General features: G+C 45.9%; 2 protein-coding genes and 2 pseudogenes across 4 annotated transcripts; 1 reads left to right on the top strand and 3 right to left on the bottom strand.

Annotated features, from left to right (window-relative positions):
* Positions 1-252: 252 nt before the first annotated feature.
* Positions 253-7,001, top strand: LOC112897057 (reticulon-like protein B21). Of its 2 annotated transcripts, none has more exons than XM_025965245.1 (13): positions 253-1,579; positions 1,678-1,719; positions 1,793-1,864; positions 1,964-2,029; positions 2,126-2,194; positions 2,274-2,339; positions 2,417-2,488; positions 2,618-2,720; positions 2,851-2,925; positions 3,042-3,204; positions 3,357-3,426; positions 3,778-3,843; positions 6,421-7,001. In XM_025965245.1, the coding sequence occupies exons 1-13, from the start codon at positions 256-258 to the stop codon at positions 6,819-6,821; spliced, it is 2,589 nt and encodes an 862-aa protein (XP_025821030.1). In that variant the 5' UTR covers positions 253-255; the 3' UTR covers positions 6,822-7,001. The 2 variants fall into 2 exon arrangements, with proteins under 2 accessions (XP_025821030.1, XP_025821031.1); XM_025965246.1 differs by having other exon boundaries at positions 254-1,579; positions 1,796-1,864.
* Positions 7,002-9,061: 2,060 nt separating this feature from the next.
* LOC112898612 (protein ROOT INITIATION DEFECTIVE 3-like) lies at positions 9,062-14,619 on the bottom strand. Of its 2 annotated transcripts, none has more exons than XM_025966965.1 (9): positions 14,348-14,619; positions 14,149-14,262; positions 13,052-13,179; positions 12,835-12,973; positions 12,477-12,676; positions 10,877-11,004; positions 10,145-10,338; positions 9,869-10,064; positions 9,062-9,665 (listed from the first exon to the last, which is right to left on the bottom strand). In XM_025966965.1, the coding sequence occupies exons 1-8, from the start codon at positions 14,567-14,569 to the stop codon at positions 9,906-9,908; spliced, it is 1,284 nt and encodes a 427-aa protein (XP_025822750.1). In that variant the 5' UTR covers positions 14,570-14,619; the 3' UTR covers positions 9,062-9,665; positions 9,869-9,905. The 2 variants fall into 2 exon arrangements, with proteins under 2 accessions (XP_025822750.1, XP_025822751.1); XM_025966966.1 differs by having other exon boundaries at positions 9,869-10,061.
* Positions 14,620-30,816: 16,197 nt separating this feature from the next.
* Positions 30,817-36,239, bottom strand: LOC112896828 (annotated as a pseudogene).
* A 9,133-nt stretch (positions 36,240-45,372) lies between these two features.
* LOC112898147 lies at positions 45,373-48,211 on the bottom strand (annotated as a pseudogene).
* Between the last annotated feature and the right edge of the window lie 23,721 nt (positions 48,212-71,932).

Here is a 71,932-nt window from a genome sequence, read left to right as displayed (position 1 = left end):
GTAAACTTGCAACCTACGTACCGAAATATAACAAACGTGTACGTGCAACGCAAATATCGGGAACCGGAGCGGCACCCGCTGCTGGACATCCGGTTGGTTGGGTCAGCACGACCTGCCGGCCGCAACCGGCCCCAGGCTCGCGGTCACGGGCCACCACCTCACCCGCCGCCCGTGCCTGCGTGACTGCGCATCTGCAGCGCAGGCGCGCAACCGGCCGATCTCCCCGATGGAAGGCTGGCCCGAGCCCGGAAATTGATGCCCCCACGGGGGCACCTCCGCCTCCCATGCTCCCAGCGGCGGCGTGACCAGAGCGGAACGCAGGGCACGGAAACAATCGCAGCCACATCGGCCGCCTCCCCCGTCCCTCCCCCTCCCTCATACGAGTGCGTGGCTGCTCATCCTCTCTCTCGTTCTCTCTCCCTCCCCCCCCCCAAGATCGGGCCCGAAGCGGCACCTGCCCCGGTCGCTGCTGCTCTGCCGGCACTGTGCCCCGACCCGCCGGCACCACCACCCTCAACGGACCAAAGCAGAGCAGAGCGGAGAGGCGCCTGCGTTCCGCTCCGCCGCCCTCTGCTCGCCTTACCCACCGCACCAAAAGCTATCCTCGTCCCTCCCTCCTCCAGCCCCACCACCCTCTTCCACCACCGAAGAAAAGGAAAAGGGGAAAGGACCCTCAGATTCAAAACGGTAAAGCCTGCCGCACCCTGCTCCTCGCAGCCCGGTATCCCCCTCCCTCTCTGCTCCTGCTCTGGCCTTGAGTGCGGCGCAAGCCAGCAGGAGCAGAGCAGGGAAGGAATTTCCCAAGGGGACAGCCCGCAGGCCGCAGCTGCCGCCAGAAGGGAGCACCCGGAGGGGGAGCCTCCAAACGCAAGCAACCAAGCCCACGGCACGAGCGCGGAGCCGAGCACCTACAAAATGCAGCAACAGGGGAGCGGCGGCGGCACGGCTAGTAGTACCACCACCAGCGGCGGCCGGAGGCGCGTGTCGGTGCGGGGCGCGGTGGCGGCGCCCCCCGCGGGGTCGGCGTCGGTGTGGGAGGCGCGGATGAGGATGGACGAGGTCAAGGGCGGCGTCAGGGTCTTCAGCGCCGGGGGCGGGGACGAGCCCGCCGACGAGGAGGGGATGCGGGTGTACCGCCGCCTGCGCCGCAACCAGAGCGAGGGGAACGCCGGCGCGGGCAACGGCGCGGCCGCGGCAGCGAAGAAGCGGCGCAACTGGAAGGCGTCCGAGCCGGTCACCGCGATCGGGGACCTCCGCAAGTCGCGCTCCGACGCCGCGGCCGCCGTGAATACGACCACGACGACCACCACAACCACCGCGGTGGTAGCGAGGCGGGCTGTGGCAAGGGTCACCACGCCCGAGAAGAAGATTGCGCCCACGGCGGCCGCTGTTGGGGAGGTCAAGGAGGTGCTGGTCGTCGAGGTGCACAAGGCCCAAGCGGAGGAGGAACCAGAGGAGGAGTTGGACGACGACGTCGACGGATTAGACGACGAGGAGCTCGAGGCGGAGGAGGAGGAGAAGGAGATGCTGGATCAGGATCACATGGCCATTGACAACGACGAAACTGCTCGGCACCAAGGCAAGGAATCAGTAGCTGCCCTCCTACCACTGTCGTTGCCAGATTCGTTTCTCGATCAACTAATGTGACTGTGCTCCTCGATTGTTCCCCGGTTGCAGTGGACGATGACGACGGCCAAGATCTCGAGCCACCGACAAAAGGTGAGACGAAAATTCAGAACAACTTTTTCCCAGATTGTTGTTCTTGTCTTCCAATGGACTCCTGTTAATGTAGCAGGGATCAAGTCGACGCTGTCGGTGGAAGACGAGAGAGCGGCCAACCCAGAGCCAGTGAAGCCGCCTCCAGGTGAATTTCTACTCTTCAGTCTTGACTCACGTCCGTTTTTTCCTCTCTTTTTTTTGCATTTTCGGTTGCAATGGAATTAATGGATCTTGAATAATTCAGAGAAGAAATTAGCTTCCTCCATCGATCTCCGAGCAATCAACCCGGAGCCCATGACCCCTCCTCCTGGTGAATTCCTCATAATCAGATGCAAAGCTCATGCTAATTAAGGTCAATATTTTGTCTCACATCACCTAAAGTTCCTTCGAACATCCCCAAATGCAGTGGAGAAGACGACGACACCGATCATAGTTCACCGCATGACGAACTTCGAGCCCGCAAAACCTTCTCCAGGTAACTTTGTTTTTTAAAAAAGTTCAGAGAACATAACAGCAGTCTATTTGTTATTTGAGCAGTTCCCTGACTTATTCAGAGAAGAAAGCTTTGCCCGCTATCGGTCGCCGGATTCCGAAGCAAGAGCCTGTCAGCACTCCTCCCGGTGAGTAGCATTAGTTCTTCTTCGTCATGCTTTGCTATTTTCTGGTTAACTGAAGTTTTTTTTTTCTTTCCTTGAAGTTGAAGAGTATGAGGAGATTCAAGGTAGGCCGTCTCAACCCAGCAGAAGCCATGAAAGAATGCAAAACATCGGTAATGGTTATTAGCCTCTTTGACAACCAATTTGATATGTTCTTTCTCTTAGAACACAATGAATTTTTGGTATGCTACTTCAGAGAATCAATGATTGATGGCTCTTCTCTTTCATTTATTGTGGCCCAGTGAATTTGGTGATGTGGAGAGATGTGTCAAAGTCTGCACTGGTGTTTGGATTAGGGACTTTCTTGCTCATCTCCTCCTCCTATGCCAAAGACCTAAATTTCAAGTAACTCACTGTTCAAATATTTACTGGACCTGTCACTCTTGAATTTACCTGAATCTAAAAGCGTTGACAAAAACAAAATGTGACAGCAGTGACGTAATAACCTTCTCTGCCAAACTTCTGAATTCTGCAGCACAATCACGGCAGCGTCATATGCAGGATTAATCTACCTTGGCCTAAGGTTCCTGCGCAAGTCCATACTGAACAGGTAAAATCCTAGTATCTTCAAATTACCTGCATAGATAGATAGATTCTTCTTTTCCAAGAACCGTAGATAGATTCTTCTGTCATTAACCATGACTTGTCACCGCTCCAAAAATTCAGAGGTGAAACTGTGGACTGTGATGATGAGAGAGACAGCGAGAGGTGCTACCTAGTTGGGGAAGAGGAGGCCATCTGGCTGCTCAGGCTGGTGCTGCCGTACATCAATGAGGTGCTCCTGAATCTGAGGTCTCTCTTCTCTGGCGAGCCTGCGACCACCATGAAGGTAAAACCCAAAGAAAGATATCTGGTGTGTTCCTGTGAATATTAGGCAAAAAACATTGTACCTGGCTACCTCTGCTGGAACGTAGTATCTGGCATAGATTGGACATCTCTGGATTTGTACTGACAAGGGGACACATGTGCTCTGGTCTGCAGCTGGCATTGCTACTGTTTGCGATGGCCCGGTGTGGCAACTTTGTCACCCTCTGGACCCTGGCCAAACTGGGTAAGTACCATAGAGCAAACAATACATGCATCACCATCTATGTAACAATACATGCATCACCATCTATGTAACATCTATCACTCGTCTCAGTAAACTCTGAGAGCCTCTTTTGTTTCTTCATTTCAACAAGAAAAAAAAAATGTTTCTGAACTCAGAACTCACAGCCATGGGGATTTCATGAACACTCCGTAGGAAACAGTTTCTACAGTTATGATGCAGCCGTAACTTTAACCATTGGAATGCATGTTTGGGACCAGGAGCATCAGCATCTTTACATGTACAGCTAAAGGTACATGGAGAACCACTGCAATCACTGACTTTTCGTGCCTTTGGTCTGCCTTGTGTGTGCAGTGTTCTTTGGGGTCTTCATCATCCCGAAGGTGTGCTCCTCTTACTCCACGCAGCTGGCAAGATACGGTAAGTAAAAAAAAATGCTCTCCATTTCATCTCTAGTGTTCACAACAACAAAAATGCCATGAACACGACAAACATGTTCTAGAACACTGAACCCAGTCACTGATAAATGGCCCCACTATATTTCTACTGTTCGCTGGAGCGGCTAGTCAGCTATTCTAACTTGGAACCCCCGTTTTCTCAACCATGGATTCTTTGTTTTTACTAGAATTTTGGTGTTGGATCCAAGTTTTCTCCTCTATAACCGTGGTACACACTTTTTCACTTTTACTGGTCCCCCAAGGCACATGAGCATGTGTATAGGTAGTACCGTAGTAGCCACTGGCCGGGTAATTATGAACAAGGTAAATTCTGGAGTATAGGACAGAAGAATTTTTGTGAATGTTAGGCACATAGGTTTGTGGGACGGCACACATACATACGTCCACATTGGTAGTACTCCAATATAATAAAATGCCTTGCGCTTCTGGTTCTGACTTCTGACTTCTGAGCAGTCCTCATCTGAATGTGACTTCTTTGCCTTGCTTCTTCTGAGTCATGGTATGCATTCAACCAAATCGTATGGTTCCAAATTTAACCCAAGAGGAACATGTATATTAAAACTAGAAATTTGGAAATAGCAGAGCAATATAATAAGTTCTATGCCACTTTATTAGAGCATCTTTGATCCTTATATTCAGACAACAGTATGATGTATAAAAGAAGAATGATTTGACCTATGCTTAATGTTTAAGATCTTCGAGGAGAATCATGACTTGTTTGCATTCTTAACCTAGGCCTAGTATTGTTACTCTCGGTAGGTAAAAGTAAATCAGTCATTTTTTCAGATCCGAGACAAAGTACATTAGCTCTTGTAACTTTCGCGTTGGAGGAGGAGCGGGCACGGTTATTCCCCTTACCTTTTGCACGTGCGATGTGTGGCGTGGTCAAGCAGGGCTTGATTGTCATTTGACGCCGTGGCCCATGCTCGAACGGCATGAAGCTGATAGATGCTGACCCTTTTTACTTCAAAAAAAAAAAAAAGATGCTGTCCCTTGTGGCCCACACCTCCTTGTGTCCTTTTCTTTCCGTAACCATTCATGGGGCGAAAAAGTAAGCGGGAATCTTTCCAAACGACTAGTGTTCATCCTCATCACTGGTGCCACGACTCACCAAGGACTGATTTAGTAACAAAACCATGTTAAAATTACTTTTCGTGGATAGGACAATAGTAGCTACACGTAAAGCAAGTGCTCGGGTGTGTCACTCTGGCCACCTTGTCAATCTTGGGGGAATACATTTTTGCTGATGTTATAATTAAAACCTACTCTAGACTTTTCTGCTTGGATCATAGCTCTTTAAACACAAACTTATGATACTAATAAATTTGTGACTTGTTTAATCTGCACTCACAACACTAATGCATTACGTCTGCCACTCAACACTATAGAATGCTAGCTTATTCACAGGATGGAACTGCAGTGCCAAAATTTCTTTGCTAGCAAGACTATGAAAATACTGTTCTTCTAGGATACTTTCACCCACAAGGCATGCTATGTACTGTCAGTACTGAAGCTTCCTAGCTTCATCCTTTTGGCTTTTGCAGTTGTAGCGTAGGCTCATGAAACACTCACCTGCAAACATATTTCACATCCTAGATCTGGTCTCCCATCCTCGTTAGCTGTCCCCTGATCCCCTCTGTATGTAGGGTCATCTGTTTGGTGTTTGCTCACCAACCCATCTGCCATTCAGCCCGCACAAAAGTAAACAACAAATACAGGCTCGTGAGTCGTGCGTGACATACTTACTACTCGCTGAAGTTTGCATGTCATATTAACAACCACACAAGATCACGATGTTCTCCGTGTGATGTTTGTTGTGCTACCACATCTGCCACTTTGATTCTTTTAACTAATGCTGTTTTTGGGCTTTATTTGAAGCAACCTTTTGGCATCCGCACCAATTAGGGCCATAACAAAGTGGTAAACATCATGTGACGAGGTAGTTGATTGTGATAGAGAATTCCTGTGATTCTGCCACATGTAGTCATCTATCAGTCATCAAAGTCTGATGGCGTCAATGAGCGAAGATGTTAGATAGCTCGTCACTGTCCGCAACCATAATTGCATCTCGTTTCTTCCTCAGTTCCTCCTCATTCTATTTGACCCTATCATACTGCTTCATGTTAATGGCAGAATCAAACATAACTTTCTTCTGTTATCTCCGTCAACAAGAAAAAATATGAAAAAGTAGGTTCAGGAAAAGAAACAATGCAGGGAACTTTATGCTTAGTTCCTTGTTATCTTCTCTTTATTCATGATAACAGGGCACTAGCACTTAGACCCTACTGCTACTTTCACTTGTCCGGCCTTAATCATAGTGTCTAGCCCCATTCCATGATAGCATGGGCAAAGCACGTCAGCAGCCTTTCTGACCAGGCATGAAGCAAACAGCAATCAGTTGAGCATGATTTGGCACCTCTCCTGATCCATCCACGAAGGACAGACTACAATAAGAGCAACAAAAAATGTTCTAGGACATATGTTCATAGCTTTTTTGGTTGCGATTGTGTAGTTTAGTGCTAACTTTTTTGGCGTGCAGGCAAGTTTTGGCTGGAGAGGTTCAGGGACGCCTGGGAGTCGTGCTCCCACAAGAAGGCGGTGGTGGCGGCAATCTTCACCCTCGTCTGGAACGTCTCCTCGACGGTGGCGCGCGTCTGGGCGGTCTTCATGCTGCTGGTGGCCATGAAACTGTACCAGCAGCGCATGGTGGAGTTCGGCTGGAGCAGCACGGTGGAGGATGGCGGCGCCGCTGTGGAGGAAGCGGAAGCAGACGATGAGCCGCACAGCGAAGAGCCGGCGGCGAAACCTAGTCCGTCCAGGGCCCAGGGCGAGGCCAAGGTGTTCGGGACGGCGGCGGTACCGCGGCATAGACGAGCGCCAGTCTCCGGCGAGTTCGCCAGGGAGAGGCTGAGGGTGAGGGGTGGCATCCAGCCAAGGTGACCGGTAGGAATAATGAGATTCAGAAGGCTGGCTTTGCTGGGTTGTTTTTCTAGGCTACAACGTTGTTGTCGATCACGTGATAGACACCGGGGCGAGGTGTGGTCCGGGTGTGTTGTTTCAAGGACATTTCGCAATTGGCAGGAAATAATAAAAAGGCGTCTATACCTATACAACACATCAGTTACGCTCATTTGGAGGCGGCTCCGGGGAGGTCAGGGAGAAATCGGAGCCTAGCCTCGCGCGGCCGGGAATACGACTCTTTTTGCGCCGATTTTCTCCTTTTGAGACTTTACTAATATCCTATTTATAGATTCGTGGTATCGTCGGGTGCTACGGTAACCGCCTAAGGGTATTCTTATATGGTATTATGCCGGCGTTGAAGGGAGTGACACCTTGTGATGTCACTCCTTTCAATATCTCCTCACACCCATATGTAAAACGGAGATTTACATGAAAAGAATTGACGAGTAACAAAGAATATGAACTTTAAATTTCTAAACAGACAAGAGATACGATAAATTGGTGTTGTGCGAAGATATTACAAGGTTGAAGCGAAAAAGAAGTCCCTAGCTTTTTTGTCTTATAGCTTTCTTTCTTAGTGTTTTGAAATTCCTCATTTAAAGTTTATAGCTCTCGGAATGTTTGGCTGTGGTGGATATAGAGGCCAGTTTAGTCCTATACTAAAAAAAATATCCCTTCAGCCTCAAGATTTCAAACTAAACAAATTAATTAAGATATTCGTGCTATGTTTGAATTGATAATAAATTGCCACTAAAAACAACTCCAAGAAAGATCCCTCGTTGAACCCTTACTCAAAAAGTAGGAACTATATGAAAAAAAATACTACTCCAGCAGAGCCCCTGCTAAAATCCCTAAAGTAGAGAAGACCCCAAATTCACCACTTGAGCCTATTCACCCACGGGTGGGGAGGGAGGCCCCTACTTTTTTTTTCAACTGTTTTTCTTCCTCACTGAGCCGCGGCACCCCTGCCGCCGCCGTCCCCGAGCTCCAGCTCCCACCGCCCCCGCCCCTAAGCTCGGGCAACTCTGCCGCCCCCGAGCTGCGGCACCCCGCCATCGCCGCCCCCTAGCTGCAGCACCCTGTTGCCACCCTCGAGCTCGAGCACCCGCGCAGCTGCTCCCGAGCTCGTGCACGCATGCTACCTGGAGCTCAGATCTGCCCGTCGGCTGTCGTTGCCCCGAGTTCGAGCATGCGTGTGCTACCGCAAGCCTGTATAACGTTGCTCCGGTGCCCCCGACCACCCCTCGTAGGGATTCACCGCAGGGAGCTCGCATCTACCTTCTCCGAGCAGATCGAGCAGGCGGCGGTCCAAATCAAGTGCCGCACCCGAGGTCGCCTCAGCCAACATCGTAGTGCTTGAGCTCCCTGCGACCGGCGGGCTGCCAGGATCGAGCTCCTTCTCCGAGATCCTCCGCCAAATCGAGCAGGGGAGATGGAGCACGGACCTTGGAGGAGGGAGGAGGCAGCCTCCAGCGCCGATGCCGCTGGGGCACGTGGTTGGTGGAGGGGCGGGCAACCCGTTTTGGCCAGTAGAGTGGCGAGCGCAGGCGGTGGAGGGAGAGGGGTGCTGCAAAAAGAAAGATGCGAGGCGGCGGAGGGAGAAGGGTACGGGAGAGAGATGCGAGGAAGGAGGTGTGTTCGGAATAAAATAAAAAGGTTAGACACTGGTGGGTAGGGCCCATCTATAATAATAAAATTAGGGGTTCAAAGGGCTGGTGTTGGACTTGCGAGTAAAAACTAAAACCCCAGAAAATAAAATAAGAAGAAGTAGGATTCTAGTTTAGGCTATTGCTGGAGTTGCTCTGAGGCGTCCACATGCCACTAAAAGCCCATTTGAGAGGTCGGAGGGCTCTCCGGGCTTCTCCTAAAATAGTTCTGATCCATGGCTCCAGCTTCTAGCAAATATTTCATACAGTAGCAAAATCGGATCCTCCAAACCTGCAAGCAGAAACAAGCCAGAGCCTCCTGGTTACCATGCTAAAGCTTGGCATCTAATGTAGTGTTTGGTTCGCCCAATTTGCTCCGGGAGATTACGGTGCAAACGGATAACATTGTTTCTTTCTTGTTTGCTTGGGGTGCTCCGTAACACGATACCGTGGAACCGCATCCCGTGTAGTTCAAAGGCTAATTTCTGCATGCGCTTCTCCCGATTGGTCAATCCCCCATCGCTCGCGCCTGGCACTTTGTTCACCGGCCGCTTCCCTTTCCATTATCAGATGAGCACCAAACAATCGCAGGAATTCATTACTGTTTTCAGGTCACAGCGGTAATCAATTCCATTACAGTTGCGTTTACATTCTCATACCCAAACAGCACCTTGCTGTAGTTCCACCAAAGAGTCGTAGCCAAGCCAAATTGGTGGCCCCCATTTTGGCCAATTTTGACCACCAAAATAAACTAATTCGAAGGAGACTGGCTACCAGTATTTGCACTAGGCTGGCTGATTTACTTCGTTCTAGGTCTGGGATGTACAATGCGATAGTTCCATGGATGGAGTTCGAGTGCTAACAGCTCCCAATGATTCACTACCGCATCATTTTAAACTACTTCAGATCTGTCTTAATTTATATCCACCCTTTCAGGATAACTCCCAGATTTGGCCCATCTTTGCACCATTTTATGATTATTATATTCCTGATACTGTTCTAAAAATCAGCCATATCTCAACAATTCATGGATCACAGTAAAATTACACCCACAGCTACCAGATTCATTACTCCAAAGAGCTCATCTGTAAGACTGACATCCATGGACTTCCTGCTTTTGAAATTGAATAGCAACCAATTTGATCCTGTGCTACATGTTTGAAAAAAAAATCCATGGCTGAAAAAGAAGCAGCACAACATGCATTAGACGTGCAATACGCTTTCAGGATTAGTGAGAAAACATGAATGCCTCTATGATTATGCAACCATACACTACTGAAATTACGATAATTGAAATGTACACAAAATTCAGGGAGAACCTCTGGGATTTCTTAATGATCTCTATGATTAACTAGAAGGTTAAAAATAAGATGCACTTACTCATCTCAGTTACAAAAGTGCATCCGGTTGCATGGTATCATGGGTTCCTAGAGGACGGCATCTGATCGAGGACCTCATGCACAAAGAGATCCTGCAACTCCAAGTATCTACCTCTCCATTCTGTCCCTTGTTGGTTCGCTGCGCAATTCTGAGTGTTCAGACCAGAATCAAATAGCATGGAAGAACCACCATACTTCTGCACCAAAATAGAATGATAAGATGCAACAGAAGGAAATATCGAAGTATCAAATAAGAGACAAAGCAAAATCAGCCAACCTGAAGTTCATCCAAGTAGTGCTCCATAAAAATTGAGGTTCGATTTCCATGAATAGGAACATCATTTTCAGGCCGAGGCAGAATTACAGCACGTGGTTCAACTTCACCATTTGCTGAGCAAACTTTACGCAATGGGTGCAGTGGGGGCAGGTTTACTCGTTTTGGCGCTACTATCAGAACATTGGTTACTGGACCTGCCAAACAATTATATTATCAGACCTCAATAGTATGTACCTTCGGAAAACATGGTAAAAAATTAAATACAAAAAAGTATCGCCTCAGTACATTTTGATATCCTAAAAAACATGGCCATAGAATAGTTTTACACTCAACTTTCCTAATATGTAAGCTTACTGCAAAAGACTAAACAAAAATTTTACCATGAGTCATGAAACTTAAATGTGTAAACTCATGGAAACAAACTTTAGCAGTCCAGAGTTCATGTTTCAGTTATAGTCAAGATTTTTTGAGCTTATGATTGATTGATGGAATGCAGCCTAGACAAAGTATCACCATTCACCAAACACAAGGACCATACATCGTGCAGCAGATACCGTCTGGTTGGACTGGAAACTAGCGACAGGCAAAAAGACATATTTTCCCTATTGAGTGTACCAGCAAAATATGTGATCCTTAAGTTTATGTGGGAAGAAAGTACATTAGATACAACTTCAAGACAGAAGGTTTTCAGTATGAACATAGTCTTCATGATGTAAAATTAAAGAGTAGAACCTTGGGAGTGTTTGAATTTTCGGGTTACTTGCTGACTTCTAGTATCCCACACCCGAACATTACCATCCTCAGATCCAGAAACTAGTACAAGTCCATCTGTGCTTGATGCCAAGCTTGTTACTGCCTTGCTGTATCAATTAAACAAATTACCAGAATTAACTTAATAGATCTCACCCCACAAATTCTAGGAATTTAACATTGTAGCAATCCAATTTAAACAGAGAAAGTAACTGCAAACAAATTTCATTATCAAGGCATAAAGATAGTGGAGATCAATCACTACCTAAAAAAAACTGTCAAGACTAGTTTCCTGCCTACATGTAGTTTCTAAGCAGTGGAGCAACAGTGAAACAGATCAAACAGAGAATCCTTTCATTAAAAGTTAATTGCAAGTATTATATACATTTATGGGTCACTGTAAATAATATAAGCAACCTGGACGTTCCCAACATTGAATTTTTTAGTCCGCTCGACTCTAAAGCAAAGGTTGAAGATAGGGAATCTTGTCACAACTGACAGCTATGCCCACAATCCAAGTGCTTCCCATGGGCCATGGGTAAATATAGGAGGTCATGTTCTTTTAACTGGTCAATGATTATCTCATGGGTTTAACTGGTTATTGATTATCTCAGGGAATTTCATATAGGGGATGGTACACCAGCACAGTAATCTCCAAGAACAAAGATTTCCGAAATCCCTAGTGATACGTATTATAGTAAATGGTCATATCCATAGACTTATATGTACAATATCCCCACAGCAAATCTACACGATACCATAATAAATTAAAGGGCATCCAGAAAATCCTTTTAACTTTCATACTTTCAAAATACCATCTACAGGCTACAGTTATATGTCAGTCGGCTCTGGCCCTAGGTCATATTTGTCTGCTTGGCTTGTGACGGCGAGCTTGAGGCTGCAAGCAAACATGCAGGCATTAGTCTGGGACTCTGGGTATCCATGGCTCTACAATGGTCACAGGCCACAATATTGGGAAAAGTATCCCTTTTATGTTAGCAAAAGTCAAGAAGATACAGCTCAACTTGGGGAATGAGAGGGCAGATGAAAAGATGTTAGGTGTTTTAGTTAAATACTCCCTCCGTTCCAAATTATAGGTTGTTTTAACTTTTCTAGATACATAGTAATTGTTATGCACCTAACTATACATTATGTCTAGATACATAGGAAAAACTATGTATCTAGAAAAGCCAAAACGACCTATAATTTGGAACGGACGGAGTACTAGTTTTGATCTTTTATATCGATTACTATTTTCACCTTCAACACATTTTGACAAATTATCTAAAACTGTTAGATGGAACTGTAAGCTCAGGTCTAACTGTTTTCTTACACATTTACGTGCAGCAAAACAAATTGCATTATCACAATCTGCATAGCAGTTGAATAAATATCAGAAATATAGAACAAAAAATGTATTACTTGACTACTTGTACGCAAACAATTGGTTAAATGTTAATCATACATGAGAATTTCAAACCAGCATAACCTAAACGAAATCTTAGCACTTTGGAGCTAAATAATGAATTTGTTCAGAGTAACAGGAGAGTAACTACTGATGAAAAACTAGAAGCAGGCAAACCTTTGGTCATCCAAAGCGCCAAGAATAGATGACTCATCACCACCATGAGAACTGATATCAACACCCATAGCAGTAACATATATCTTTCCATCTCTACCACCAGCATAGAAAACATGACTTCTTGGGTCTAGTGCTACAGAATCAATGCTACTAGGGAATGGAATGCTTCTTAGCATCCTACCCTCAGATAAACTCCAGATCTGGGGAAAAAAAAGAAATGCAACAGCAAATGATGCAAATAATTAGCCCGGGATGTTACTAGGTAAATAATGTACACAGAATAGTTTAAAAAAATAGGAACAAATAGACAACAGTCCTGCATAGCATTCAATTTAAGACAATGGAGTCGCTTACGCACTTTGCAGGTTCGATCTTCTGAAGAAGATACAGCAATTGCTCCAAGGAAACAAGCAATATCAGTTACAGGCAGTGCATGCTGATTGAAACTGTAGAGGTATGGTGTCTGGGCCTCCAACCTTGACTGCTCATCAAGCACCCTGTAAACAACAGAAGTAAACTCAGTTAGAGACTATACAAAAATAGCTACCCAATGTAACCACGTTGAACATACATACGTGATCAGATCCCAAACTTTGACGCTTCCATCTTCTGATCCTGAGACAAGCAGATAGTCATAAAGCGCGAGGCACCTAACAGCACGATAGTGCGCATGCCATGTGTGGAGAAGCTCTCCACTAGCCACCTATACAGCAGCATCAAAAGAAAGTCATTTAAGCTGGAAGAGTTCCCAACATTAACTACAAAGGTGTTCTATTGATCACACACATAGAACAGACAATGTTGAACTTTAACGATAAAAATGGTGGATGGATCAGGCACATAACATAAACTACAACAGAACCCAACAAATAGGGCACATAAGACACCAGCAAACAGGGAAAATAAATAATTATCACATAATATATGTAAAATGCACTGAGAAAACAAGCCAAATATTTCACACAACTTTGAAACAAAAGCATGGATTATACTGTATGTTTTATCTGAACTTACTCTTAAATATCAATGCCCAGTAGAAAAAATGGGAAAGAAAAGGAAAAATACATCATGCTGTTTGGAACATGTCATCGAGAGACACATGGGGTAAACCACCTAGTTGCATTTCATTAATCATGAAATTTTAAACTGGTATATATGCAAATGCCATGTATTTTAATAACATGGTTTCTGGTGTGTCCGTTAAAGCTTTTAGCACCAATTGGGCAAATCTGTTGACATATGGCGTTGTCAGTAGCTCCTGAATCATAACATTAACACAGAACAGGTGCGAACTTCAACATAAGACAAGGTAATGCCAGACTGAATCATAAATGAAGTTCAAAATTGTAGCACCTGTAACGCACATTCCTTCACCATTATGTACAGCGCAGCACAAAACAAGCAATGAGAAAAAAAAAGGTTCTAAGAAATAAAACTAATTTTAATGGAGACATATTGCTAAGCTGAACAACCCCAACTATTTTTCAGAACCAACTTGAACACGAGCCCCTTGTTCAATTTTGATTATCCACCACCTAGGGGCATCTATTTCAGACCATCTCACCAAACAAGCACACAGCATACATTTCACATCAACCTCAAACGAAAGCGCAGATAGCAACCGACAATACCAACTCTTACACCCATCAGCAAGAAACCAGAATGCCCTCACCTCCCAAAGGAATAAGTTGCCATTGCTGCCACCGCCAATGAGGTAGCTCCCCTCCTGGTCCGCAAGAAGAGCGCGTATCGGCTCAGCGGGGAAGCTCTTGACGGCCACCTGCGGCTGCAATCGAAGCCAATAAACACGCCACGGGTCAGAGACAGGAGTTCCAGGGCGCCGTTCGGTGCTTTGCGCGGAGGGGGCTTACCTTGTCCCAGTGGTAGAAGTGGACGGTGCCGGAGTTTCCGCCAGCGGGAGGGGCCTGTGCAGCGGCGAGGAAGCGGTCGGCGACCGAGGCGAGCGCGCGAGGGCGGGAGGCGCAGGGGCGGTGGCGGATTTCCTCCGCGCCGGTGCGGAGGTCCCAGGCGGCCACACCGGCGTCCGCGGAGGACGCGGCCAACACAAGCTGTTTCGGCGGCGGCGGCGCCATGAGCAGAGGAGAGGGGTTTAGGGTTTTGTGTCACGGTTCGGGGGCCGGCGACGCCGGCGAGCCGATATGCTATAGGGGAAAGGAGACGTTTCCTTGACTTGAACTAATCCAACGGTCAAAATAAGTTAAACTTTTTATATGTAAATAAATCAAGTAGATTTTCTTTTCAAGGAATAAATCCAGTTGATTGCTAACAAAAAAACAGTACATACGCAGATGCTCACATACATGCATGCATATACACTCACATTTATAAATACACACAACCTTACCTCTATAATCACCACTAAGAGACCGAGACGACCCCTACGAATACATAAACTTACCACTATGAGCACCTATGAGAGCATGAGCCGACGGATTCTTGAGATTGATAAAGTTACCACAATCACCTCGTTGTCAACAGCCACATCGCCTACCACACTAAAAGAGTAGTGCCAGTTAAATTCTAAAATAAATTTAAAAAATACAAACACCTATACCGAATATTTTTTAAAACGGATCGAGAACTCGAATATGGATAGGTAAGATCTACTGCTACAAATATCCTTACCAGTTGAGCTAGTTCGCAGTTGATTGACTACACCGAAGAAGGTGTGTTTGGTTGAGCTATGCCTTCTAAAAAAGTAGCTGTGAGCCGTGGAAAAACTGTTGTAGGTTGTAGACTGTGAGAAAGCTAAAACCTGTTTGGTGAAACAGTTGTCGCTTTTTGGAAACTCTTACGAGTGGACCCACATATCATTCACGGTCCACCCCCTCTACTGTCTCCCTCTCTCACTAACGAGCGGACCCTGTTCGCGAAAAGACCTTTAATGTCGTATAGAGGAGGGATGAATAGGCGATTCTAAAATTTTTTAAAAAAACTTGTAGCGAAATTAGTAACTTACGAAATCACTGCAACTTTCAGAGTTTCGTATAAATCTTCAGTCTTTGAAAATAGCACAATTACACAACACGCCTGTGAAAACCACAACCAAACGTAGATTGACGAATTACCATACAATGGTGAGTTATTTCCAAACTATTTCACTGGATACTTGCAACTCAAACCTTCTCAAAAAGTAGATCAAGCTAAACCTAGAAAGGAGCTAGCATAAGCAACAAGTAGTGAAATAAACAAATCAAGAACGAGTGACACGAGTATTTGTTTACAGAAGTTCGGATCCCCTCACGGGTTCCTACGTCTCCATTAGGTGCTTTCAAAGAAGTTAGATCACTCTCAACCCTTTCCCAACTTCACTTCTTGATTCCTTCCTTTGCGGAGGCGAAATCGAAGCCTTCACAAACTTCCGGTGGCACACCACAAGCGGGGTGCTCACTAGACGACACCTAGCCGTCTAGAAGGCTTGACCTCCAAGAGTAACAAATGCTTCGATATCTCTTGCTATGAACTCAAGTGCTCAAGAATAGATTTGATCACTTTCACTCAATCTTTCTTCCCAAGCTCTCTCAACCTCAACTCACTTTTCTTCTCAAATCTCTTGCAAATCTAGAGTGGGGAGAGCTTCTTAGGGCTGTGGATATGTCTATTTTGTGTGTGGAGCCAGCAACAAATGAGAGGGGTTGAGGGTATAAATACCCTTCACCAAAAACTGGCCGTTGGGCTGTTAAATTCTGGAATCTCTAAAAATTCCCCGGAGACTCCAGACTCAAAAATTAGCTGTTAGGTTCAAAACAGGTTCGGAGACTCCACAAAAATTTCCATAATCTCCGAGCAAAGTTATCATTTTCCTTCTCTCAAAAAACTCCAAAATCTCCGCAAAATTCTTCGGAATCTCCGCAGAAATCTCTAGAATCTCCGTAGGTCCACTAGACAGCTTAGGTGACCTATAAGAAAACACCGTAACGTTTTACTCGGGACTTCAAATTTGATGATCTTGGATTCTATGGAAAGTTTATTCAGAGGACTATCCATTCCAACTGAAATCAATATCCAAGATCAATCGGTACAAGTGTTGTGACAAGTATTTCTCTCATGTTAGCACTTGAAATATTAGGTTTGAGCACCGAGACATAAACAAAGCTATAAACGTCGCATCCTTCTTGATAGTACGACATTACCTATACTCAAGATCAAATAATGAACACAATACAAATCTCTTGAGCTTGAATATCTTTATCATGCCGCTTTTCTTCAATATCATACTTTTAGAGTTTGTAAATATTTTCTTTGCCTCTTTCTTGAGCATTATCCTTCTTGAACTAGTGCCTTGAGGTTCTTTACCATATATGATCAATAATTAATTTTGACATCCTAAAGATATTTAAATCCATATCATTCAACAATGATTAATGCTTAGCAACTTGTGACTGTCCATGACCTTGATTGGTTCATAAATACTAGCACTAACTTGCTTCTTAACCCTAGCATGAGTCCATCGGTGTCAAGACCTTTGCTTGCCCTTCTCCCTCGCTTAGTACCTCGTAGCCAAATTCTTACTAACCCTTAACCATCTTGCCATCTTAAATCACATGTAGCCTTGCACCATAATATGTACTCATTGAATTCCATTTGTTTAACAAATTGATCCATATATCAACTTTGTGATCAAGCAACCAAGAATCTTCACTTCTATTGAATATTAAGCTCTTGATCACATTTCTTACTTCTTGATCAAACTATCAATGCATTATACTCATTGAATTTCATTTGTTCAACAAATTAATCTATATGCCAACTTTATGATCAAGCAACCAAGAATCTTCACTTTTATTAAAATATTAAGCTCTTGATCACATTTCTCCCTTCTTGATCAATATACCAATGTATTATCAATCTTTACTCATTCGTACAAGCAAGCCATCAATGAGATCAAACGATAGCCCTTGCAACTATGTCTCTTTTATCTTTTCAATTTGCTTGTCCTTTCTTCAATTTGAGATATTCTAATTTTGGTACACTTATTTGCATTGAGACCTATCCAAAGTTCATCAAACTCATTAGTTCTTTAATTGTATTGTCATTCATCCACCAAAACCCACAGGAGGTCTAGATGCACTTTCAATTCGTCAACTTCTTCTTCTTCATCCCGCTGCATCCAGGGAAGGGAGGACGGGAGCCGGGCGCCTCCGGTGGCCGCCGGCGAGGCCTTCTCGGCCACCGTCGTGGCCTTCCCCGTTGCTGGCCCTGCAACACCTCCACGGGCAGCCGCAAGCACACCAGCAGCCAAGCACCTGTGCCCGCTCTTCTCTCCCTCCTTTGAATTTCTCCTGCCCACAACAAATTGGTAGTCGCAGCTCTCACGCCTCCATCTGCTCCTTGTGTTCACAAATCAGAGCAAGCAGTAGTCTCTTTATCCAACCACCTCCCGCTCCTTGCCTCTCCCTCATCGAACAGCAGCTCAAGCCTTCTCTTCTTCTTCCCTGCTCTTCTTCTCCAACAACAAATACCCTTTCTCCCCTCTGCTCTGTGTTCCTTTCCTCTCCCTCCTAGGTGGCTGGCGGCGGCGCTCGCTAGTGGCCGGCGGCGGAGCTGGTGCCCTCGGCGGTGGCGGAGCTCGCTCGGTGGCTGGCGGCCCGGCGCAGACTTCTTTTTCCGTTGGGGTGTGGTCGGATGGGGAATCGAACCGGTATAGGCGTGGGTGAATTTTACAAAGTTCTCCCTAATAGCCAGCTACTCCGGACCGACCGTCAAATTTCTACTACGAAAAAAGCTAGACAAAACAGGAGGACTAGGATGTGCCATTTGGTTGGCTTTTGGCTTTTGAGAAGCAAAAGTAGCCCCCAAAAGCTCAACCAAAGGGACCTGAAGTGTGACAAGTTGTCATGTCAAATAAAGAGAAGTGCTCTTGCTAAAGTATTCCACGCAGGAGATTGAGAATGAGACCATCATTGCCTAAGATTGTGTTTAGATCTTTTTAATATTACAGTAGTACTAATACTAGTAGATAAATTCAGTAGGTGGAAATCAAATAGAGCGGCTAATAGGCATGCTAGTTTTTTTTAAAGGGACATGCTAGTTATTAGTAGTCCATCTTACTAACAATTGGTCAATTATGTGTAAATTACTAATATACTTATGCTGGTAGATGGGAACAAATATCCAACCATCTATTAGTGTGTAGATCCAAACAAATCCCTGTTAATAGTTAGCTTGTACTGATCTATATGCTTATGCTTTGTCTGGGTCTTCATTCACTCGCCTCAGTTTGCACCCGACGTAGCTGGTCTTGAAGTCTTGAACCGTGCCAACAGCCTCGATCCACACTACTGGGATAAGTTCCTGTGCAGTGCAGTCTGCCACTGATCCGTGGGCTAGCGGAGCGGACATGCTACACTCGGCTGGCCTATGTGTCGATGGCAGACACTCATGTAGAATGACTGCACTTGATCTCTGTCCAGTGTCCACACTATTACTGGTTTTGGTACGTGTGAAATCAGATAGGAATAGGATTCGTATGAAATCAGATAGGATTCGTATGGAATAACTGTATACCAATTCGGATGTTCTCAGATATGAATACAAAATAGATACCTTAGATTCGGATTTGCATTTGCATTCGGATATTTACTCAATTTAGAAGATGACATTTAGTTATTTTCTTTATGATGATTTTAGAATGATAAAATTATTATACAAGTATAAACTAAGTATGAAAATACAACAAACATAGAGAAAGATCGCTTGTTGACGAAAGTATATCTATTAAGAAATATTTGAAAAGTTAAATACATAAAAAATAAATAAAACTATGAATAAATTATATTCCAATAAATGTATAAACTTTATCAATATACAAATAAAAAATATTTAATCCAAAAATAGATACATTAGAATATCCAAACAAAAATTTAATCTTCATATATCTTTATTATTAAAATTAACAACCTTGGCCATAAAAAAGGGATAAATGTTAAATAGTTTCAATAAAATATATTAAGTAATATTAAAATTTATATCATTATTAATTAGTCATGGAGCTAGCTTTTGAATAGTTTCGATGTACGTCATTATTCATATTAAAATTAATATGATTTATCATTAGCAATTAGTTATAAAGATAAGTTTTAAATAGTCTCATATGGACATGGTATTTTACTCTCCGCGATATGGATTGTGTCAGATATTATCTAATACGAATGTGGAATCAGTGTAAGGAAAATGGCCCCTAAGCCATTATTTGTGATTTTGGTGATTGAATAATAATATAACCATTGGGACTAATATGTTTGTCAAGATATACCTTCGAAGGTGTTTAAAGACTAGGAAAATGGCCCCTAAGCCATTATTTGTGATTTTGGTGATTGAATAATAATATAACCATTGGGACTAATATGTTTGTCAAGATATACCTTCGAAGGTGTTTAAAGATTCCAAGGATGTAATGGAAGCTATTCAAATGATCAAGTATGAAAGATTCGCAAAGAAACGAAGCAAAACAAGCACAGATACAATTGACCGATTAATACTGTCAACTGACCGACTAATACTCTCAGGGAGAAGAGTGACCACAATATTAGTCGGTGGTCCCTAGTTCTTGTGCAAACTCAGATTAAAATGACAGATTAATTCTATCACTACCAATGATCATGATCGAATTAGTCGGTGATGTTGTTTGTTGCTGCAAATCTCTTTGGATTGACAGTAAGGTTCGGTGGTGCCACGAAGAGGGCACCAATTTAGTCGGTGCTGAAGAACAGAGGAGAAGGACGTCTCTACAATTACAGATCAATTTGGTGGTCCAAAAGAAGCTTGCACCGAATCAATCTGTGATCATGGGCAGCACAAGGAGAAGATACTGGAATGACTGACTAATTCTATGCTCAGTAAAATGATAATGACCGAATTAATCCATGGGCCTCGCTCAATCTCAATTCGGTACTAGAATGACAGATTAATACTATGCTCAAATTTTCAGCAGTGACCGAATTAATCTGTCAGTAGTCAGTGACCGTTGTCCAAGTGCAAAATGTACTGGTCCATCAATTCAGTCATGGTCATAATACTTGACCGAATTAATTTGTCAATGCTGCATGTGCATCATGAGGAGCAATGGCTAGTTCCTTTGGTTGGGGTTATAAATACCCCTCCACCTGGCCTTTTCAAGTGTGCTTGAGCTCAGTAAAAGGTATTGGCTTGTGTTCTATATATTTCTTAGTGCTCAATCCACCAACGTGCTTAGGAGAAGATTAAGGCAATTAGCAAAAGTCTTAGGGCTTGATTAGTACTTGTTTAGGCCTTTAGCGTATTGCTTTAGGTATTAGCCTAGAGTTAGACGAGGTTTGCACACCTTCATTGTATCGGTGCTTGCTGTCACATCCGATTTACAAAGACATAAATCAAGCAATCATATATGCGCCAGGATCAAGTCACGCATATATACAACAGAATTACCAAGATATCACAACACATATCACGAAATAAAAGCGTATGAATTGTAAATGAATTAGTACAACTGAATCAAGAATAGGTTTAAGGAGTGCGGAAGCGTAAAATGAATACATGAAGAACAGGGCGCCACAGGGACGTCGGCTGGGAGACAAACACCTAGAAATCATCGAGTCCGCTGATGTAGTCCTCCACGTCGCCTGTTACTGAGCAGCAGTCGAAGATATCCCAAAGAGAACAGAAGAGTAAAGAAGGTAAGTGTGAGTACACAACTTGTACTCAACAAGTATAACCCGAATTATGAGGCTCTACGGTTAGCTGACTCAACTGCATTAGCTTTTAATCTTGGAAAATTTTATTAAAGCTATTTACTACGAATGAATAAATTACCATAACCCAAGTTACAATATAATTAATTAAAATTACTCATGTGTCTACTGAAATCGAAGCCAAACCACCAAAGATAAACCCCACTAATCAGACGGAGGATCTGGGCCGCTCATGACCGTGAGCACGACTAGTATATCAGTTTTACACTCTCGAGAGGTTGCATAACTTTACCCACAAGTCGTGAGCTACGCTAGTTGTTCATCACACTTTCTTAGGTGAGATGACTAGCAAGCGCACTACGAGACCGTTACAAAGGACCACGTTAGTAAGGTGTAACCGTTAAGGTTTCTGGATCGGCGACGATGGGGCCCACCTCACGGGGATACAAGCACACAGCACAGACCAAGCCGGAGGAGCAGGGACCATTGAAGCTTACCACCCCTCTTGCCCCGCAGGTAAGTTACTCCCAAACCAAAATGCCCCAATTAGTAAGTCAAGACCGTCCCATTCCAATCTTGTGGTTGCGCGGTTGTCCTAGGTTGTCGCTCTATGAACTGGTCCTTATGGAGAGTGACCAACCAAGCACTAAGCACCGTGCTAGCCCCCTGAACCATGTTTCTATAAAACATATTTTAACGAGACGTGAGCCGCTCAAGCACACGGCACAGAGGGCCACTCTTAAAATCAAGTTACATATACCATTAATCAAATTTAATTAAAAAAGGACCATAGTGTGTGAGAGCGTAGCACCTAGCACAACTTAACCATAATGCAACCCAAGGTATATATATATATAAAGGATAAAAGTGGCTAGGAAATCCTTATAGGCATACAGTATTAAAATGCAGTATGAAATTGTATTTAAAAGTGATAGGATGTTCATGTTATACTTGCCTTCCTCAAACTCTCCTGGCTGCTGCTCAAACGCGTATGAAGAAAGTGGCTCCTGGTACTCCTCCGGTGGCTCAACGTCTACTCACGATCGCAACGCCAAAACATGGTCCACACATGCACATACATGCAAACAATGGCAAAAGATAAGAAACAGTACAACAATACAATAAAACAGCACACAAAACTGAGCTAAAGCTATTCTACGCGTTACAACGATTGCCTGAGCGCAAAAACCACCTAAAACGGAGCTAAGACGCGAAAACTAGGGTAAAACAAGGTCTAGGGGCTTAACTGCGAGAAAACTAGAGACTTGTACCCAATTAAACTATAGACGCAAGGGCTAACGTGCAAAAACTATAGGGCTGGACGGCGGACCCAAAATCTAGAAAGCTCAGGGTCTAAACGCTAAAATAGGGCTTATCTGGAATTACTTTTGAACGGGGTGAACTGCGAGTTGATTCCGAAGAAACTCAGGGGCTCTTAAACAAAACTGCACGGCTGAAGCGGTATCTTCTAATCTGGACCGTCGGATCTGGATCTACGGCTCGGATTAAAAATGAGGACGAACCGGTACGCGTGGATCTGATCCATTGGATCACGATCCCGCGGCTCAGATCTAAACGAACTGCGATCTAATCGTGGGCGTTGGCTCAGGATCAGACGGCTCACGGGGTTTGGGCACGCGGGGTGGTGGCGCTGGTCACCGGAGACGAGTTCCCGCAGCGGCGCGCGGCTCGGGCTCGCCGGACTTCGCCAATTCCGGCGCTCTGGTGGCCAAATCGAGCGGGGCTTGGGTCTGGGACAAACTACGCGACATGCGTAACCCACCTAGGGCCTTGGCGGGGCTCGGCGAGGCTCGGGAATGCGGTTGCGATGGCGGTGGCGGGTCTGCACGGCGGAGCTCGCCGGCGTGCGCGCGTGCGTGCTGTTCTGGGCATAGGAAAGGGCGCAAATGGGGCCGAGCGCGTGCGCGATGCAAAGGCAAGCCAAAACAGGGTGATGTGGCGGTGGTACAGAGCTGCAGAGGGCCCGCCCCGGTGGAGCGGCGGCGGCGGGGTGCCGGCATGCGTGCTCTGGCACAAGGGTGGGCTACAGCCTACCGGATCTAGCGCAACAGGACGGGGAAGGTGCCGTGGTGCTCACTGAGGGCTCGAACTGCCTGGAGAAACAGCTCAGAGTGGCCGGCGGCGAGGTCCGAGCGGCGGGGATGGGTCGGAATCGGGGAAGAAGCTGCTGCAGAGGTCCTCCTGGCTCCTGGACTCCGTGGATCTGCTCGGAGTGGTGCTGTGAAGGTACCACGGGGGTTAAGGAGGACGGAAACACGCCAGCGGAGAGAAATCGCGGTGGCTGAGCTACTCACCGGCGGCAACTTCTAGTGTAATTCCGGCCGTTGCACAGTCCGGGGTCGCGGGTGAAGAGCTTGGGGAGCTCCCTGGCACCGAGGTGAAGTGATGGCGGGGGTTGGCCGGGTCTGGGGTGCGGCAGAGCGGTGGGTCCATGGCGGAGCAGGAGATGCTGCGCGGCGGAGTAAGGCGGGCGGAGGCTTAGGGTTTGGGGGCGGCGGCCACGGGTAGGGGATAAGAGCGCAGGGGGTTTGCGGGTGCGTTTAAAGGGGAAGGCCGGGGATCTCGGGGAGGCGCGCTCGGGGGAAGGCCGGTGAGGATCGGGCCGGACGTTGCGCGGCGGTGGAGCGGGGAGGAACAAAGGAAAGGAGAAGGGGGCGCTGCCGAGCGGGGCCAAGTAGTCAGAGAGAGAGAGAGAGAGAGAGAGAGAGAGAGAGAGAGAGAGAGAGAAAGAGAGCGGGCCGAGTTGAGCTGCGTGCGGGGAGGAGGAGCAAAGCGAGCGCGCGAGCTGGCCGAGCGGAGCAGGCCGCGGGGTAGAGAAGAGCGGGCCGTGCTAGCTGGGCCGCGTGCGAGAGAGAGGAGCTGCCCCGAGGGGGAAGGGGGAGTAGGCCGGGCTGGGCTAGAAGCTAAGTTTGATTTCCTCCTTCCCTTTTCTTTTTCTAGCCCTTTTGAAACTCAAATCTATTTGAACTCAAATGAATTTTCTAATTCAAACCCTATACACTCATTCAAATAAAACCTATGCACCAGCATGAATGCACAAACATGTTGAACCTAAAATAAATTTTAATTCTTTGTGGAATTTAATTAAATTAAATGCAAGCTAGGCAAAATAAATCCTTAGAAAATTACTGGAGCCAAATTAAATTCATTATAAATCTCGGAATTTTACATTAGGGTGTTACACTTGCACGCACCAAGAGTTGTAAATCCGGGGCTTGTAAGTCTTGCGAGACCCTAAAATAACGTTTGTGGAGTGGCTGCCGCTAGTTGTGAGAGGGAGGAGAGGCCCTCGGTGTTTTGCCGAAGCTCTACCTAGTGAAGATGGCGGGGAGCATCCGGGAAAGGCTAGGCGGAGACCTACTTACGCGTGGGGAAGGCTCGTCGGTTATACATGGAGTTACTCGACCGGGGAGTTTATGCGCTTGCACGGGCATTCCTTTGAGAGGGGCTCCAACAACGAGGACTTGAGAGGGGCTTTGCGATACCTCAATAAAAATCGTCGTGTCGCCATGCCGGGAGTTTGCATTCTATACCCCTTTACTTCCACACTTCTTTGCACTTACATTCCGCATTTACGTTTCCTAGAATTGTCTTGTGTAGTTTATAGGATTGGAACCTAGGGTGCAAAACTTTTGTGCGGTAGAGATAGCAACACATAGAAAAACCTAGTGCACATCTAGATAGAAATTGGAATAGGTTTTTATATGTGCTTGGAACCTTAGTTTTTAGAATACCTAATTCAACCCCCCTCTTAGGGTGTCACAGTCCTTTCAATCGGTATAAGAGCTTGTCACTTGTTTTTGGACCTTTGGCTTCACCGCTATCGAGCAAAATGACATCCGAGGAGGTTATGAGTGATCTCGGTAGGCCTCCACACTTTGACAGAACAAACTACCCCTATTGGCATGTTCGCATGTCATGCTTTTTAGAAGCAAAAGGTTTAGGTGTTTGGAGATTGACGAATGAAGGAATGAAACCCCTAGCTCGGCCAAACAACCCCACCAATGCCGATGAAAAAGAGATACAGTTCAATGCTATCGCTCGGAATTCTCTTCTAGAGTCTCTTAGCATTGACGTGTTCAATAGAGTGTATAATCATAAAAGGGCACACAAAATTTGGAACATGCTCAAGGAGCTCCACAGCGGCACGAGTGATGTTAGGGAGCAAAAGTATCTCTTGGTCAAAGAGGCTTTCTATTATTTCAAAATGTTGCCTAATGAATTAGCTAATGACATGTACTCATGATTAAATGTTATTGTCAATGAGCTAAATGAAATAGGTTTGGCAAAGTTGAGTGATGAGGACATATCAAGAAAGATCATCCAAGTACTTCCCAAGAGTAGATACTCCACCATCGTCACCTACTTCCACTTGTTTGAAGACTTGAGCAAGATGAAGCCCACTCAAGTGTTGAGCAAGATCATTGCTCATGAGCTATCCATGAAGATTGGCAAAGAACCTTCTCCTTCAGGTCAAGATGTTGACACATCAAGCAAAGAAGAAAAGGAGAAAAAGATTGAAGAAAAGCAAGAATCTTCCAAATCAAGCAAGAGAGTTCAAGAGCAAGAATCAAGCTCAAGTTCAAGCCCAGGTGAAGCTTCAAGCACAAGGGAAAATGAGAGTAGTGATGATGAAGAAGAAGAAGATGGTGATGATCAAGCAAGTTGTAGCTCCTCCGATGATAGTGAAGAAATCAAGCAACTTGTTAAAGGAGTCAACAAGCTACCAAAAAAGCTCAACTCAAAGGGTGTCCCTACTACTATTGAACAGTTCGTGAGCTACAACCAAAGAAAGAAGAACAAGAAAAAGGAATATATTGGTTGTGGTGAGAAGGGACACTACATAGAATATTGTCCTCTCATGAAAACAAGACACAAGGAAAAGAAGAAGGAAAGAAAGGCAAGCAAGAAGGCTTTCACTAGCATTGCAAAGGGTGGATTTGATATGACAAGCTCAAGTGATGAAGAAATCCACCACAAGCCATGTACCTTCTTGTCTTTATCAAGCTCATCGCATATTTGCCTTATGGCCAAAGGTATGAATGATAGCGATGTAAGTGATGATGACTCTTGTCCTTCAATTCATGAACTTGTGGATCTTGTTCGCACTCAAGAAGTAGCAATAACAAGACTTCTTTCTAAAAACAAGGAACTCAAAGGAAAATTGGCTAGCTCATCATCCAATTATAAAGAATTGGCCGAAAAAATTGATATGATCATTGATCAAAATAATGAGCTAACCAAGAAAATTGAGTTACTTGAACAAACTATAACTATCTATAAAAAGGCATCAAAATCTATCATTGAAACTAAAAAGGATGCCTCTACTTCTTGTATTGATTTGATTGATGAATCTAGCTCACTCTCTTGCAATGAGATTTGTGTTGAGAATGTTGTTGTAGAAACTTGTGATGATCTCATTGCCCAAGAAAATAACAAGCTCAAGCAAGAAGTAACAAGGCTCACAAAAGGACTTGACAAGGCTAAAGAAAAAGAAAAGTTGTCATGAGTGCAAGAAACAACCTTCTCAAGATAACCGTCCCAAGATGGTGAAGAAGTTTGAGAAGGGAACAACCGTGGCTTGCTACTCATGCCATCAAGAAGGCCACAAGTCCTATGAGTGCAAGAACAAAAAGAAAGGGGAAGAAAATAATAAAAAAGTCAACTCCAACACCAAGTCTTACTTGAAGGTTGACAAGAAAAATAGCACACCCTATCTTCTCAAGAAGAAAGAACACAAGGTGGTGGCTCACATGATCAACAAGCAAGGCAAGGGGTGGAACCAACCTATTTGGGTGCCCAGGAAAATTTTATTTCTACCATGAAAGGCTCCAAGAAGGTCTGGGTTCTAAAGGTGTCGTAGAGTCCATGGGACTCGGGAGGATTTGGAGACTTGGCTACAAAAGAAGTTATTCATGCTTATGCCAAGTTTATCAAGAATTGAAACAAATTGCAAAAATCCTTGGTCCATCCAATACCTAAATCCTCCATAGGTAACCTAGATAACTAGATGTCCTTTCATGTAATTTTCAATTAGCATCTAGTTCCTATACTTTTCTAGGATTGCATAAGCATATTTAAATTCCTTTGCATTGCCTAGAGTAATCTTTCTTATGGTAGGTTGCTTGTGTTTCTCTTTAACCCACGAGCAACCTACATGGTTTATTAGTTGTAGAAAATTGGCACTAACCTTATTTCTTATTTTTCGTGCCAAATCCAAGTCATAGGATAACTTCCCAATGTCGTCATTGACTAGTGCATGTTTCCCACAAGTAATTCAAATACTTGTATCCACACATTTAGGGGGAGCTATCTTATGGTTTATGATTTTGAGACTAACCTTGTTTGCAAGCTTATCATGTGTGTAGTCTCAAGGGAAAGAAGAATAATCCCCGGAGATATGCATGAATCTCTCTTCAATTGGTTTCAACATATGTGGTATCTTTGTTTTCATCGATTCCATATCTTTCAATTCATTTGAAGCTATCTCCATGCATAATATAGATTAATCTCCTCATCTTGTCTTAATTGACTAGTTGTTCATATGCTTTGCCTTCCACCATATGCATGCACACACTTTGGGGGAGCTTAGTCTATGTTATGTGAGTTTCATATTCATGATCTTGTTTGCCTTCCACATCCAAAAGATCATGTTCTATGAAAATCTCCCTTGTCCATTTGATGTCTTCCTTTCCGGTGTTTGATTCCAAAGGTGGAGAATTTTAGTGACCAAAGCAAGTATACCTTAAGGGGGAGCCGCTCTTAAGGGGGAGCATGCAAGAAAGCAAGAACCTCAAGTGCATATCGCAAGTTCATATCACTATCTTGAGGGAGATTGCAAGAATTTGGTCCAATAAAGGGAGAAAAGTGGCATTGGAATGAGGGGGAGTCTCACGTCCATTGTGACAACACAAGGGGATTTATTTTTCAAATGGTAAGAGCAAGGTATGATCATCTCCATATTTTCAATTGGTATCTTAGCATATTTCAATTAGCATATGTTCTTGCTCTTGCATTGCATCCAAGCAAGTAGTTGTTTTAATTGCATACTATGATTTCTTGCTTTGGTTATGTTGTCATCAATCACCAAAAGGGGGCGATTGTAAGGAAAATGGCCCCTAAGCCATCGTTTGTGATTTTGGTGATTGAATAACAACATAACTATTGGGACTAATGTGTTTGTCAAGATATACCCTTGAAGGTGTTTAAAGATTCCAAGGATATAATGGAAGCCATTCAAATGATCAAGTATGGAAAGATTCATGAAGAAACAAGCAAAACAAGCATAGATGCAACTGACCGATTAATACTGTCAACTGACCAACTAATACTCTCAGGGAGAAGAGTGACCATAGTATTAGTCGGTGGTCCCTGGTTCTTGTGCAAACTCAGATTACACAGACAGATTAATTCAGTCACTTCCAATGACCATGACCAAATTAGTCGGTGATGTTGTTTGTTGCTGCAAATCTCTCTGGATTGATAGTAAGATTCGGTGGTGCCAGGAAGATGGCACCAATTTAGTCGGTGCTGAAGAACAGAGGAGAAGGACGTCTCTGCAATGACAGATCAATTCGGTGGTCCAAAAGAAGCTTGCACCGAATCAATTTGTGATCATGGGCAGCAGAAGGAGAAGGTACTGAAATGACCAACTAATTATGTGCTCAGTGAAATGATAATAACCGAATTAATCCGTGGGCCTAGCTTGATCTCAATTTGGTACTGGAATGCAGATTTATACTATGCTCAAGTTTTCGGCAGTGACCGAATTTATCTGTCAGTAGTCAGTGACCATTTGTCCAAGTGCTAAATGTACTGACCGATCAATTCGGTCATGGTCACTATACTTGACTGAACTAATCTATCAATGCTGCGTGTGCAGCATAAGGAGCAACGGCTAGTTCCTTTGGTTGGGGTTATAAATACCCCTCCACCCGGCCTTTTCAAGTGTGCTTGAGCTCAGTGAAAGGTATTGGCTTATGTTCTACATATTTCTTAGTGCTCATCCACCAACGTGCTTAGGAGAAGATTAAGGCAATTAGCAAAAGTCTTAGGGCTTGATTAGTGCTTGTTTAGGCCTCTTAGCGCATTGCTTTAGGTATTAGGTTAGAGTTAGACGAGGTTTGCACACCTTCATTGTATCGGTGCTTGCACGCACCAAGAGTTGTAAATCCGGGGCTTGTAAGTCATGCGAGACCCTAAAACCACATTTGTGGAGTGGCTGCCGGTAGTTGTGAGAGGGAGGAGAGGTCCTCGGTGTTTTGCCGAAGCTCTACCTAGTGAAGACGACGGGGAGCATTCAGGAAAGGCTAGGCGGAGACCCACTTACGCGTGGGGAAGGCTCGTCGGTTATACATGGAGTTACTCGACTGGGGAGTTTATACCCTTGCACGGGTATTCCTTTGAGAGGGGCTCCAACAATGAGGACTTGTGAAAAGCGTTGCTTTCCGATACCTCGGTAAAAATCGCCGTATCGCCACGTCGAGAGTTTGCATTATGTACCCCTTTACTTCCGCACTTCTTTGCACTTACATTCCACATTTATGTTTCCTAGAATTGTCTTGTGTAGTTTATAGGATTGGAACCTAGGGTGCAATATTTTTATGCGGTAGAGATAGCAACGTATAGAAAAACCTAGTGCACATCTAGATAGAAATTGGAATAGATTTTTTCATATGCTTGGAGTCTTAGTTTTTAGAACACCTAATTCATCCCTCTTAGAGTGTCACGGTCCTTTCAATCAGATAAAGAAAATTGATAAAAATTGAATTCGGATAGTATTGTATTAGATATGGATACAAATACAAATATCCACATTTATATTTGGTGGATATAAGATGTTGAATATTGATATTTCGAATGCAGTCAATGATGTCACATTAACGTGCATGTGTTTTGGCGCAAACAGAAATAAAGAAAATCTGAAATTTCTAAACCAAGTGTCCAAATTAGAACCCGATTGTACAGTTATGTTTCTTATATGAAGTTCTCATAAGAAGACCACACTTGATTATATTAAAATTAATTTAGTCTAAAATATTTTTAATGAAGGTGAAACAGTTTCATTCTGAAGTGACAACAATCGTTACACCTAATAATGAAATTGTTCAATTTTTTTAAAATGTTCCACTGCAAAAATCATTTAAACATATTTAAGCGTGGTCTTGTTTCAAACATCAATTTAAAACAAATAGCGATGCAATTGGATATCAATCTAGATGTTCTGTTTGGAAGATATGACTTTTTTTTGCATGCCTATTTTCCTATCTTCTTGGGCGCGTGCCCAGCCCAAACTCTTTATTTTGCGACGCACTAACCAGCAGTCACTAGTTCTCCGGAAGCAGCTACTCCAACGTGAGTCACTTTGGGTCATTGACGCGTGGATCCGGATCTATACGTTAGGGATCAAGCAGCATGTTAAGAGAAGCCGAACCCCTCCCCTCCTCTCAGCAGCAGGGATCTCAAAACAGCCTGACCACCTAAAACTGAACGAGAAAATAACAAATAATCATCAAACAAACGGAAACATACAAAGGGGGCACAAGTAATCATCAAGTAACCACTGCACAAGTTCTTCAGCAGCCTCCGCAGAGGATCCTCCATTCATGACTCTTGGCTCTGCGGTTCTGGCGAAAGCTGTTTTGCTAGAATCATTTCCAGCAGTATCCGCAAATTGCTATTTTCAGTGTAAGCTTAGATAGAAAGCTACCACAAACATCACCAGGTTGTAAGATGTGGCGGAAACCTCCCAACAAATTTAAAACCTCCCAACAAATTTAAGGGCTCGTACTTCACAGAGCATCTATACACACAGGAACTCATCCTCCACATACATTCTTGATTTGCACAGTACTATCATGCTAAGAATGATAATCAAAGCCCCACCTGGGCTCTGGCAGGTACAACGACATTCTTGAGAACAGAACATCTAGTAGTGTATGATGTCGACTTCTTCCAGAGATTTTGCATTAGCACGCAACATGGTCATCAGCACAGAAACCCTTGCATCACCTTCCGTGCAAAAGATGGTTGCTTTCTTCAGTAGATCAGATGAAAATGATCTCTCATGCAAGCAAATGGTATCTATTCCCACGCCATTGTCTGACTGCACCAAAAGTTCGAAAAGAGTAAATTTCGGTAGGATTTCATTAGACATTCAAAGAACATTACATGTAAAAGGTAACAGAGATTTACCTTAATCTTAAGAGTAAGCTTCTCTAGTCGGTGCCATTGCAGGAGTGATGGGCACATTTCCTCTGGCTCCTGAAAAAGACATTAGATAGATTGGATTAGAAGGATCCGTTATTCGAAAATTCGAATTCATTTCTTGTTCTTGCTTTCACTACTCACCTTGCCCTTTTGCCCTTTCCCCACCCTTCCTCCGCTTTGATAACCGTGTGAACGGAGAGTGGGCAGAGCAAAAGGGAAGGAGGTCCTCATACGGAGTCGCACACTTGAGCATATTCACCGCGGCATGCTGATCCGCGATTACTAGCGATTTCAACTTCATGTTCCCGAGTTGCAGAGAACAATCCGCGAGGTGAGTGTTGAAGGAAGTAAACTAGTGGAGAAAAATTATCCGAAAGGCACCACTCCCCAAGAGAGAGGTTCTTTAAATTGTTAAACATGCACCTCAGGAGTTCTTTGCTGAATCGAACCTTTTAATTATGTAAAACAAAATAAACAAATGCAGCTTTAATGGAAATAACTAAAGACAATACTCAGAAAATGGGTGAGAACCACCTTTAGAGCTGTACCATACCTGTATCATGGAAGATGACAACTCTATAATCTTGGCACTTGAAATATCACAGAGTAATTGCTGCTGTTGTTTTGGAAGGGTCATTGAACCAAGCACATTTGCATTGCGGACTCTCAAGGCACAGGGAGATCAGGTTAGGAGTACGAATCATGAGATCCTTTGAGAAAAAGCAACCAATAATATCCAACCTCTTTAATGAATTTGAAGAAATTTCAGACACCTCAAAGAAGCTACCTATCAACTGGAGAGTTTCCAAAGATGGGCATGTGCGGCTGAGTGGGTCAAAGACACTACCATCTAGAGCTACGTTAGTGACTTTCAAACAAGTTAGGAATTCAGAAGAGAAAGCAAGACATTGTGGATCCAAGTACAAAGGTTCCCATCTTGCATCTTCTGTGAATTCAAGCACTCGAACATTGTGCTTGATAGCATGATCAATCCAGTTGCAGGCTCGATCTAGTGCACAAGTGTGAAGGCAAAATGTATCCAATGATGCAGGAGCCCGCGATTGTAAAAGATGCTCCACAAACTTACTGAACCGCACTCTGTCATTGCCAAACTGATCTATGGAGATATCAAGGCATGGTGCTGAGGTCCAAAGCAGGCGCCATCTCTGGGACAGAACGCATGTGCGTGCAGCCTCCTTTGCTGATAAGAAGGACATAATGTGGTGTAGCATTGAGTCTGGAAGGTCACTTAGCCTGTCATCCTCACAGAGCTTCTTGTGGCTTCTTGGACGATCTCTATCAAGCAAGTCCTCTGCATTAAAAGACATTTGTCAGAACTCTGCTTTCAGTAGAGAGCGTACAGGTGACTGGCCAGGGCCAGCAAAACTGGTCCATATTAAGGACAGAAGACTGGTGCAATGGCACAACGTAGACCATACTAGCCAGTTTTTATTACTTTGGCATTCAGAAACATTACGTGAGATAATAATTCCAAAACCATATTATCTGATTATCCTCAATCAGCTTTATGTTTCTCGAGGCAAATAAGGTGGCATATACAAATGAGGGTCTTAGCTTTTACAATAACTGTTGTAGATCAAATGTTCAATTTCTAAAGAGTGGTGGTCAGTATACTTTTTTTTTTCAGAAGTAGTTGTGTGCCTTTGTGCAAAATCGCAACTGTTATTCGTTTGGTCAACACAGCAGAGAAAGTCGCAAGGTCCAAAACCTCACATACTGTTATTGCCTTATGGGATCGCGTCCTATGGACCAGGTGGGCCGGTCAAATGCAGCAGCAGCCAGGCTTGGAATTTAATACACCGGAGGAAGTCGTAAGGTCAAAATTACACAGACGGTTATGGCCTTATGCGATTACTTTCCTATGGGCCAGGTGGGCTGGCCAAATGCAGCAGCAACCAGGCCAGGGATGCCACCGCTGCACCTGACAGCTATCCATAATCAGTTTCGTGTCAAGTTTACTTAAATATGGAATCAGATAACTAATAGTGGAAGGGTTTATTCATCAAGTAATGAAGAAGATCATTGTTCTTCTCTACTCCGAACTCTCTTCCTCTCCCTCTCTCCCTAGACCCGCCACCACCTCTGTCTCAGCCGGCTGCGCACCATGGGTTGGCAAGTTGCCATCAATGAGGCCCCAAACAACCTTGCCCTGTGTACCTTGCACTCTATGTAGGACTTCTGCAGCAAAATAAGTACTCAAGCTATTTCCACTATCCAAAACATGAATAGACTAAAATGAATAGAATAATAGATAGTCAAGACATCCTTTTTCTCCAAAAATATTGTTTTATACATTCTTCCAAAGCATGCAAGTGTATTTGATATTGGCCAAATGTGTAATTAAAAAAATCTCTATTTAGCTTGTGCATAGTCTTGATGCTGCTATAAATGTAACCAGCCAAAGCTTCAGCTGCAGCATATCCGTTAGGCAAATGACTAAATGAAGGTGGAGAATAACATAAGAGTTACTAGAGAAGAGTGTCAAAAGGACAGTTGCACCAGGATATCAGGAGGAATGATATAAACGAGATGATGAAAGGAAGAGTGACAAAAAATAGAGATGACATGAAAAAGGGTGGCATACAGAGAAGACACATTTAAGAAAATACTGCTACCAACTACCATACCTGTGTTCCACCAGATATCAATTAAATAAGTTAAAGAAAATAATTGCCCAGCCAAATAAAATCTATACTTATATTCTCAGTTTTAGTTTCGCTACGGTGCATGTTACACACTACAAGAACACTGAAGTAGCTTAAAATGTTAGCAGGTTATTTTTCAATTTTAAGGAAGATAACAGTAGCTTTGTATGCAAATAGTTTGAAAAGCACACAAAAACATGGTCCAGATTAGAAATGAAACTGAACTTGATATATAACTCTAATAATTATGATAGAAAATACAGCTGTATTTGATAATGGTTCAAATGTCCATCGATAAATATAATGTATGTGTTGCACAACCGTAAAAGCTCAACTAATGGACGCACACCATATTTGATCCACCAAAATAAACAGTCTAGATCCTTCTCTTTTTCCCATAAGTGATGACAAGATTCAATGATTTTCTTTCATTTCTCAGATTAATGATGAATTGAATGTGGTGGTCATTGCAATTGTGTTTCTAAAATGTTGAAGCTAGGGACTGTGTACAAGCCACGGATACTTGCTGCATACCTTCAGTGTCACTGTGATCAACTTCCCGCCTATGACTGAGCTCATTTGAAGGTAGAGCCATCTGCGTTGGTCGAGGCTCCAGTAACAAAGGAGATTCAGATGAGAAATAGAGAACTCTGAGAGAGATTCTTTGCAGATATTCGTTCTGAGCACACCAAAAAAACAAAAGACATGCTAATTATGCTGTCCGTTCAGAAAGAACAAATATGCTTTGTGAAAGTAAGAACATAATTCTAAACTTCTTCCCAATCTACTGCCGAATGGAAGAACATAATTTTGTCACAAACAAGTAAAGTGGCACGAAACCAACCATGATGATTATATTAGATTCTCCAGATCCAGACCACCAAACATTTCACGATAACTCTCAAACTGAATGAATACATATGTAAAGATTGGTATATTTAACAATGGATTCTTCCAATGAGCATGCATGTATAAACAGACTAAGAGCTGTTCATGATGCAAAGAAGTTATACTCCTGTGGGACATGGGAGCTTTGCAAGAAAACATTATTTAGCCTCAGAAAAGAACAGTAAACACCATAATATTGAAATGCACATAACTTGTCACATGATAGAAAGCAGTTCATGTAGAAAGCATTAATTGTAAACCTGGTCGCGAGCTACTGAATATATCCTCCACTCAAGTCTTTCAGCAACTCTCTGAAGATCAATCAATCCCTCAGTCAAATCGGCAGGAAATGACCTCTTCAGAACCTCAAAACTGAACAGATAACACCAAAATGTAATAAGATATTTGATACAGTACCATATCCACACTACCAAAGTGTCAGCAAGCTAACAAATTCACAAGCGAGCTGTTAATAAGGCATCAGGCCATCGTGTAGTCTATATCTCCTTGTAGTGTATGCACATGAATAATTTAATTAATGGATCTACTTGTTTCAGAAAAGGAATAGTTGGACGACTATATGATCTCACTTCCTATCGCTGTCTATGGTAGTTGGAAAACCTAGCACACATTAACTAACCTGAGACAATAGATCATGGTATCAGTTCTAATAGCTTCTTGTCGGATATAGTTTATACAGAAAAAGACGCAGAAAAGATATATCCAGTGGCAACTGAAATAACTAAGCACCCCTCTACACACGCAGACACATATTAACGGAAATTGACAAATTGTGGCATTTCTTGTGGGGTCATTGTAGACATAAATCACCTCCACCAGAGTGGACGCAAATTATCTACAGAGGCAAGAACCGGAGCGTAACCATGGATCCCATCTAGCCTCAAACTAAGAAATCAATCAGACCGCGTGATTAAGAAACTAGTCGTGGCCTGGAACCTCCCGACCGAGACGCCGCTCGCACGCGACGCGCACGGATCGAAATCGGTGGGAGCAGATACCGGCACTCACACCTGTGGGAGAGAAGCAGCGGGGATGGGAGCGGGATGGATGAGACAAGAGGCAGCGCTCACATCCTCCGGACGACCCTCTGGCGAGACCCCCACGGGAGGTGGGCCCTCCAGCTGCCGCCGCCGCCCTCCATGGCTGATCGGGCGAGCAGTTTTCTCCCCGCCTTCTATGTTCCCCTAACACGCATCTGCCGTGGTCCTGGTCAGTGGTTGCTAGTGAGTAGTCAGTACTCGCGTCACCGGATGTCTGTTCATAGCACGGGGTACCGTCGCCGTGTCATCACATGTATCCGCTGGGACCGCTGCTGTATTATCGCACTTGCGATAAATAGACGTCTCCGATCAGGACACGGGGTATATTTAGATTGTAGATCTTTTTAGTACTTTTGTTTGCATCCTCGGTGTGCCATGCAAAATATGGCTAATTGGCCATGGATAAATCAGGGCATGATCAAATTTTGACCAGATACTGGATGTTTGGATTGGAGCCAAGACAAATTACTTAAACAATGTTGAAGCCAATTTTATTTATGACCAAGAAATCTGGGCCTCATGTGCACCAAATATAATCAATATGGATCTTGATTTATGATTTGGTGACCTTTTGTTCGGCAAATTTTGGACAGGACCTGATTGCGGTGTGATCTGATTCTCTTAACGGTGTTTGTTTTGGTTGCTGTGTAGATGATTAACGTGGTATTGATTAACGGGCTTGTACAAAACCGATTCGGCTCCTCTTAGAGCGTTAACGTATAACGATACGGACTTCTAAACCTGTTAGGAAATGGGACGCTACGCTAGGTTCAATTAGGATCTTATGTAAATAAATAATTATGGATTGCTACCACTAAACGCGCAACGGAAGTAGAATTAGGGTAGCTCGTCCAACGTAGTCACGCGTCGGTGAAGAGAAAGTAGATCGCAGCTCGCGGTTCCTTCTTCTTGTCCCACCGATAAGCACCATAGCAATCCAGCAGCACCTCCTCAAAGTCCACACGTACGTGGCGGGATCACCAGTCGCCGGGTGTGCTAGTGTCACACCCGATTTATAAGAACATAAATCGAGCAATCATATATGCGCTAGGATCAAGTCACGCATATATACAACAGATTATCAAGATATCACAACCCATGTCACGAATAAAAGCGTATAAAGTATAAAAATGAATATCTTTATTACAACTGAATCAAGAATCAGTTCAACGAATGCGGAAGCGTAAAATAAATACATGAAGAGCGGGGCGCCATAGAGACGTCGACTGGGAGACAAACGCCTAGAAGTCGTCGAAGCCGCTGACGTAGTCCTCCACGTTACCGGGCACTGAGCAGCAGTCGAAGATATCCACCAAGAGAACAGAAGGGAAGAAGAGGCAAGTGTGAGTACACAACTTGTACTCAACAAGTATAACACGAATATGAGGTTCTAAGGTTAGCTGACTCAACTGCATTTGCTTTTAATCTTGGCAAATTTTATTAAAGCTAATTACTATGGGTAGATGAATTACCACAAACCCAATTGCATAATAAATTAATCAGTATTAATTAAGAACTACTGAGAACCATCCAAACCAAAACAACCCGGGGAAATCTCCCTAATCAAAGGTTGATAACCCCACTAATCAAAAGGAGGATCTGGGCCGCTCATGACTGTGAGCACAGCTGATATATCAGTTTTACACTCTCGAGAGGTTGCACAACTTTACCCACAAGTCGTGAGCTACGCTAGTTGTTCATCACACTTCCTTAGGTGAGATGGCTAGCAAGCACACTACGAGACCGTTACAAAGGATCACGTTGGTAAGGTGTAACCGCTAAGGTTTCTGGATCAGCGACGATGGGGCCCACCTGCGGGGGTACAAGACACACAACACAGACCAAGCCGGAGGAGTAGGGACCATTGAAGCTTACCACCCCTCTTGCCCACGCAGGTAAGTTACTCCCGAACCAACACGACCTAATTAGTAAGTCAAGACCGTCCCATTCTAGTCTTGTGGTTGCGCGGTTGTCCCAGGTTGTCGCTCTATGAACCGGTCCTTATGGAGAGTGGCCAACCAAGCACTAAGCACCGTGCTGGCCCCCTAAACCATGTTTCTATTAAAAACGTCTTTTAAGGAGACGTGAGCCACTCAAGCACACAGCACAGAGGGCCACTCTCAGAATTAAGTTGCATAAGACCATTAGCAAAATTAATTAAAAAGGACCAAGTGTGTTATGGCGCAGCAACCTAGCACAACTAACCATAATGCAACCCAAAGGATATATATAAGGATAAAGGTGGCTAGGAAAATCCTTATAGGCATACAGTATTAAAATGCAGTATGAAATTGTATTTAAAAGTGATAGGTCGTTCATGTTATACTTGCCTTCCTCGTACTCTCCCGGCTGCTGCTCGAACTGCTCGGAAGATGGCTGCTCCTGGTACTCGTCCAAAGGCTCCGCGTCTACTCACGATCATCAAGCATAGTCCACACATACACACATGCACAACCATAACAAACTATAAGAAAACAGTACACCAATACAATAGAACAGCACACAAAACTGGGCTAGAACTATTCTACGCGTTACAACGATCGCATGGACATAAAGAACACCTAAAACGGAGCTAAGACGCGAAAACTACGCTTGAAACAAGGTCCAAGGACCTATTTGAAAGAAAAACAGGACTTCCAGGGGGGTTCTGCGCAAAAACTAGGGGCTTAAACACGATTAAAGGATAGACTTAGGGGCTAACACGCGAAAACATAAGGCATGGACTGCGGGCACTAATTCCAGGAAACTCAGGGGGTCCAAAGGTAAGAAAAGGACCTATCTGCAAATATCTTTGAACTACGGGTGGACTGCGGGTTGATTCCTCAAAAGGGCAGGGGCTCTTTAGCAAAAGGAACGGCTGAAGGGGTATCTCCAAATCTGGGCCTTTGGATCGCCATCTAACGGCTCAGATTAGATCTATTACGCGAAAGGGTACGCGCGGTTCTCACCCGTTGGATCTCGATCCTACGCCCCGGACTCTCTCTACTCTTGATCCAATCACGACCGCTGGATTTCAAACCGACCGCTCAGATTTAAAACAGAGCCGAACCGGTACCTCCTAATCAGGATCGTTGGATCGCGATCCGGCGGCTCTAATCTATCTCGGCTCGATCTAATCCTGTCCGCTCGCCTCGCATCCTACGGCTCGGGCAGATGGGCGCGCGGGACGGCGGCGCCGGCCACCGGAGCTCGGCTCCCGCGGCGGAGGCTCACCGGAGACAGGCGATCTCGCGTTCCCGGGGATGGTTCACGACGAGATCAAGCCCGGGAGGTTCAGCACAACACGGGGAACCTGGCTGGGCACTTATGGAGATGGTTTTGGGCTCGGTTAGGGCAGAACGACGGCGAGGGCGGCTCGGGGCGGCGGACATTGCTGGCGAGCGGCGTTCCGGGCGCTACGGTTAGCTAAAGGCGACGACATCTGGTGCAAAAGGACCAGGGGAAGGAGGCGAAGCTCACCGAGGGGCTGTGGAGGCCAGAGATGCGACGGAGGGAGGAAGACGACGACGACCGGCGGTGGAAGGGCTCGGGCTCTCGCGGAGGGAGATGATGCCGGGGTGCTCCAGGCTCCTGGACCCCACGGATCGACGCGTGGTGCTCCTGCGAAGCCGGCGGAGGGGTCAGCGGGACCGGAGCGGCACCGGCGGCGAGCTTACCCGAGACGGCGTTCGAGCTAAATTCCGGCGTGCCCGTGGGTGGAGGTCGAGGTCAGAGGGCTTGGAGTCGATCCTGGGCCTGAGGCGGGGCTTCCGCGGCAGCTCTGGAGACCCGAAGCGCAGCAGGACGGCCGGTCCACGACGGAGCAGAGGCGCTGCACGGCGGGGCAAGCGAGCGGCGGTGCTAGGGCTTCGGTGGCGGCTATAGCGGCGAGGGTAGGAGACAGAGGAGGTTGGGGATCCTACTTGTAGGGGGAAGAAGCACCCTTGGTGTGCGGGCCCAGGGAAAGGAGCTCGCCGGGGATATCGGGGGGAAGTTGAGCGCCGGAGAAGAAAGGGAAGGGAAGAGGAAGGCGCTGACGCGCGGGGCTGGCCTGGCAGAGAGAGAAAGGGAGAGAGGAGAGAGCGGGCGCGCGAGCGGAAGCTGGCGCCGACAGGCGGGCCCGCGGTGGCAGCGAGAGAGAGAGGAGGGAGTGCGTGGGGTGGCCGGGCTGGGGAAGAAGTGGGCCGGGGCGGCCCAAGCGGGGAGGGGAGAGAAGAGAGGGGCCCGAGGGGGAGGAGGGGGAGCTGGGCCGCGGGGAGGGAGCCGGCCCAAGAGGGTTTGGGCTGACTGGGCTGGGCTCTTTTCTTTCTCTCCTTTCATTTTTCTTTTCCTTCTTCTTTCCTATACTCAACTAATTCAAACAAATCTAATTGAATTCAAAATACAATTTGAATTCAAACCTATAAACTCAACACAAATAAAATAATGCTGCAGCATGAATGCACAAACAATTTAATCCTATGATACATTTTATTTTCTTGTGTTATAAATTGCTTTAAATGCAAGATAAATTAGAGAAAAACCCTGGAAATTTTATTTAAGCCCAAATAAATTCCTTAAAAAATTAGGGAAATTACATTAGGGTGTTATAGCTAGCACCGCGCGCTCGGCTAGGGCTTCATGGAGAAGTGGAGGGGCGGCGATAGCTAGGGTTTTTAGCGCAAGCGTGTGTCTGCCACCCACAGTCCCACCCCTCATTATATAGACCCCACTAATGGGCCGTCACGCCGGAAGCCCATTAGGGTTCTAATCCCTTTTGGATCAATATCCGGGCCACGCATGATTGCCTCTTGGGCATATCACCAGCAATCTCGTTTTAACCCGTTAAGTGTGTAATCGTAAGATTTATGTGTGAGTAGCTGTGCTGCAAGAACCATTCTTGCACTACTAATCAGCAGAGGCACCTAGCAGGGCATACTGACACCCACGCACAGATAAAGATCATATATGCAAAACCTTTTGATATACACATTTACTAATCCCTTTGCCTCAGGATACCAGTCAAGCTCAAGGCGACTTTCATGCCACCCTTGTGATAGCTTGACCATTTAACTCGATTTTGAAGCGGATTGCAATTTGTGACTAACTATTTAGTCACTTTGTGATTAACTCTCTAATCACTTTGGCACGGCCATGCACTTTCTTAATCCAACCGTTTCGAGGGGCCTAGAGATATCTCTCCTGTTATCTAGGAGGGGCAAATTTCATCTTCATCCGCTCACATCCCATTCCATATTTCATGATACATCCAAAGACTAGTTTTATAGCCACCCAGTCACAGAGTGGTGTTTGGCAGCCCCAAAGTGCACCACTATGCATAGTGAGAAACAATGGTGATCTTATATCTAAGGATTCAGCATGTATACCACTTGAGACCAACTGATAGCACATTTAAGACAACTAACTCCGCAGTGTCTCGAGATGGGTCAATCCAACACCATATTCCCTAATGTTGACGGTCCTTAAATCACAAAATTAACTGTCAACTCCTGCATCTTCTACTGTTTAAATAATCGCCAAACTTAGCTAGAGCTTAATTCTAGTTGGTTCCACAAGTTTTGGTGAATTAACCGTCAACTCCTGCATCTTCTACTATTTAAATAATCACCAAACTTAGCTAGAGCTTAATTCTAGTTGGTTCCACAAGTTTTGGTGAATTAACCGTCAACTCCTGCATCTTTTGAGTAAGTACCTGAGTTTATCTAAGTGTTATGTTCTTGGTAAAGTTATTCTCTTGTTGTTATTCATGTACGGATTCATCGTCCGTTCTTGTAGCGGATACTCTAGCAGAAGGCTCTTGATAAAGACGGGTAAACCCTGTGCAACTCCAGAGTAGTAGTCGACGGCATAAACGTGGTGTTTAGGCCTTAGATTACCTTTGTTTGCTGCGAGCCCCACTGTGTTGCGGGGTAGGCGGTAGGTGGTGACAGCCCTGTCTGTCCTCTGAAATCCTCCACGTTCGGGTTCGGAGTAGAGCTAATAGCCGGAGGGTCTTGGCAAACCAGGGTTAGACCGGCGCCTGAAGTAAACGAGTAATAACTTGTGTTTATCTTTCCTTGATCCTTTCCCTTAGACGAACCATACTACCCGAGGCCATTCTATCTCTTGTTCTTCAAGGTAAACTAGCTAGAAGACCATTACACCTCCATTCCGTGAGAAAATATGGTGCCTTGAATACTCTCCGGGTGAAGTGCTATAGAGGTATACCTGTGTGCTTGCGGATTTATTCGTGAACGTTAAGAAATACCAACACCTAACATATGTCCACATTATTGATTTGATATCTCCATATCTATGATCTGTGAAACATGATAATCAATCAATACATGTGCTAGTTTATAAACCATTATTGTTCCTCATAATGGCAAAAACTAAGGATCATTTAGAACAATAATATAATAAAATTGGAGTTTCACAAACAAGTCGCGTACTTGTTAATCAATGTAAAAAATTATCATCTAGGGAACAAATTACACTTTATTGAATAAAACACAAACTTAGGAATAATTACAAGAATCTTCTACTCACTCTAGAGTCAACCATGCAAATATCTAATACCCATGGAACTCAAATGTGCCTCATGCTTCTGTTGTGAGAGGGCCTTCGTTAACGGATCAGCAGTGTTTAAATCCATGTGCACCTTGCAAATCTTCATATCACCTCTATCAATTATCTCACGGATAAGGTGATAGCGCTGCAATATGTGTTTGGACTTTTGGTGCGATCTAGGCTCCTTAGCTTGTGCAATGGCACTGCTATTATCACAATAGAGGTCCATTGGACTGGAAGCACTAGGAACAACACCCAACTCAGAAACAAACTTTCTGATCCAAGCAACCTCCTTTGCAGCTTTCGAAGCTGCTATGTACTCGGCCTCCATCGTGGAATCAGCTACAGTTTCTTGCTTAGAACTTTTCCAGCTCACTGGCCCTCCATTGAGGCAAAATACAAATCCAGATTGCGATCTAAAGTCATCCTTGTCAGTTTGGAAGCTAGCATCGGTGTAACCATTTACAACTAGCTCCTTCTCACCTCCATAGACTAGAAACTTATCCTTAATTTTTCTAAAGTACTTCAGGATATTTTTAGCTACGACCCAATGAACCACTTCTAGGTTTGATTGGTATCTATTGCAACACTTAGAGTATAGGCTACATCAGGGTGTGTACAAAGCATGGCATTCATGATGGACCCGATAGCCAAAGCATATGGAATCACAGTCATCTTCTCTTCCTCATCAGGTGTCGAGGAACACTGACTCTTGCATGGACTAACACCATGTGACATTGGCAGAAAATCCTTCTTTAAATCTTGCATATTGAACCTTTTCAATACCTTGTTAATATATGTATGGCTTAATCCAATTAGTCTTTTCGATCTATCTTTATAGATCTTAATACCCATAATATATGCAGCCTCACCTAAATTCTTCATTGAGAAACCTTTTCCTAGTGAAGATTTAGTGGCTTCCAACATTGGAATGTCATTCCCGATCAACAATATGTCATCCACATAAAGGACCAGAAATAGCCTTTTTGTAAATATAAGGCTCTTCTTCATTCTTGATGAAGCCAAACCCTTTGACCATTTCATCAAAATGAATATTCCAACTCCGAGATGCTTGCTTTAACCCATAAATGGACTTTTGAATCTTGCATATTTTTCAGCATTTTTAGGATCGACAAAACCTTCAGGCTGTATCATATACACATCCTCACTAAGGTTTCCATTCATGAAAGCCGTTTTGACATCCATTTGCCATATCTTATAGTCATAAAATGCGGTGATAGATAGAAGAATCCGAATAGACTTTAGCATTGCGACGGGCGAAAATGTTTCATCATAGTCAACACCTTAAATTTGTTTAAACCCTTTCGCCACCAATCGTGCTTTATGGATATGAACATTTCCATCCATGTCTATCTTTTTCTTAAAAATCCACTTGCACTCCATAGGTCTTACACTATCAATGGGATCAACCAAGTTCCAAACTTGATTGCCGTGCATGGATTCTTTTTTGGATTTCATGGCTCCAAGCAATTTCTTAGAGTCTGGTCCCATTATTGCTTCAGCATAGGTCTTAGGTTAATCAATATCCAATAACAAAACGTCGCGCTACCCCATGGTTAGGAGTGTAAACTTTTTAGGTGCGCGACGTTCCCTTACAAGCCTTCATAGGGCTGGTTCTTCAACAACGGGTTCTACAACTCCTTGTTCATCTCGTGAATGTTTAGTCAGGGTTGAAACGGTTTCAGATACATCCCGAATTTCTTCAAGTTGCAACATGCTCCCACTAACTCCTTTTGAGAGAAACTCTTTCTCTAAAAAGACATCATTGCGGGCGACAAACACTTTGCCTTCCGCTTGATTATAAAAATAATATTCTTTGGTTTCCCTTGGATACCCCACAAAGAAACACTTGTCTAATTTTGGAGTAAGCTTATCGGACATTAAACGTTTGACATAAGCGTCACATCCCCAAACACTACAAGAAATCATGTAATCTATGATGGAACAATTTCGTCACAGATTGCCGAAAAAAGTCACAAAATGGTATCCGTGATGTTTTTATGTAACGTCATGTATTGAGCATCACAGATTAACCCTCGTGATGCTTTCGCGAAATCATCATCGATTTATATAATCTATGATGTTTTTGGACCGTCATAGAATAGCTTTGGGGCCCTATAGCCCAACCCAGAACCTGAGTTAGTGACGAAAAAAGACATCATGGATTGAATAGCCACATCACCACTAGACCTGCCGACATGGCTGCTAACGTGTCTGCTGATGAGGATGCTGATGTGGCTGCTGACTAGGATGATGACATGGCTGCTGGTGATGACACTGACGTGGCTACTGACGTTAATACATCCCATTATTTTTAGGAAGGCCCATTTTTTTTACAGGCCAATATGATGTGGCCTACTACTCATTTCGGTCTAGCCCAACTTTATTTGTAGCCCATTTAATTTGGCCATATTTACACAACCCATACAAAATTTTGGCCCGCAAATTTTGACTAGTTTTTCCAGCCCATTTTCAGAATTGTAATACCATATTACCATATAAGCAAATTGTAAATCAGTAAACACAACAAATTTAACAGATCACCATCATATCAGATAACACATCCAGCATCACATCAGAACAAAACTGATCATATACATGTTTCTAGCATTACATCGCACTGGCAATCCACCATGGCTACCAGCAGATCACAAAAAGAGATGTTGGTTCAGCAAAATACTACCCCAGATGCACCAAAAATCAGCAAGTATTTTGTGGTTCAGCAGAATGCTACGAGATGCACCAGAAAACAACAAGAGATTGGTTTTCAGCAGAATGCGACTAGAAAATATAAGTTAGGTTCCAGCAAATGCTAGGTTGATGAACTTTGAGCTAGAAGACGCTCAAGCTTTGCTTCCATGTCAGCTTGCTTCTTGTTCATTGCTTGTTCAGTTTCCTGCACTTTCTTTGACAAATCATCCATTTCTGCACGTTGGGAGTTGACAATCGACTGAAGCTCAGCATTTGCCCTCTTCTCCGCTTCCAGTTCAGCTTGAGCATTCTGTACACTGGATCTAGGCAGCACAATTTGGATTCCCACATTGTGAAGGAACTGACTCTTCTTGGTGTTCTTATGAAGCACCTCAGCTACAACCTGAGTTGCAGACTTGGTTTGTTCACCTTCTGTTGGTGCAGCCAGCTGGTTTTCCATTTGAGTCTAGCACGGAAGCAGCAAATATGGTTCATAATCAGTAGACATTACTTAAAAAAGCATATCTAATAGCACCATGTGAAAGCTGCCTCACAATTGCCAACTGTACAGTAGATGTATAGCCTTTCTTTTTCTTGCTGTAGTGACACTCCTTGAACAAATCCGATGCATCAGGCTCTTCATCATTGTACTTGTCTCCCTAAAAATAACATTTATATGGAGCAAGATTACTTACTTGTTCACGCTACTTGATAGTATAAATTTGTTTTGAAGAGACAGCATGTACATTTGACATTTATATTTGTGCATCAAGAACTAATATTCTACACAATTTTATAAATAATTAAACTGACCTTGGCAACATAAAAATTATAAAATGAGAAACATCATTTGCCAAATCATGAGGGAACAGCATGTTCACTTGAACCAAATGGACATTTACTTCCAGCAAGTGAAGATATTGGTTCCAAACCACTTTGTATGACAAAATAAATTATGACAGTGTAGGTTATTCTCGAAGAGAGCTCTAAGCTATATAAAAGACAACAGGCTAACAAATGGACTGCACATCGACATGGCTAACTTACCAAATTTTCCACAAGAACCGGGTAGTAGAGGAACCAGTGGTTTTATGGAACTTAACGTTGCCCTGGTTATCTTTGTTCTTTTGACATGTCTCCTACATCAAATAAAGAATACATGTAAGGCAAGTGCCAGAGTAGCATGTATGAGGCAAGAGTTTGGTTATTAGTAACTTACCATCTTTTTGGGAGTCTTCCATGATTACACAAGATCAATCCAATGTTCATTAGTCATCGATTTGATGGGAGAAGTTTTCCTAACCAGATGTAGAGGAAAAGGATCAAAATGTTCTCGCTTCAGCTTGTATCGCTGCTGGCGAACTGCTATCTTCATCATCTCCATACAACCATGTTTCACTATCTCATCACTTGTGTCGATGTCAAACTTTGCCTATTCAGATGGAAGAACATGTACAAGAAATTTACTATATGAGAAAATGAACAGCTTGTCAGACATGAAGGACATGTTTGGTTGCTACTGTTTTGACAAAGCACAATATCTGGAAGGTTTTTTAAGTTGCAAGAAAAAAATACCAGTTCACTACTATGGCTTTTATATGAAAAAAATACCAGTTCACTACTGATTCTAGTGAAAACAATCATATAACGTGCTTAGAATAATACATATGTATATATACCAGATAGCAGGGTTCCCATAAACAGATTAAACAACACATATGGGGGGGTGGGAGGCCTTGAAAATACTTACACTAAGTCTTCCCATAAACAGATTAAACAATGCAGGTTCTTTCTTGTAGTCCTTCCAGTGCTTGAGCACGGGCACATGGTTTCTGACTGCAATGTTGCATTCAGTTGCAAACTTTGCAGCCACAAGAGGTACTAGGGGCCTTGTATTCCCTTGAGTTATGACAACCGGCAGTTTGCCACGCCGAGCTCGAGTCAACCTCTGCAGACCATGTCCCATATTAACACCTCGGTTGCATCGCACCAATCCTCCTGGTTATAAATGCACAATGAAATTGCAATTAGTAAGGTGAAGCAAACGTTAATTGAAGCTGATCATGCAATCAATTCAAACAATATGGTTATAAATCCATTTGCATTCAGCAACAAGTGAAGCAATATGCAATATTGAAAATAAATAAACAAACTATCACCTTCGTAGGTCATCATGTTGTGGCCACCAGGATTGGTAATGGCATCAGCTCCAGCAGCCATGATTTTGTTGTCATCATGGTGGGCAAAACCATCTAAAAATAGCAGGCAGTAAAAATGCATTCATCGTGCAACTAAATAAAGCTAATAGAATGATAGTAAGAAAGCTTCACCTTCATTGCCATAAGTCTGTTGGTATCACCTCCATCAAGCAGGGTAGTGCCATCACCTAAAAAATGTTAGCAAGTAAGAGTGCATTCATCTTGTAATCAAATCAAGAATGGCATTAAGAAACATGGTAGTAGAACTAGCCTTCTTTAGCATTTTGTGTGTGGCCATCATAGTTGCCAACAAGTTCACCAGCTTGGGTCACATTAGCCTGGGATGGAGATGGCACACTGATATTACTTCGTGTCAGACTTGCATCAGCTTGGGCAATGCTTGTCATTCTCCTTGTAGCTCTAGTAGGTGGTTGCTCTACATAGACCCTCTTACGAGACCGAAACTTGACTCCACCAAGATGCATATCTGGAGCATGTTGTTTAGTTTTCTTGCAACTCTTGTCCTTAGAGCCCTGCTAGAAATGGAAATATGGATTAGTGAACAAAGTGTGGACAAAGTTATATTGCATCAGCAAACAAACTCGTGAAGCTTTGACCAGATGGAGGAATTAGCACCTTATCACTGTCATCATCAATGGAATCTCTTTCACCAGAATCATTTTGTGAAGGTTCGTACTCAGATTCAGAGTGTTCACTATTTTTACAGCTTCGCTTACGCTTATCTGGAGCATTGGCACGCATGTTTGGCATTATGCTGGATAAAGGAGGAATTCCAAGTTGCTGCAGCCTTGCACTATTCTGCATACATTGTCTCAGCCTTTTCTCTTCATATGGAAGCAGTGTATGTTCTAAGATGAGAGGAAATATGAACAGATTACTATTTCTAGAATGAGCAAAGCGTAATAGACTATACATACTCTCCTGCATATCAAATCAGTCTCTCAAGGTTCACTACATGCATACAAGATATAATGCAACAGTGAGTTTAACTAATTTAACTACACACATAATCAAGGGTTCTGCATTTTCTTCCTACAAGAATTCAACCTAGTGAAAAACTTAACTAAATTCCTACAACAATTCCACCTAGCAAGAATAATTGCCGCTGCTGTTCCTTGTTTGATTTGATAAAAATTAGCCCTGTAGCTGTTCCTTAGTCAAGCTGCAGCCTTGCACTGAGTTTAGCTAATTTAACTACTGTTGTCGGTCAAAACCCACCGGCGAGCAGCGACAGGCAACACGGGGAGCCGGGAGGCTCCCGGGACTGCTGGTGGGCCTCGGTCCCTCGGTCAACGGCCCAGGATCCGGCACACGACCTGGCGTCTGGATTGCTAGGCGTGTCACCTGACCTTGTACCTGATCAGGAAGGTGTAGAAGTGATTTCAGTTAGTCTCCTGCGTGCACAGACACGTTCAAACATTAGTCCGAGCCGTGATCGGCTCATCGGGTGATCCCTGATATCAGCTGTAAAGAGCCGAATGTCTTCCAATATCAGATCGGATCTAAGTATTTAAACAAAGCGCATATATCCAATAGCAATATAAACTTGCTTTGTAATCAATAAGCTAATTCAATCTACTACGGTTAAAGCTTTCACTACATAATCGGAACATCCTATGCGTAGCTAAGCCTAACAAATACGAAAGATAATGGAATAGCAACCTAAACAGAGGTCTAAAAACCAACAGAAACCCGATTCTCGGAACAATCCCTCTTTAGGTTAATACAAAGCATCAAACGTACTGCCGGATCATTTAACTCGTTTGAAGGGCCTAATCATACAGATATTAAGCTAAATCTTTGATGAACAAAGACTAACTATAACAGATTGGATCTACTAACCGAAGCAGAGCAAGGTGCTGCCCTTACACCTGAGATTGGGCACGAGGACAGCTAAACGCTTACGGGTGACAAGCAACGCATGAATATAGTATGAAAAGCAGATGCATCCTTATAAGCGTTAAGATAACTAATGTTACTCGCCATCAACAACGCTTCAGTACGAGGAACACGAAGATAAACAGGCAGGAACAGTGCTGCCCCGATCACGCGAAGCGTGATCGGGGCTGCACGGCACTTACTCGAGATAAACCCTAGAACAGGGGTGGCCATGCGCCGAGAGTTGTTTGCGAATGGTTGTTGTTGTTGCTTCGTAGTCCGGGGTACATATTTATAGTCTGGAGACTTGCCTCTCTAAACTAACCCTGACAATCTACGATACGAATCTTGACTATCTCTATCTAAACTAATTTTAAATACACACACCTATCTAGATACATAGCCAATCCTGGCCTTAAAACGCCCGCGTAGGGGCCGATTCGCAAGCCCATTACAATTATCCTTTGAGCCCATCTTGCTCGCGGCCCACCTTCTGGCCCAGCTAAATTATGGCGATAACAACTACACACATATGTGGCAAAAAAAACATATTATTGACCTAGATCCAGTAATCTTATCAAGGGTTCCGCATTAATCCTACAGCTATTCCATAACAAATTTGACTCTATACAATTAAGGATCCATCAACGGAGACAAGCAAACTCAGTTATCATTTCTGTTACTAATACAAATCCATAGATAAGCATGGTCACAAAGATTATGAGAGACAGTAAATTGTCAAGATTGTGTATGAGTAGTTCTACTACGCTACGAGTAGTAGGGTGTGGGCCATGTCCCACCCCTTATCCTTATCCTGTAAGATGTAGGCCATGTGCGTAGTTCCGTAGGCCCGGATCTAACAAGCCCCCGAGCTCTTCGTAGTTGAGTACTGCAGGCTTCCGAGTACTTCTGAAGGCGCCTTCAAGTTCTCCTGAACTCCATCTTGAAGGTGTCTTCCGAGTACTTTCTTGGCTGCATCAAGGCTGTGAGGGGCATGTGAGGTGCTCATGCTCCGAGTAGTTATTAAGTCTTCTTTTATATGGGGTGCGATTGAACTCGCACTCCATATGGAGTAGCCTCTGAGCCTTAGGTTGACTCGTAGAATCAGGCTGAGGGTCAATTTAGTCTTGAGTCTTCTGTCCTTATCTTCCAAAAGATTTGAAAAATAAGTCGCTGATGATGACAGGTGTCCCTGCAGCCCCCGAGCTTTGAATCCAAATCCTCAAGGTCTTGAATAAAGGATCCAAAGAATCGTGGAATGCAATATATGACAGTAAAGATTTGATGGTTAAGATGGGCAAATTGGTTCAAACATTCAAAAACCGCTCTTTTCGGGATAAATTCCCTAAAAAATGGTTAAACAAATAACTTCACCAAAAAAGCGCCCTAAATTACCACTCAAATCAAACCTTGTTCGCTGAGAACTGTGTCGTATCCAGGCCCCGAGCGCAGGAGCCAGATGAGTCGCACAAGATACGCCTAGTAGTCGGTGGCGCCAGCCCCCGAGCCTAGGTATTGGTCAAGTTACCGCTGGATCTTGAACTGTCGATGAAGCCGACTTGTCGGAGTCGATTCTGACTAGTTTTGTATGCAAGACAAGTAGTCAAAGTAGTCAATGACGTGTAAAACTAGTCGGGAACTAGTAAACACAGTGTCATGGGAGCGAGGCCCCTTTAGTAATATAGAGTCTTAGTTGAAAACTAGTAATCTGAGTGTTACTGGAAGCATGAGAGCGAGGCCCCTTTAGTACCATAGAATACTAGTCGGAAACTAGTAATCTGAGCATTACTAGTATGGGAGCGAGGCCCTTTCAGTAAACCTGCACATAATGCCAATCGTGAACCAGGAAACGGAGTTGTACTGGAACTGTGGGTGCAAGGCCCCTTTAGTAACATAGAATACTAGTCGGAAACTAGTAGTCTGGGCGTTACTGGAAGTATGGAAGTGAGGCCCCTTCAGTAAACTTGCACGTAGTGTTAGACCCAGGCACACGGGACTATCCACGTGGCACACTTTTCCTAGGTTATGGGATGGGATATGGCCCACGCCCTACATCTATTGTAACTACTTGTAATATAGTAGCATTACTTGTACAGTAGTGAAACTAGTCGGACACGGTAGGAAACTACCCAAGAAGTACTCGGGTAGGACTCCTGGGCTTGTACCCGACTAGGACTTCCATGTAAACCTATCCCCCCAGACTATATAAGGGCGGACAGGGACCCTCTCGGGGACAATCATCATCAAAGGCAATACAAACCACACAGGACGTGGGGTATTATGCTCTCAGCAGCCCGAACCTGTCTAAAACCTTGCGTTCCTTTGCACCTTTGAGTTTGTGATCTCGGCGGCACCCTACCTACAAACTCACCACCTCAGGGGTATCCCTCGGTGGGCATGGCGGTAAAACACGGATAACTGGCGTGCTAGTTAGGGGAGTTCATCGAGCATCCACCGGAGAATTCGATGGCATCCTTCAACTTCACCAGCTCTGTGCTTGACAAGGGCACAACTTTCATCTTCGGCTCATGGATCTGCGTTGCCAACAGTTTGGGTGGCTTCAACAGCCACCTAGCCAACTCCATGGAGCCGGAGGCCTCTTCATCAACTCCAAGCAACGATCTCGACAAGTTCATCGACAACCTCGATGATCCGTTGTTTCCCGATGTGGCCCAGCAGATCAAAACGATGTCCGTTTTCAATGCGACCTCCACTCGTGATGCACCAGATCTAGTTGGGTCGGATTCAAACCGATCTAAAAAGACCACACGATCTAAATCCCTCTCCGACTTGGAGGAGGATTTGGATCTGCTGCTCAAGATCAAGGACGTGGGTGCCACCGCTTGCCGCCCCCCCCATTTTTGACATCCACTCGGACTCCAACAAAGAGTACTCCCCACGCAGTACTACACCTTCAAACCGGTCCCAAGAAGGACTCGGAGATGAGGGAGCCACCGCTCGCCGGGCGGCCCCCGCCCTTGAAAACCACTCACAACCCGACGGCCACACCGAATCTTTTTCGGGCAGCATTCTGGGCTTAACCATTACATCAACGCCACAAGGGCATTTCATGTACTGGAAGGGCTTTGAGCCCTCCAAACTACTCGATTATGAATCCTGCCTTGTGGCCTTCATGCAGGAACTACCCTTCCAGGAGGGTAGACCCCTCTCTCCCATTGCGGAAGAAGGAGAAAGTAGCACAGAGCTATTTGAGTACAGCCTCATGGCTAACCACTCTCCGGATCATCAAGTCTGCATGGCCTCCCTTCACAACGTGGAGGACGACGAGCTAGACCCCCAGTACGACAATGAACAACTCGCGGATGTCTCAGCCAATGAGCCTATAGAGGATGCTCCCCAAGATGAAGACGAGGAGCACCGGAGGATCCGGCGGGTAAAGAATGCCAAGTGCGCTCAACGCAGGCACAACGCGCAGAATCGCGCCCGTGAACCAAGGGATCTTAACAATGCTTTTGTAGCAGTCGCGGATCATGAGTACCGTACGTAGATTGGTGCCATCGTAGAAGCAGCACTCCTAGCTCAACAACTCCCACCCAATCCTGTAGTACTTGACCCAGCGCGCGCTCGTGTAACTCGATAGGCAACATCCAGTGTCTTCCACTCAGAATCAGCCCTCGAGGTCTGAGCGCCATGGTGATACCGCGCTGGTCTGTCGCACCCCTGGAGGAGGCCTCGGGAGCGCGAGGAACAACAACCGCCAGCGCAACGAGGGCCACCCATCCGCGCGTGGCAACAATGAACAAGAAGTACAACAATCCAATCGCAACCAGTATGGGGCAAGGCATCAAGGTGAAGATCCACTCGAGGCCAATCTTCACGACGCTCCCACGATTGACCTTAGGCAAAAGATCAATGAAGGCCGTGATGCGCGGCTTGTTATTGAAGCGAGGAGAAGGGACCGTACCGGCAGGCACTACGACGATGACGACAGCGACCGCTTCCCTGGCTTCAATGCCAGCATCACAGATAAGTCCTATCCAAAGGACTTCAAACCAGTCAGAATCCCTAAGTACGATGGTAAGCAGGACCCGCGCTAGTAGATTCAATGCTACTCCATTGCCATTGAAGTTTTAGGGGGATCCAACTCCACCAAAGCGCTCTACTTTCCGGTGGCTCTGGAGTCCACACCCCTCACGTGGCTTGAAATCCTCAAGCCAAACTCCATCGACTCATGGGAAGACCTCAAGTGGGCCTTCATCAACAACCTCCAGGGATCCATGATCAGGGCTGGCACTCACCACGACTTGTTCCAGGTGAAGCAAGAGATGAACAAGACCCTAAGGTCCTACACACGGTGTTTCTTTGAGACGCACGCCACCATCGCCAACATCACCGATGAAGACATCATCCGCTGCTTCCAGAACGGGCTCTTCTCGAAGCACACGTACCACGACTTCGGGCGCAATCGCTCGACTACTGCTATGGAGCTGTGTGACATGATGGAACAATGGGCTGACCAGGAGGACGAGGAGAATGACCGCTTCCCCAAGTGCAACCACGACTAGCAAGCTAGTGGCAACGACCACTTCGACAAAAGCTAGCGGAACCACTTGGGGAACACCCGAAAGCGCAAGCCAGACCAAGAAGTCACGGCCGTTGAGCGCAATCCGTGTGGCAAGACGTCAGGGAACAACCAAGCACAATACGAGCAAGTCATGCACAAATAGTGCCCGATACACCCGAAGTTGAGACACACGCTCTTCTAGTGCTTCACCATCCACAAGTTACTCAATGCACCACCCCTTCCTGAGGGAGGAAAGTGAAAGAACCAGGAGGATGATGAAGGAGGTGACAAGTTAGGGGCTCAAGACTTCCAGGATCCCAAGAACGTCATCAATGTCATCTTCAGCGGAGACGGCGGATTCTTCTTCAAGCGCGCGCCAAAGTTAACCCTGCGTCAAATACTCTCTGTGGAGCCGGGCACGACAAGGCCTCTGAGATACAGTGAGGTCCCAATCTCCTTTTCCAGGGACGATCAATGGACCAGCTTCTCTGAGCTGGGAAAATTCCCGCTCATCCTAGACCCTATCATGGCAGGCTCACAGCTCACCCGTGTACTCATCAACGGCGGGAGCGGCCTCAACTTGCTTTTCGCGAGTACTCTGAAGAAGATGGGAATGGACATCTCCAAGATGCTCACGCCCAGCAAAGCTCCGTTCTACAGCATAGTCCCAGGTAACGCGGCTACACCACTCGGGTCAGTGGTCCTGCCAGTCACCTTTGGGATGAAAGCCAACTATCACACCGAGTACATCAAGTTCAAGGTGGTGGATTTTGACTCATCATACCATGCCATCCTTGGCAGATCGGCACTAGCCAAATTCATGGTCGTGCCTCACTATATCCACCTGCTACTAAAAATACCAGGCAAGACAGGCATACTCACACTCCGTGGTGACCTGAAGAAGTTGTATGATTGCGACCAGGAGGCGATCGAGTACGCCATGACATCACGCATGCCAGAGCTGCCTGCAGAAGTACTCACGGCCGCGCTGAAGCTGATTAACATAGAGATGGAGATCTCTGACCAGTGTCCCAGCCAGTCGAGGGTTAAAACCAACCCTAGTGACGTCGGCATCAATGCCATCCAGCTGCAAGAGGGCGACCCGTCCAAGACTGCTTTGATCGGGGGCGGCTTAGGTGACAAATAGGAAAGCACGCTCATCAACTTCCTTAAGGCTAACCGAGACATATTCAGGTGGAAACCAGCGGATATGCCAAGGGTGCCCAAGGAGTTGATTGAGCATTTCCTAAAAGTTGACCCTAAATCCACTCCGAAGAAGCAACGACTACGACGCTTCGCCCCCGACAAGAGGGAGGCCATCAAGAAAGAGCTAGCAAAACTACTCGCGGCTAGTTTTATTAAATAAGTGTACCATCTCGAGTGGTTAGCTAACCCTGTACTAGTCTTGAAAAAGAACAATAAAGAATCGAGGATGTGTGTGGATTATACTGATCTCAATAAACACTGCCCGAAGGACCCCTTCGCGCTCCCACGCATCGACCAAGTCATCGACTCTATGGCTGGTTGCGTCTTGCTCTCCTTCCTTGACTACTACTTGGGCTACCATCAGATAGCTCTCAAAGAGGAAGATCAGATCAACACGGTGTTCATCACCCCCTTTGGAGCATACGCATACACTACAATGTCATTTGGGTTGAAGAATGCAGGAGCCACCTATCAACGGGCCATCCAATTGTACCTTGCGGACCAGCTATACTGCAACATTGAAGCTTACGTGGATGACGTGGTCATCAAGACCAGATCCCACGATGAGTTCATCACTGATCTCGAGGAGACTTTCAACAGCTTGCGACGGTTTCGATGGAAGCTTAACCCGACGAAGTGCATCTTTGGTGTGCCATAAGGAAAACTACTCGGGTTCATTGTTAGTCACCGAGGAATTGAAGCAAACACAGAGAAGATCAACGCCATCACAGCCATGGACGCTCCAAGAACGATCAAGGATGTCCAGAAGCTCATAGGCTACATGGCAACATTGAATTGATTCATCTCCCGACTTGGAGAAAGGGGACTACCCTTCTTCAAATTGGACAAGCTCCACGACAAGTTCAAGTGGACCGAGGAGGCAAACCAGGCGCTGTAAGATCTCAAGCACCATTTGCAGTCACCACCCATCCTGATGTCTCCCCAACCAGGTGAGAACCTGCTACTCTACATCGTCGCGACTACTCACGTCATCAGTACGGCAATGGTGGTGGAACGACAGGAACAAGGCCACACCTTCGGGGTGTAGCGACCATTCTACTTTATCAGCGAAGTCCTCTCTGAATCTAAGGTTCGTTACCCAACGATTCAGAAAATACTTTACGGTATACTCATCACTTCCAGGAAGCTTCGCCACTACTTCGATGCATACAATATCCTGGTGGTCTCCGACTTCCCATTGGCGGATGTCCTCCATAATCGGGACGCTACCGGGCACATCTCCAAGTGGGCAATGGAGCTGGAGCCCTCACTGTTGGTGTTTTACCGGCTGCCCACCGAGGGGTATACCCAAGGTGGTAAGTTTAGGTGAGGAGACGCCGAGATCAGGAACTCGAAGGTGCAACGAACACAAAACATAGACAGGTTCAGGCCGCGAGGTGCGTAATACCCTACGTCCTGTGTGATGGTTTGTATTGCCTTGAGTGTAGAATGATCTGTTTTGAGGGGGTCCCTGCCCCCCTTATATATCCGGGAGGTCAGGGTTACATAAATCCTAACCGACACTAGCCAAGGAATCATACCAGAATATATCTTGAGTAGATTCCCTCTGAATCGACTAGCTCTATCTCCTACTCAAACGAGTAGAAAACAACTTAAATAAGAGATTAGACAGGCTTTATCTCTTAACCCTGTTTAAACTACATTATGTGCATAGCCCCGTGGCCCCGGGTCTGACAAGCCCCCGAGCTCTTCGTAGCTGAGTACTGCAGGCTTCTCGAGTACTTTCGAAGTAGTCTTCGGCTTCTTGCAAAGCTCCGTCTTGAAGTTCTTCTTCGAGTACTCACTTGGCTGCATCGAAGCTATGAGGTGCTCATGCCCCAAATTATTCCTTTGGTGTGGTGTGCGATTGAAAAATCGCACTCCATATGGAGTAGCCCCCGACCCTTAGGTTGAATCGAAGAATCAGGCTGAGGGCCGCATTAGTCTTGAATCTTCTTTACTTACGTTTTCAAATAAATTCGAAAAAATAAGTAGTCAATGCCACGTATCCTGCAGCCCTCGAGCCTTGAATCCAAATCTCTCAAGTTTGGAATTAAGGTTCCAAAAGTTGTGGCATGCAGTGAAAAAATATCCCTAAATAAATAACTGGTGTGATGGTACAAATGATGGAAATTAGATCTGGAATTCGAAAAACCCCTTTTTTTGGGATAGTTAACCCCAAAAAATGATTAATTGAATATTTTATCTAAACAATCCACCAAATGATCCCTCATCTTTCGAATATTCCCTGAAATGACTCTTCAACTTCAAAACAGTAAACCTTCCCCCAACTGCTTAGTTATTTAACCCTGTGGCAACGCTGAGTGAAAATTGTGCTTCCAATCTGCCATCCGCCAAGAACTGCCAAAATGCCCCAAATAGAGCCGTACTCCGCCTTCACCCTCTTGGAGAGCCCCAATCCAACCAAAATCTCCCCGCCCCTTTCCCCGCAGCCCCCCGAGCAACTCGTGGCGAGCGAATCTGGAAATGGCGCCCAAGAGACCTGAGAAGGACGAGAAGAAGAAAGAGGCGCAGCCGCCGGCCGGGGAATGGACTCATAGTAAGTGCTCCAACAATGACGTCCAAAAACTTGTTTCCGAGGGATTGCTCCAAGAGAAGAGTCTTGTCAACTGGCGCCCCTCGTTTTGTGATCCAATCCCCATGGAAAATGTGGACGAAATCATCATATTTTACCATTTTGCTGAATGGGGTTTGGCCCTCCCCTCTTGCTCTTTTTTCCGGGGTTTTCTTTACTACTACGGGCTTGAGCTCCATCATCTCAACCTGAATTCCATTTTCCATATCACAATCTTTATCCATTTCTGTGAAGCCTTCCTCGGAATCGAACCCCATTGGGATCTTTTCCGCTTCCTTTTCCGAGTAAAACCACAACCCACCTCCAAAAATCCATCTGTTGTAGGGGGCGCCGGCATCCAACTTAGACAACAAGCCGGCGATAAGTACCTTTCATACAAATTTCCCTCCAACATTCCTGGGTGGAAAAATTATTGGTTCTACATCGAAAATCATGCCCCCCAACTCCCAGAAAAGTCAAATAAACCACCTGTTGCAAGGCCGGAGTGGAATATCAAACTTCCCAAGGGGGACATGGATCAAGTCAATGAGTTGCTAGACACCATAGCAGCTCAGAAGGAAATGGGAGTGACCGGCGCATCAGTAATGTTTTCCTTCTTCAAGCGTCGAGTCCAGCCAATCCAGCAATGCCATATACTTGGATTCGAGTACATGGGCGCTGAAGATCCATCTCGCATGTGCGCAGAGGAGCTGACGGACGAAGCCGCACTCATCCGAGTCAAGCGAGTGCTGTTGGATGTGAACATCGTCCCCTACGTCCCGAGATTGTTTTCCGCACGGAATCCTCCAAAACTGGTGAGTATTCAACTACTTTTGAGAGCAAACTCTGCTGTTCTACCACTGCTAACTGAAAATCTTTTACAGGGACTCACAGAGTTGTACTGAAGCTACCCTCTACAACCCGACATCCCTCGACCGGACTACCTCCTCCCCAGCGCCGCAGCCAAAGCGAAGAGGGCTTGAGTAGCCGAGGCCCTGCCCGGCAGCGAGTCCACTGAAGGTGGGAGCCCCCTAGCGGAAAGGAAAGCCGAAGGGGAGGCGAGAAGGGACAAGTCCCCCGGACCATCTGTGGAGTTGGCCGAAACTCTGCCCTCGGTCCCGCAGGGTCGTCGGATAGTGCGCAAACGGAAAGCGCAAGAAGTTGAGTCCTCTAGGTATGAATATGCTGCCTTGTTGTCATACATCAGTATTGTTGCACGCTGACATTATCCGTTTGTAGTCCACCCGCTTCTCCACCCAAGCCAGAGCGCCAAGAGATGGGAACGGATCCAGCAGCTTCTGCAACAGGATCAGTTACCATTGCCGTGGCGGGCACCGCGCCACCAGCTGATGTTGCCCTGCCGCCAGCAACGAGTACCATGGTTGGGACACCACGGGCTATGAGGGTGAAGAAAGCTGTCATGAAGAGGTCTTCACTGTAAGTGTACATCTTTTTGCATAATGAACATTCTATACTTTTCGATTGGTGTAATGATATAACTGATTCTGCTTCATTAGGTCTGCAAGCGCCGTGAGGCACAAGCCGAAACCAGCCACAGCTACCCCAGCCCCTGAGCCATCAGCCCTAGAAGAGCCCACGCCCAAGGAGCCAGCCCCCGAGGCAGTCCCGACGCTGCCCGACCTGCCACCCCCCGAGCCCCAACAAGCCGAAGCTAGAGCTGGTGGTGAGTAACAAGTCGAGGCCCCTGATGCCGCTCCTGCAGATGGCACAGCTAAGTGTCTGACCACCCACGGCTAGCTGCTTAGACCCCAGGCATTATGTACTGAATGCATCTTGACTTGCAGGTGCCCAGCAACCACCTTCTGAAGAAGCCGCAGGGACCTCAAGGAGTCCTGGAGATCTGCTGATGGCCGGGCCCGGGTACCACAACATCATCACTACCGATCTGGTGGATGATCCAATGCTAACGGACAACAACATAAAAACCTTCAAGAAGGCCTACAAGGAGTTGTACAATTTTGCCATGGTAAGATGTGATTACTCGTCTGCTTGTATACGTTGTCGAGTTGCTTATCTTAATCTCCCCCTTTATGCAGAACGTGATCACGCACTCACAAAAGAAGTCCGAGAAGTTGAAAGTAGTTGTGAGTGGTCACCAGGAGCTTGCTGCCAAGGAAAAATGCATATCCGAAGAGCGGATGAAGAACTGCTATCTTCAGAGAGAACTTGACATGCTGAAGCAAGAGCGGACTCGAGAGACGTGGTTCCTCAAGGATGATCTGCGCAATCTTGAGAAAGCCAACTCCAAGCTCCTGGAACAACTCGAGGGACAAAAGAAGGTGCACCAGGAGCAACTGAAAGAATAGAAGAAGGCGCACCAAGGCAAGCCCTTTCTTCCCTCGAGTACTTTCCCTTAAAAATTTATCTTGGATTCTGAAAATATCTTCACCGCAGAGCTTAGGAAAATCTTAACATATAAAGAAGAGCTGCTTACTGACGTGAAGAATATGCTGTATTGCCATACAGATGACGTCGAGAGGCTGCAGAAGGTAGTCGCCGATACTGAACAACAGTTCACCGACTGCCTTTAGCAGATCAAGACGCTGGGCGAGGAGAAGGAGTGGCGGTAAAAGGAGTTGGAGGACCTTAGGGGAGCTGCCAAGAAGCTTGTGGACATGGTGGATCCACCAGAAGAAGGCGAAGCAGGAGAGCGGCCCTTGCTGGAGTGACTTCTCGGAGCACCGCAGATGGTCGCCAAGTTCCTCGTAGAAGCCCTGGTCGCGTGTGTCAGCCACACCCTCGCCTTTGTAAAATCCTTTTGGCCGGAAGCTCAACTAGAAATGTTCGCGCAGGGAGTGGCTGTGGAGTGCACTGAAGAATAATTCAATGAGTACCTCCAAGAAGCCTAACCTGTAGCAGAACAAATAGTAAAAAGTGTACTGCAGGATTAGAATGTAAAAACAAGTACTTGTTGCCTTGTATATATATTTTTATTTGATGTCTCTACTTGTATGTGCTTTAGTTGAATTGTCATCCAGATTTAAAGGCGAAGTAGTAGACACTACCCCGGGTGCAACGACCCTGGAAGTAGTCATAGTGGCTCCGAGTAGGAACCCATCAAACAAGTTAGACATATCCCGATCGAGCAGGTCTAACCAGTTAGGAAAGAACGCGAGCATTGTCGCAAGACTGTCGTGCTTATGGCAAGGAAAATGAAACTACCCGAGTGCAACAACTCTGGATGTTGTCGAAATAGCTCCTCATGCAAGCCCATCCATCACAACTCATGGCAAGAAGTTGATTTATAAAACATGAACGTGGCTGGAGCCTTCGTCTGTTAACAGAAAAATTTACAGGCCTCCAAATTGATTCAAAAGAAAAAGGCCGCCTAGGCATCCGAAGAACAGCTATCCACGCGTGCTTCTTCATGGGTAGAACTTACGCAGATTCTGAATGTTCCAGGAATTTGGGACATCTTGGCCCTCGGGGTGTTGTAGTCGATACGACCCCAGTCTTGTAACCTGCTTGACGACGAACGAACCTTCCCACCTTGAGTTAAGCTTGTGTAAGCCGGACTCATCTTGGATGCGGCGTAGGACCAGATCGCCTATATTGAACTATCATTCCCTCACATTGCGATTGTGATATCGCCGGATCCCTTGCAGGTATCGAGCTAACTGAACAAGAGCAGTGCAGCGAGCCTCTTCGAAAGAATCGAGCTCTAACTGCCTCGCATCGTCCGCCTCGCCTTCATTTACATTTCAACCCTCAGGGATTTCCACATGATATCGGCTGGCAAGATAGCTTCAGAGCCGTAGACGAGGAAGAATGGTGTTTGTCCTGTGGCTTTGGACGGTGGAGTCCGGAGCCCCCAGATGACATGTGGCAATTCGTGTATCCACTTTCCTCCTTTCTTGCTATTTTCTTCATAGAGTCGCTTCTTGAGGCCATCGATTATCATGCCGTTCGCCCTTTCAACTTGACCATTGGCCCTTGGGTGTGCAACAGAGACATACTTGATCTCGATGCACACATTTTCACAGAACTCCCAGAACTGGTTGGTCGTGAAGTTTGATCCTAAGTCTGTGATGATGGTATTCGGGAAGCCGAAGCCATGCAAGATATTGGAGATGAAATCAACAACTCGATCTGGTGTGAGCTTGGCTATCGGCTTGTACTCAATCCACTTGGTAAACTTGTCGATAGCCACCAGTACATGGGTGAGACCGCCTGGTGCTGTTGTGAAGGGCCCAATCATATCAAGGCTCCAACAAGCAAATGACCAAGATGGCGGTATGGTGATGAGGCTGTGAGTTGGGACGTGAGATTGCTTGCCAAAGAATTGGCAGTTTTGGCATCTCCGCACAAGGTCCTCAGCATCGGACACTGCGGTGGGCCACCAGAAACCAGCTCTGTATGCTTTTCCCACCAGTGTTCTTGAGGCTGCGTGGTTGCCGCAAACTCCCTCATATATCTCCCGCAGTATGTCATAGCCGTCTTCTTTCGTGACGCACTTCATGAGAATGTCTGAACGTGCACTACACCGGTAAAGCTTGATGTCGACTAGGACGAACCCCTTACTTCTGCGTATGACACGAGCTGCCTCTATGCTTCTTGCGTCCATCCCCGCTGGTAGTCTTTGATCCCAGATGAAATCGATATAAGCCTCTCTCCAGTCCTCACCAAGCATCATAACCTCCCGATCAGGTTGTTGAGGGCCCGCATCGGTGGTTACCTGAGGTGAGGACTTGATGGATGGCTGCTTTAACTCCTGGACAAAGACTCCCACTGGAATATTTGCACGAGTAGACCCCAGCTTTTATAGTATATCCGCGTCAACATTATGCTCTCGTACCACATGATGAACCTCCAAGCCAGAAAACTTGTTTTCCAGCTTGAGCACTTCTTGTACATAAGCGTCCATTATCTCCTTGTTGCAGTCCCACTCTTTGTTGACTTGCTGAACGACTAGAAGTGAATCACCATATACAAGAAGTCGCTTTATGCCTAGTGATATCGCCAAACGGAGCCCGTGAAGGAGTGCTTCATACTCGGCTTTATTATTGGATACCTCCCAAAGGATCTGGAGTACATAATTCAATTGTTCACCTTTTGGAGAAATAAATAGAACTCCAGCACCGCCGCCATCGAGCTTAAGAGACCCATGAAAGTACATGGTCTCATGCTCTAGCTTGTCGACTGGAGTTGGAATTTGATTCTCCCTCCATTCAGCCACAAAATCGACTAGAGTTTGAGCCTTGATTGCAGTGCGTGACTTGAAGTCGATAGACAAAGCCCCCAGTTCCACTGCCCACTTTGATATACGCCCCGTGGCATCTTCATTATGGAGAATATCTGCCAACGGAAAATTCATAATCACAGCAATCTTGTACTCGTCAATGTAATGGCGCAACTTTCTTGATGTAATCAGAATTGCATATAAAAGTTTCTGAACTGCCGGGTGTAACACCCTAATGTAAATTTCCTAAATTTTAATGAATTTATTTTGGCTTAAATAAAATTTCTATGGTTTTTCTAGATTTATCTTGCATTTAAACTAATTTTATATCACAAGTAATTAAAACTTACTTTAGGGTCAACATATTTGTGCATTCATGCTGGTGCATCTATTTTGTTTGTTTGAATAGTTGAGTTTGAATTCAAATCCCATTTGAATTCAAATTGAATTGAGTTGTTTTGAAAAAGAAAAGAAAAGAAGAAAAGAAAAAGAGAAGAGCAGCCCAGCTGGCAGCCCAACTCTCCTAGTCCGCGGCCCAAGCCCTTTCCCCCTCTTTCTTCCTTTTCCCTCGGGCCCATTTTCTTTCACCAGCAGCCCACTTCTTCCTTTCCCTCTCCTCTCTTCTCCCCGCGGCCCAACAGCCACCCCGGCCCAGCTCCCTCAGCGCCAGCCCGAGCCGCGCGCCTCCCTTCTCTCTGTCTGGCAGCCTGTCCCCACCCGTCAGCTTCACTGTCCTCCCCCTTCTCCCTTTCTTCCCCGGCGCACAACGCCCTCCCCGAGAATCCCGGTGAGCCCTCGCCCGGCCCGCACGCCAATACCCCAAGCACCACCCCAACACCCTCCCCTTAAAGCTGAACCCTAACCCTTTGCGCCTTACCCTCGCCGTCACCCAAACCCTAGCTGCCACCGTAGGTAAGCCGCAAGCCGCCCCGAGCAATTGCTCGCCGCCGGTAGGCCATGGGCCGAGCTGACCCCCTGCACACCTTCGCAGGACCCGCACGAGTCGATTTGGAGGAACAGCAGGCCAGGAGGAGCCCTACCGCAGCCTGTCTGCGATCACCCCGTGCGCGCCGCCGCTTGACCTCGACGCCGGCACCCCGCACGGCAGCACGGCCAAATTCGTGCCTCGGTGAGCACCGCCCCAATCCCCTCTTGCTCCTAAGGTAGAAGTCATAGCTTGTAGGCTGGCCCCGTGGGCAGAACGTCATCATGACGAAGCGCCGTCGAGCGCGCACGGGTTTGCCACCGTAACAGGACTTCGCCGCCATGCCGTGCCCAAGCGAGCCCCTAGGTAGATTAGGCGTGTCACGAGCTTTCTCCCCGGCCAAGTCCCACGCAGAATCGAGCCCGGACGGCCGAGATTGGCCAACACCGGCGAAGCGCCGCCGCGGGAGCCGTCTCCGGTGAGCAATCACCGCCGCCCACGCCCCAAACTCCACGGGCCGTCCGATCCGTAGCCTGCGCTCACGATTAGATCAGGTCTCACCCAAAACGTAGCCTTTAGATCAAAATCCAACGGACCCGAGCAAAGAATACCGGTTCGGGGCATGGGATAGATCAGAGACGTCCGATCCGGAATAGGTGATCCACATTAGACCCAGTTAAGTAAGGGGCTCGATCCGTTAGATCAAGATCCTACGGCTGATACGCGTAGATATCGCTTCGCGGGAAAGATCAAATCCGAGCCGTTGGATTTAGATCTAGTGACCCAGATTTAAAGATACCGCTTCAGCCCGCCAGTTTTGCTAAAGAGCCCCTGTGTTTTCAAGGAATTAACCCGCAGTCCACCCCTAGTTCAAAAGTAATTACAGTTAGGTCCTGTTTTCAAGGTTTAGGCCCCTGGTCTTCCTAGAATTAGTACATGCAGTCCATGCCCTGTGTTTTTGTGAGTTAGACCCTAAGTCTACCCTTTAATTATGTTTAGACCCTTAGTTTTTACGCAGAACCCCCTGGAACTCCTGTTTTCTTATAGAAAAGCCGCTGGACCTTGTTTTAACCCTAGTTTTCGCGTCTTAGCTCCATTTTAAGTGGTTTTCGTATCCACGTGATCGTTGTAACACATAGAATAGTTCTAACTTAGTTTTGTGTGCTGTTTTACTATATTGTTGTACTGTTTCTTATCTTTTGCCCTTGTATGCATGTCTGTGCATGTTTGGATCATGTTTTGGCGTTGCGATCGTGAGTAGACGTTGAGCCATCGGAAGAGTACCAGGAGCCACCCTCTTCAGAGCCCTTTGAGCAGCAGCAGGAGAACTTTGAGGAAGGCAAGTATAACATGAACATCCTATCACCTTTAAATACAATTTCATACTGCATTGTAATATTGTGTGCCTATAAGGATTTCCTAGCCACTGTTATCCTTTATATAATACCTTGGGTTGCCTTTTGGTAGTTGTGCTAGGTGCTGCGCTCTCACATTTAATGGTTCTTTTAAATTAATTTGATTAATGGTATATGCAACTTGATTCTGAGAGTGGCCCTCTGTGCTGTGTGCTTGAGCGGCTCACGTCTCGTTAAAAGATGTTTTTATAGAAACATGATTTAGGGGGCCAGCACGGTGCTTAGTGCTTGGTTGGCCACTCTCCATAAGGACCGGTTCATAGAGCGACAACCTGGGACAGCCGCGCAACCACAAGACTGGAATGGGATGATCTTGACTTACTAATTAGGTCATTTTGGTTTGAGAGTAACTTACCTGCGGGGCAAGAGGGGTGGTAAGCTTCAATGGTCCCTGCTCCTCCGGCTTGGTCTGTGCTGTGTGTCTTGTACCCCCGTGAGGTCGGCCCCATCGTCGCTGATCCAGAAACCTTAGCGGTTACACCTTACTAACATGATCCTTTGTAACGGTCTCGTAGTGCGCTTGCTAGTCATCTCACCTAAGGAAGTGTGATGAACAACTAGTGTAGCTCACGACTTGTGGGTAAAGTTGTGCAACCTCTCAAGAGCGTAAAACTGGTATACTAGCCGTGCTCACGGTCATGAGCGGCCCAGATCCTCCGTCTGATTAGTGGGGTTTACCTTTGGTGGATTGGCTTGGTTTTCAGTAGTCTCATGATTAATTTTGATTAATTATTATGTAACTTGGGTTATGGTAATTCATCCACTTGTAGTAAATAGCTTTAATAAAATTTGCCAAGATTAAAAGCTAATGCAGTTGAGTCAGCTAACCTTAGAGCCTCATAATTCGTGTTATACTTGTTGAGTATAAGTTGTGTAGTCACACTTGCCTTCTCTACTCTTCTGCTCTCTCTGGGATATCTTTGACTGCTGCTCAGTACCAGGTGACGTGGAGAACCACATCAGCGGACTCGACGATTTCTAGGCGTTATCTCCCAGCCGACGTCCCTGTGGCGCCCTATTCTTCATGTATTTATTTTACGCTTCCACATTCCTTGAACTGATTCTTGATTCAGTTGTAATAAAGATATTCATTTACGATTTATACGCTTTTATTTTGAGATACGTGTTGTGATATCTTGATGCTTCTGTTGTATATATGCGTGACTTGATCCTGGCGCATATATTATTGCTCGATTTATGTTCTTATAAATCGGGTGTGATAGAATTGGTATCAGAGCCGTGTCGACTGTAGGACGAAGCCTAGATAGAAAAGGTCAAGTCTAAGGACATCATTTCCCTTGCCTTGCTTCCGCAAAACTCACACATTCGTTTCTGATTCTACTCCTTGAGCTCTAAACCTCGATTTGCTAGCCCTCTCTGTATTTTCCGAGAATTAGTCTATCTTCCGTAGGCGTTGGCCTACAATTTTCTGCATGTGCTCATAAACCTAGGATGCCTTGCAAAGAAAAATAAGCTAGAGCATCTGTTTGTTTTAGTCGAGTGGTGTGATAAACTCGACTAATGTTTGAGTATTGATTGTTTGTGATTGTGCAAAGTGTTTGATTTGGATTTTTGGTTAATTGCATAGTTTAGAGGTTAAACTTGCTCATGCAAATCGACTTTAATGCAAACCTGAATTAAGTGATAAAATTGAGTTAGACCGTTGGGGGGGGGGGTAAAACCGTACACTATTTGCTCTCTACTTTATCCTGCTAGAGTTTCTTTCCAGAATCGTACGATATCTATCTCTTATAAATTTCATTCTGCTGTAAACAGATGGTGAACACCAGGAGCACCGGCGCCGGTTCTGGCCAGTAGGGGCAGAACAACCAGGGTACCGACCAGCCGCTGCCGATGCCCCGCCTCTGACTCCGGAGCAGTTCTTCCAGCTCCAGATGCAAATGATGGCACCCTGAACAACACTGTCCAGACGTTGCAGCAGATCCACGCTCAGCCGCCACCTCCTCCACCGCATCAGCCCCGCAACACGCGCGCGGACTTTCTGAGTGGTCACCCGCCGACGTTCTCCCATGCGGCTGATCCACTCCAGGCTGACGACTGGCTTCGTTTAGTGGAGTGCCAGTTGGATGTCACTCAGTGCGACGATCGGGAGCGTGTCCTATACGCGGCAGGGCAGCTGCGGGGCCCAGCTCTTGATTGGTGGGAGTCCTATCCAGCTTGGGACCATGACGCCCTCACTTGGGTCCAGTTCTGGGAGCATTTCAGGAACCACCACGTCCCTGCTGGAGTGATGAAGATGAAGCACAAGGAGTTCCTTGCGCTTAAGCAGGTAAATTCGAGTAAAATCTTCCCGCAATTTCTTTTTGAGCTCAAGCCCACCCTTGTTTATCTTCGTGAAGTTGGAAATGCTGAGTAATTTCCATTCTCTTTATCCGGTGCTTATCATTTCAGGGAGCTATGACTGTGACCGAGTACCGTGATCGTTTCCTCCAGCTCGCTCGCTACGCCCCCGTCGAGGTCGCTAATGATGGCGATAAGCAGGAGCGCTTCAGGGAGGGGCTAGATGATCACCATGAGTACGCGCTCATGAACCACCACTTCGACAACTTCAACCATCTGGTTGACTCTGCCCTCAACACCGAGCGCAAGCGCCGGGAGATTGAGGATAAGAAGAGGAAGATGGCTCCTGCTGCATCTGGCAGCAACACTCGACCTCGGTACCAGTACCCACAGCAGCAGCAGAGGCAGGTCCAGTCGTACCAGCAACGACAGCAGCAGTACCCGCCTCGTCCTCAGCAGCAGCAGGTGGGACAGGGCCAGAGGCTTCCAGCGCCTCCGGCACGCTCTGCTCCACCGGCTCCACCAGCTCCGCGGCAGGGAGTGCCTACTCCTCCTGCCGGACAGCAGGCTCCAGCATTCCCACGGGCGTGCTATCACTACGGCGAGCAGGGACAATACGCCAACGTCTGTCCCTGGAAGGCGTAGACTGGACAGCAGGGGCGCCCAGCTCAGCCCAAGGCGCCATCCCAAGGCAGGGTGAACCACGTGATAGCCGAGTCGGCAGCCGAGTCTCCCAACGTGGTTATTGGTACGTTCATGGTCAATACCCACCCTGCTATAGTGCTTTTTGATACTGGTGCTACGCATTCCTTCATTACTCAGTCTTTTGTTGAGCATCATGGCATTCATACTAGCATATCAGAGAGGGGCATGTTAGTATCTTCACCGGGAGGTCAGTTGAGGTCTCATATCTTCTATCCCAGAGTCAGTGTTGTCATAAAGGGGGTAGAGTTCAGTGCAAATCTGAAGGTGCTAGACACCAAGGGTATTGATGTGATCTTGGGAATGGAGACCCTTGCTAGATGGGGTGTCAGGATTGATTGTGCTCAGAGGACTGTCCACTTGTCAGCACCGGATGGACAGGAGGTCACAGTCAGTGCTTCGGAGCCTTCTGGGATTCTTTGTCAGATGGAGGCTAGACCCACGGATGGTATTCGCATTGTGTATTCTCGAAGATTGATCTGCGTTCGGGTTATCACCAGCTGAAGATTCATCCCGAGGATATCCCGAAGACGGCATTCACCTCAAGTATGGGCCATACGAGTATACAGTCATGTCCTTCGGCCTGACCAATGCTCCGGCTTTCTTCATGCATCTGACGAACAAGGTTTTCATGGATTATCTGGACACCTTTGTGGTGATATTCATTGTTGATATCCTGGTATATTCCAAGTCAGAGGTAGAGCATGAGAAACATCTGAGGCTTGTATTGCAGAGACTCAGAGAGCACAAGCTGTATACCAAGCTCAGCAAGTGCGAATTCTGGATTGACGAGGTTCCATTCCTCGATCATGTCATCTCCAAGGGAGGTATTGCTGTGGACCCCGGCAAGGTGAAGGATGTGCTTGACTGGGTGGTACCACAGACGGTGAAGGAAGTCCGTTCTTTTCTAGGCTTAGCAGGATATTATCGGAGTTTCATTGTAAATTTATCTAAGATTGCGAAGCCTTTGACTTCCTTGCTAGAGAAGGGTGTGGATTTCTCTTGGACTGATGAGCGTCAGAAGGCCTTTGAGGAGCTGAAGAAGGGGTTGACTATGGCGCCAGTCCTTACTCTGCCAGACCAGATCAAGAGGTTCACAGTGTATTGTGATGCTTCGAGGGATGGTCTTGGTTGCGTCCTGATGCAGGAAGGCAGAGTTATCGCTTATGCCTCGCGGCAGTTGCGCTGGCACGAGCTGAATTATCCCACTCATGATCAGGAGTTAGCCGCAGTTGTGCATGCTCTGAAGATATGGAGGCATTACTTGTTTGGGCAAAGGCGTGACATTTACACGGATCACAAGAGCCTCAAGTACATTTTCACTTAGAGTGAGCTGAACATGCAGCAGAGAAGATGGCTAGAGTTGGTCAAGGATTATGACCTAGAGATTCACTATCATCCGGGCAAGGCCAATGTTGTAGCAGATGCTCTGAGCAGGAAGAGCTATGTTAACATGGCCGTGGCTTTTTAGATGCCTCAGGAGTTATGCGAGGAGTTTGAGCAATTAAGTCTGGGTTTCTTGCATCATACCTCGGGTACATCATTCGAGGCAGAACCCACTCTAGAGGTAGAGATTAGGCAGCATCAGAAAGAAGATAAGAAGCTGCAGGAGATCCGTGAACTGCTCAAGATTGGCAAAGCACCTCATTTCAGAGAGGATGATCAGGATACGTTGTGGTACAAGGGTCGGATATGTGTGCTGGATGTAGAGGATCTTAGGAAGCTGATCTTGAGTGAGGCTCATGATACAACGTATTCCATTCATCTGGGCAGCACGAAGATGTATTATGATCTCAAGGAACGATTCTGGTGGTATGGAATGAAGCGTTCCGTTGTGGAGTATGTGGCTATCTGTGACACTTGTCAGCGTGTCAAGGCAGAGTATCAGAGACCAGCAGGTCTATTGCAGCCATTGAAGATTCGAGAGTGGAAATGGGAGGAGATCACTATGGACGTCATCGTTGGATTGCCTCGTACTCAGAAAGGGTACAACTCCATTTGGGTAGTAGTGGATCGGTTGACGAAGGTTGCCCACTTCATCCCGGTGAACACTACTTACTCCGGTGCTAGACTCACGGAGTTGTACATCTCCAGGATCGTCTGTCTGCATGGTGTTCCGAAGAAGATCATATCTGACCGAGGATCTCAGTTCACTTCGCGGTTCTGGGAGCAGTAGCATGATTCGTTGGATACGAAGCTTCGCTTCAGTACCGCTTATCATCCTTAGACAGATGGGCAGACAAAGAGAACCAACCAAGTGTTGGAAGATATGCTTCGAGCCTGCGCTATTCAGTATGGTACCAGCTGGGTGTAACACCCTACTGTAAATTTCCTAAATTTTAATGAATTTATTTTGGCTTAAATAAAGTTTCTAAAGTTTTCCTTGATTTACCTTGCATTTAAATTAATTTGATATCACAAGTAATTAAAACTTAATTTAGGGCCAACATGTTTGTGCATTCATGCTGGTGCATTTATTTTATTTGTTTGAATAGTTGAGTTTGAATTCAAATCCCATTTGAATTCAAATAGAATTGAGTTAGTTTGAAAAAGAAATAGAAAAGGGAAAGGAAAAAGAGAAGAGAAGCCAGCCCACATCGGCCGCCCAGCTCGCTTCCATCGGCCGCCCCGCATCGGCTGCCTCCGCCTCCACATCGGCCGCCCAGCTTGCCCACATCAGCCGCCCTCCGTCCACATCGGCCGCCCCCCCGCCCCCGCATCGGCCGCCCTCCGCTTCCCATCGGCCGCTCCACATCACTCGCTGATGTCCCAGTCCCACCCGTCAGCTTCTCCGTCCTCCCTCTTCTCCCTTTCTTCCCCGCGCACCGGCCGCCCGAAATCTCCGACGAGCCCTAGCGCCGGGCCCGCACACCAGGACCCCGGTTCTCCCCTTAAAGCTGAACCCTAAACCCTCTGCGCCCTACCCTCGCTGCCACCCGAACCCTAGCCGCCACCGCGCATCGAATCTCAGAGCGGAGCCGCTTCTGCTCCGACGTGGGCTGGCCGCTCCGGTGCACCCCAGCTCCGGCCAAGACCCGCAGCAGCTCCGCCTCGCCGCAAGGAAGCTTCCTGAGGCTTCCACTCTCGACCCCGAGCCTTGCTGCGCAAGAATCGAGCTGAGGACCACCGTTGGTATCCTGCTCCGCCCTTGCGATTCCTCGCCGCCGATGATCCCCGAACCTCCCTAGCCCCCGTAGAACATTCGCAGGATCTCCACGAGTCAATCCACGGTGACCAGAAGCCTGGAGATGCCTGCATCAGTTCTCCCCGCGAGCGCCGCCCGTCTTCGCCGCTCGGACATCGCCGCCGATCACTCTGCGCTGCCGCTCCAGCCGATTCAAGCCTCGATGAGCATCAGCACATCCCCCTTGATCCTTTTGGCGCTAGATGTTGTAAATCTTAGCTTGTCCCTAGGCCAGAACGGCACACGATGATGTGCGCCGCCGTGCAGGACCGCCTCCGCCGCCGTGCGTGCAGCCTAGAGCATCCCCAAGCCCCACCTTAGCCTCAGAAGGATCACGCATGTCGTGCTGATCATGCCCGACCCAAAGCCCGGTCGATTTGACCCCCGGAGTGCCGTTTAGGGTGAAGTCCAGTGAGCCGAGCCGCGTGCCGCCGCGGGAATTAGTCTCCGGCGACCCCGCAGCCGATCCATCGTGAACCGTCCGATCTGAAGTGAACATCTACGATTAGATCCAGATCAGATTAGGTCCGAGCCATTAGATCCAGATCCGA

The sequence above is a fragment of the Panicum hallii genome, chromosome 6 (genome assembly GCF_002211085.1).
Source record: "Panicum hallii strain FIL2 chromosome 6, PHallii_v3.1, whole genome shotgun sequence".
Taxonomy (NCBI): Eukaryota; Viridiplantae; Streptophyta; class Magnoliopsida; order Poales; family Poaceae; genus Panicum; species Panicum hallii.
Note: the sequence above shows the minus strand (reverse complement) of the source record. Positions and strands in the feature narration are given on the sequence as shown.

Coding starts and splice junctions, on each gene's coding strand:
- LOC112897057 (XM_025965245.1), top strand. CDS start 256: ATGCCCCCACGGGGGCACCTCCGCCTCCCATGCTCCCAGCGGCGGCGT. Junction 1,720..1,792: donor TCTCGAGCCACCGACAAAAG/GTGAGACGAAAA, acceptor CTGTTAATGTAG/CAGGGATCAAGTCGACGCTG. Junction 3,427..3,777: donor CTGGACCCTGGCCAAACTGG/GTAAGTACCATA, acceptor TTGTGTGTGCAG/TGTTCTTTGGGGTCTTCATC.
- LOC112898612 (XM_025966965.1), bottom strand. CDS start 14,569: ATGGCGCCGCCGCCGCCGAAACAGCTTGTGTTGGCCGCGTCCTCCGCG. Junction 12,974..13,051: donor AAAGTTTGGGATCTGATCAC/GTATGTATGTTC, acceptor TGTTGTTTACAG/GGTGCTTGATGAGCAGTCAA. Junction 10,065..10,144: donor ACTACTTGGATGAACTTCAG/GTTGGCTGATTT, acceptor ATTTTGGTGCAG/AAGTATGGTGGTTCTTCCAT.